General features: G+C 38.9%; 1 protein-coding gene across 2 annotated transcripts; it reads left to right on the top strand.

The window, feature by feature from the left end:
* Positions 1-1,676: 1,676 nt before the first annotated feature.
* On the top strand, positions 1,677-26,550 carry GNAT3 (G protein subunit alpha transducin 3). Of its 2 annotated transcripts, none has more exons than XM_077783140.1 (8): positions 1,677-1,794; positions 9,012-9,054; positions 12,921-13,062; positions 17,099-17,241; positions 21,020-21,148; positions 25,194-25,323; positions 25,519-25,672; positions 26,360-26,550. In XM_077783140.1, the coding sequence occupies exons 1-8, from the start codon at positions 1,677-1,679 to the stop codon at positions 26,548-26,550; spliced, it is 1,050 nt and encodes a 349-aa protein (XP_077639266.1). The 2 variants fall into 2 exon arrangements, with proteins under 2 accessions (XP_077639266.1, XP_021384540.2); XM_021528865.2 differs by having other exon boundaries at positions 17,084-17,241.
* The last annotated feature ends 34,398 nt before the right edge of the window (positions 26,551-60,948 follow it).

Below are 60,948 nucleotides of genomic sequence, written 5' to 3'. Positions count from 1 at the left end.
TCTTGCATTGCATATATGCAAAAATCCAGCCATTAACAAGCATTGATTTTTCATTTCAGACAACTCAGTGCAAGGAGGCTGAAAACTACATTGTTTTGTGTGCTGCTGAAGAAGAATATAGTGATAAAAAATATAAAAGAAGAAGAATATACTGACAAAATATACAAGTAGAATAATATACTGACAAACCACAACTTTGTGTCTTTAGTGCAGCTTGTGGTTTGAAAATTTAGCCTGAAAAGTCAGTGTTGAACAGGATGAGCACAGCAAAGCACCTGTCTTTTTTCCAGCACTATTAGCTCAGAATTCAGAGTGCACTGATGATATTTATTCTGCTCACTCTCCCCTTCCCCACCCAGTAGCAGTTTCCTTCCTGTTGCACCTGGGGGCCACACACCTCTGCTGGGGGGAGGTTTACTTCTAACATAAATTGAAACAACCTGCATGCTTATTTTGCCTTTAAACATTATTTTCATGCTGAACATTATATATTTACACACACTGTGAAGTTAGAACATTATTAACTAGTATTAGTGAATAATAGGATAATTGTAATTCCATTTCACCTTTGTGCTTTTTTTATATAACCAAAATACTTTGTAAACTGAGTAAGTATAAGTCTGGAATGAATTATAGTCTTTCACATTGGTGAGATTTATTTAATTTAAATCCTTAATCTGAAGAGAAATGTAAAAAAAAATGTATTTTTTGTCTTTTAGTTCTAACAGTAATTGTACACTTTCACTGCCACATTATTACAGTATATATACTTTCTCAATATACTGCTGATATCACATGCCAAGTAATATTTCCATCATATCACATAAAACATTTCTATAGTACTACTGCACTATGAAGAAATTAAGATGAAAGTATTATATCTGTGAGGACAATCTGACCCGTGTCCTTTATACATAAGAAAAGCTGTTGTGCTGTCAGCCAAAAATGAAAACGGCTAATAAAATATTTTTTAGCAATGGCAAAGACTCTGACATTACTCAAGGAACGTCTGCAAAAAATTATTACAAAATTATTACAAATTACTGCAAGGTGTCCTTTACCATTCCAAAAAAACAAATGTACTTGCCATAATATAAAAATGCAGCAAACATTCCACATGCTAGTTAATAAATCAAAAATAATAAACCAAAATAATAAATAAAAAATGTCTTTACTGTGTAAATTCAAATTCTGTCATTTGAAAATATAGAATACATATATTTAGACTATGATCCTGAGAAAGATGAAAACCAAAAGATGTAAATGCTGTTTTTTTTGCTTCAGGGTATGGATACTGCTTCACAAGCTGAAAATTTTACTTTATAGTTATTTCCAATCCTGTTTCAAGACATTTTGCACATTTTTGGAGTATGTGAAACAAAGCCTCCCTGAACAAGAAGGGAGATCTATGTATACCTTGGTTTGATCTTGAATGGATATCTTTAATGCTATGACATCATAACACTTCCTTTTTGTGTTCCTATGTAAATGTTTGACTGCAGCACCTCCAGGTCATGTGACAGGTGAAAAAAACCCTTTTGATTTGAAGGCTGATCAGAGACAGCTAATGGGATTTTAAAATTCTCTTTGAGCCCTGATGTTTGTCCTTCTAAATTAAAGCAACAGTCTGATAAGAAGTAAATCAGCTGCACAAAGAGGATTTTTAACATCTCGAGATGGGCAGTGGAGCCAGTTCAGAGAGCAAGGACTCAGCCAGGAGATCCAGAGAACTGGAGAAGAAACTCCAGGAAGATGCAGAGAGGGAAGCCAGGACAGTCAAACTACTACTGTTGGGTAAATAAAATTAAAAATCGCTCATAATGCTTTTCCATTGAGAGGTTGTTTTTCTCTGGAACTACATTTCAGCACAGTGAATTTCTCACCTCTCACTATTTTATTTGAAGACAATTCTGTAATATATGTTTAAAATATTTTCTGGTTGTGACCACTCATGAAGTCACAAGGATTAGGCTGGAAATGGTCATGTCACTGCATGTATGCAATTTGAAATGTTATTAATCCTTGACTTTGAATATGTTTGAGAAATGAGAACTTGCTGTTAGAATGTTATGATACAAACTTACAGAGAACACAGCACACTAATCTCTTTTTTTTTTTTTCACGGATCTGTGTGCATCCATTTACAGGAGGATTAGGTTAGATAAGTGGTTACATAAAAATCCACATGTGTCACAAGATATTGATATTGTTTATCTTCCAAAGTGTTCCATTCCATTTTTTAAGGAAACAGAAAGTGATTTAGAATGGCTTTTTTTGATGTATAATGGAAAGTGGAATGAAAAGTACTCAGATGAATACCGATAAATATTCTCACAAACTACTACTTCTAATCCCCACTATGATCAATTTATTAGCAGAAAGAGGCTGTAATGGCAAAAGAAAATACATTCTTTTTCATGATACAGCTTTATTCTTGGTTGGTTGGGGTTTTTTTCCCATGGTGCTGTGCAGCTTACAAGAAATTTATGAGAGCACATTAATACCACCACTGTCTTAACATTTTTCTTCTAACAGCCTCCTGTAAAAGTTAACAGTGGATTCTTCCAATGAAGAGAAAACCAGTCTTTGATCATTGGAGTGTGCCCTTTTTTGCCTTTCTTGTAACTGCAAGTTACAAACTGCAGTTCTTGCAAATGGTTTTAAACTGACATTTATTCAGACAAAGCTAGATTAAATAAAGTAAATAAACTCTGTTGTTTTGAATCTTATGAAAAAGGTCTATTTATACCTTTTAAAAATCAAAGAATTATTATTCAAAAATAAATAAGAGAAGAACATGCAGGTTTCTCAAATAATAATAGGAAAGCAGAAGTTTAATACTCTATATGTAACATCAGTATTTGGATTGTGGCTTACAGAACTTTCCGTCCAGTTAAGAATACTAAGAATTTCTATGCTACAGTAATGTAAAATATTGCTCCTAATGAGGAAATCTTAATTCAGTCAAAAAATCCCAAAACAATACTTTTATTGAAAATTCCATAAATTTAAAGTAATTTAAACGTATTATTACAAAAAGACATTGGGACACTGAGTAAAAACCAGGATTCATCTAATTCTGCATCCTCTCTTTCACCTTGTCCAACCTTATCCATGAGCAAAAAGAAAGAAATCCTTTAAGAGGAATGTATAGGATAAAGAGGAATTTTCCAGATAAAGAGGAATTTATAAGTTAAGCAGTTTTATCTTCAAGCTTTTATGCCCTTACAGACTTACTGAAGGTTGTTTTATAGCAGGACACCAAGTAAATTGTCACCCCCCCACACCCCCACTGAACATATGTATGTATTTAGTATTAAAGACTTAGTTTTAAATTTTTCCTAATGTATATAATCAGTCTTCTTCTGACACTATTAATAGAAACCTTGAGATACTTTTAGTAAAATACTTTTAAATTCAATGCAAGCTACATGAAAGACTTCTATTATGTCATTTCCAACCTGAACAAATTTCAGTTTCATTAGCTACACAAGAACTCTTTTCATGAGAGAAGATGATAATTTGGATCTGAAATGCTTTTTTATAGATTTTTACAATATCTTCCTTTACTCACATCTCACATGATAAAAATTCAAATTTGTCAGTGGGTAATGTTTTTGAAGGCTTTTTATTCCTGAAAAACAGATCAGAAAGCCTTCATAAAAAATATGTTGAAGAGGCAAAAAATATATAAAATTCTTCATAACTTAAATTTTCTTCTTAAAAAAATGTGAATAAACAGTGTATCAGGAGCCAATTGAACCACCAGAGTGAGAAATAGCCAGATAGGAAGGAATTAAATTCAGATTTGTACCTGTAATCTTTCCACACATCTGAGGTGATATCAGAAATGATACAGATTTTAGACTTCATAAATAAGGGAAGCTCTGTTCAAGACAGCCTAGTCCTACCTAGTCCTAGCTTTCTGTTCAGCCAGACTTTATGTTACCTTTAAACTTCAGACCAGATGCCATATTTTGTTTTTGCATTCAGTAAGTTGGTAGAAAATACTCAAAAAAAGGAAGAAATGTATATCATAAGATTTTCAGTTTAATCACTTTTTTCCTTACACCAAAAATGTAAAAAACCCCAGGGTATTCTGACTTTTTTCTGAGAGTATTATTTGAAATCTAGTGTGGTGTCTCTATAGCCTCCAGTAGGTCCCTTTACAAAAGATAGAAATTATATTCAGAAAAAAGGCATTATGTTTGTTTATGTCAAGCACCGTGACCCAGACAAGCACACTAACTGGGTTGGGATGATTTACAGTTTAAATGCACATATAAACTGGGGGAGGAGGGAAATGATGTCATGTTGTGACGTTCCTCACAAGCTGGCAGGAGCCAAGAGCGTTAAATCCGCTGTGCTCGGTGCTCCCGTGCTGCCAAAGCCATCCCATCCCCCAACACGCCCACAAATATGGTCTCTACATATTTATAATTCAAAAATATCAGGTTGTTTTATGAGTCTGGAGCAAACTCCAAGGTGAAAGTTTCATTTCTTTGTATCAGTGCAGTATCTGGCCTGCCACATCACCTGTAGTTTGTATGATGTGCAGGATGCAAGCTTTCGATTTATAGCTGCGCAAAGTACAGTGCACATTCCAAACATGGCCAAAAGAGCTGATGCTCACAGTGATGTTTCACAGAAATTAGAATTATAAGTTCTATTTCACAGATATAAGAACACAGTTTAAACAATCATTAACATTTTAACTTATTTCTTTTCAAAGCATTACTCCATGTCTTATTGTCTACAGTTTTCAGTGTCAGGATGAAAGCCAACCTCAACAGACCTGGTCATCCTCACCTCACCTTTTGGGGCACAACTCACATAATTTAATTTAAATATCTGCCTCAGGGGAACAGAAATTGAAGCTGTTTAGTTCAGATTTTGTAGCAAATATTTCTCTCCACTGACTATAAGAGTCTCTGGTAAGTAGTCTGAATGTAGAAATCTGTAGTATAGATACTTAACACCACTTAAATGAAACAGTTACTGTATTACTGAAGCTTAACTTCCTGCTATTAACACCTCGCCTGAAAACACAGGGTTTGGGCACAAAGAGAGCCTAACAATCCCACTGATGGGAATATACTGATTTTCTTTTTTGGAGAATAGGGCAGTATTTAAGGACATTATTGTCTCAGGAAGGTTAGATTTAATTTTTTTTTTTTTTTTTAGTTTCTTTCGCTAATATACTAAGTTTGTTGAGTCTCATAAGAGGACTAAGGTATTGTTTCCATTCTAGTTCACAATATCCAGACTTCTGAATTGCACAGGCAAAGATCAGGCAGGGGTGTGAAATATTTTCTGATTTTATTTGAATATTTTCTTTTCCTGCTTTTGGCTGACTTATGTCAGTGGGCTTTCTGACAGGCTTTAAACAAAATATTCAGCAGGAATTTTTTATTTCCCTGTGTTTAATTCTGGAAAATTTACTAAACTAAACTTTTCCTTCCACAGGAAAAACAACTGTAAAGATAATAATTCTTTATCTGAGCATCTTAATATATAAGAACCTTGCTCAATGCCTCAGCAGATGCTAATCTTGAAAGCTTGTACTCTCCACAGATATTTGAACAAATTTTGCTTAGAAAAACAAAAATGTAAAATCACAGCTGAAGGCCTGTTTCCCCTTGAATTTATGAGATTCTCCCTGGGTTTCAGGACACCTTCATTTTTTTCTCTATTTCTGCTCTGTCTACATGCCGTAGTGTCCTGCAGGGAAGAGGCTGAGCATTCCCAGAGCAGGAGGGGGATTTGTGTCAAGCTGCTGGGGGACAGCTCCTTTGCAGCCTTGCTGCATGGCTGTTCTTGCTGAGCCTGCTCTTCAGTCCCAGGATGCCCAGAACCAGGGAAGGCTTGGGACATGGTGGGATGCAGTTCTGGAGTACCCAAAGTGAGAGCTGCAGGTTACAGCCAGCAAAATTCAGCGCTTCAACATGGCATGCCCTGGGGCATGGTGGAAGTGATCTCTGGGAAGAAGTGTAGATGTTAGCTGACAGAGCTTCTCAAAACTCTAAGTTCTTTCTGAGCTTCAGGACAAGACTGTTTGTCCTAAGTTCTTGTCTATGATTCAGAAAATCTGGGCTTGATGAAGGTGCCTTCAGCTCCCTGTGTAATCACTCTAGGTCTTTTGTAATGTGCTTTTGCCACTATTCCTGCAAGAGGAAACCCACTGCAGCAAGTGGAAATGCAGCCCTACCCCTGGTTTTCCATACCAGGGACTGGCCAAAGAAGGAGGCTACATGGTCAAGGGAAGGAATTAAAAAAGCAGGTGCAAATAAAATTATTCCTGACCCACTTCCTGGGGAGAAAATGCTGCTACAACTATGATGATACTCCATGCTGAAGCCATAGTCTGAAAGTCACATGTTGTTTGGATAAAAGCATTATTGGATCATAAATTAAAGAAAATTGTTTCCAATTATATTAAATAAATTAAAGAAAATTGCATCCAAAACATATAAAATACATCTCTCACTCTATTTTAATGGTGTCTTTCAGATCTGGAAGAGAAGTTAATTTCTATATTATGTTTCCTGGCATCTTTCCATGAGGTTAATTCTCAGTACAGCCTCCTCTCTTCCCCACAAAAAGTGTAGCAAACACTACCTTGCTGACAGGGCTTTACCAAGCTCTTCAGAAGGTGACTGAAAGGATAATAAATGATCTACAACAAATTTGCATTTTTTCCAAACTGTGGCAGATGGCAGCATCAGCCCATTTTGCATGGGCTTGTTTTTCTCTTGCACTTTCTAACATTCACATTATGGGTTTCAGAAAATGCTTTGAGTATGGTTTGCTGTGTCTTGTGAGTCATTTGTGTAAATTAATCCTTGTCATTTGAATACTGTTACCTTTACAGAATGTGTTTGAAAAGCCTGTAATCTGTTTGTTCTATTTACTGAGAAGTTCTTGGTTAAAAACTTAGGCCTCTGATTTTGGTTTTGTCAGAAATATTTGACACCATAAGGGACAAGGTAATCTAGTACAAGAAAAGCTGTGATGAATATTTTTGTACTTCAGCAGAGCTTTTGATGCTTTCACAAAAGCTAAAATGTCCAGCTCACAGCTGGATAAGCGAGTTACATGATGGGAGAGCAGCTGGCTCCCGGGCCAGGCACAAAGGTCACAGTGCATGGGGGGACATCAGGCTGGGACCTGTCACTGCTGGGGTCCCACTGGGCTCCATCCTCTTCCTGGTTCTCTTCAGCACCATCTTAAGTTACTTGGGTGCAGGACTTGAAGGAATACTAAGGAAGTTTCTCAGCAAAACTGACTTTGGCTGAGCTGTCAATTCCCTCCTGGGCAGAAAGGCCCTGCAGGGAGATCTCAGCAAATTGGAGGATGGGCAAGCACCAACCACATGAAGTTCAGCCAGGGAAAGTGCTGCATTCTGCACCTGGGATGGGGCAACCCTGGATGTACAGTCAGAGCAGGGAATGAGAGGCTGGAGAGCAGGGCTGGGGAAAGGGACCTGGGAGTCCTGGTCAATGGCAAATTGAACATGAGCCAGCAGAGCCCTGGCAGCCAGGCAGGCCAGCCTTGTCCTGGGGGATTCAGGCACAGCCAGGAGCAAGAACACAAATTCTGGTAATGAATAGGTCAGTTTCTTAAAAATCTGAAGAATATTTGTCACCTTGAGCTCTGTGTGCAGTTTTGGGCAGCACAATATAAAAAGTCATTAAGTTATTAGAGAGCATCCAATGGAGGGCCATGAGGATGGATGGTGAAGGGTCAGGAGAGGAATCTTTAGGAGAAGCAGTTGAGATCTGTTCAGCCTGGAGAAGAGGAAACTGAGGGGAGATCCCACTGCAGTCTTCAACATCCTCATGAGGGGAAACAGATGGTCAAGTACTGATCACTTCAAGATCAGTGGCAGGACTCAAAGAAAGAGCATGAGATTGTGTCAGGGGAGGTTTAGGTCTGATATCTTCACCCAGAGGGTGGCTGGGCACTGGACAGGCTCCCCAGAGAAGGGGTCGCAGCACCAGCCTAAAGAGTTCAAGAAGTGTTTAGACAACGCTCTCAGGCACATGGTGTGATTCTTGAGGGGTCTTGTGAGGACCAGCATATTCTCTGATTCTATGAATCCTATCCCATGGATTCCCAAAGTTAAATCCTCTCATCAGGTGTCTCTTTTTTCGGCAGCTCTTGCCAACCCTTATCACTCTCATTGACCGAAGCTGATAGTCAGTTACTTGTGTTGGTTTGCAACGGAGGCACTTTTCATTCTGGTTACTCACTTTCCATGAGATAAGAGGGCAAATTAGCAGTACATAATCTGGCCAAACCTATGCCCTAGTTCTTGAACTGGCTGTGTAAGCAAATGCCTGCACCTCCTCAGCAGCTGTGGGGCTTTCCTGCAGAATCACTCCCAAGGTGGAACTGGTGGACTGCTCTGCAGGTTTCCCACTTCCAGCCATGGCAGCAGACCAGTGGCAGAGGAACTGACAAAAAAACAGTGTCAACACTATTGTTCTATTGTTCATGTGCTGCCTCTGTGCCATGAGCTAGACCACATATAAATCTTTACACTCTGGTTTCCCAGTTGCTCACAGAAGCTGGCTAAAGAACTAGCTCACTTGGCTTACAAATGGTCATAATACAAATTAAAAGAGCAGCTACAAACCAGGTAATAATGGCACACTAAAAGAGGCTGTACTAGCTTTATGTTTTCCTGCCCATTTGCCAGTGATGAAATCAAAATATTATCCATATTTTATTTACTTGTTAGCTAAAAATTCTGTTACATTCTTTAATTGACTGAATATTCACTTATTTTCAAGTGTCCCTTTCCTTTTCAGTATTAATACTTTAACCCAGACTTTGTTCTTTTTAAATCCAAATGGACATTAAGGAGGGTTTATACTTAGTACAATGAGAAACTAAGACATCCGTACTTCTCTTCCTAGATAGAAAATTCAGTGTTCCAGAGAGTTATTTTTAATACTTGCTTCTTATTCATCTATCAATCATATCTTCTCAACATTCCCCTTCTGCAGGTGCTGGAGAGTCAGGAAAGAGCACTATTGTAAAGCAAATGAAGTAAGTATCTGAATATGCATATCAGATGTTGAATTAGGTATTTGTAGTATAAGCTGTCTAGCTAAAGTCTTATTACAATATTTATGGTTATTTGAATAAAATGCAAAGAAACATCATTCAAATCAGGTTTCCATTCAAATACACTATAAAGAAAATCACCAAGTGTCTGAGACACACAGGTGGATTCAGTAAAACCTGAATGACCAAATCATGCACTGGGCCCATGCATGGAGACCAGGGAATGTGCTTCCTTGGCTTTGGTGGGAGTTTCTGTAGTAGGAATATGCCTGCAAGAGGCAAGCAGTGGTGGCTGAACCACCTGGCAGACCCTGTCTCCCGCAGATGCCACTGAAGGATGTTTGCAAACCATCAGAGCAGCCAAGCCAGCACACTTGTGCTGGATACCCTGGCAGGATCTGATGATCTGTGGCTTGGAAACCATCCTGAACTGGAGACAGCACCACTCTGCCTCTATAGCAGCCCTCATGTCTGCCCCTGAATCTTTTCTTCAACCAGAGTAAACTAAAAACACCCACAGCATTCTACAGCGAGTAGTTCCACAGTTTAACTACACTTGGTGTGAATCATCTCTCTTATTAATTTCATTTGATTTCACTGTATTTCAAGAGTAAATATCAAAATATTCACATTACACCATAGAACAGAGAAGGGTTTCTTCCTGCGTTTTTTTTTTTTTTAGGGGCGTGGGGTTATATTTTTTTGCAGAGGTTGGGTTTTTCTGTGAGTTTTTTGTGAGGGTTTATTTTGTTTGCATTTGTTTTGTTTTGTTTTGTTTCATTGGTTAAAAAGGTCTCCTACAGGCCAGGGGAGAACACATTTAGCCAGCAGCCTGCACAGTGAGCAGCTGCTACCCACGATACCATGGGTAGGGACTGATGCAAGAACTGCTTTTAGTAAGAAAATTATCAGCACAAAAAGTATTCATACAATAATCAATCTGGAAAAAAAACAGGCTGTACAAGCTCATGTGCAGAAATCCATGTTTGAATTTGGACTGACTATCTGGTTACAGAGATATTGTGAGTGCATCATAAATCTACTGCAAAAATACTTGCAGTTGTTTGTTCAAAGTGCACAAGGTCCCTCAGAGATTGAAGTCAGGACTTCACTTTCCTTGGATTCAGAGGAAGGCTGAATCCCTCTACATGTGTGTGCTAATTACAATTTAGTTTGACAATATTTTCATATATAGAAAAACAGGTTACAAATAAATTCATAGATTTTTTCTTTTAAGAGCAGCCAAATGCTAATTATGTATCTGTTTTGAATTAATAATCCACCAAAGTTTAAGGCACGGTACTTACACTGAATGGCAAATCCTCTTTACTGCACAACCTGATAAAATACTTCTGTTGTGTCTAGTCTTATTTTCATAGAGAGGTCCAGGATTCCTAAAACTGTCCAAATATAGAAAAAATTACACAGGGATTGCAGCTATTTAAATTTGATCCCACTTTGTAAGCCCTTATCTCTTCCTGTGTAAAAATCAAGCAACCTGTTTATGAAATCAATAATAGTGTCCTGAACTTTCGCTCTCCTACCTATTTATTATCTTCACCAATGCATTTTAAAGACTTAAGTTAAAAATATTATATCATAAGAACAGATTTCTATGTTTAAGTAACTAATTTTGTAATCAAACATATTCATAACCATCCACCCAATACTTTGCTAAACTTTTTTTCCTCAGTTAAATAATAGATAAATTTATTTCTGGTTTGTGTTCCATGCAGGAGACCCTCCCTACTCAGCAAAACATTGAGCTGAGTTGTGCTCAAAGCTTCCCCAAGCAGGAGCAGATTAAAGATGTTCCTCTGAACTGAGCACATTAAGAAGGCTGGCAAGCTTTAAAAGCAGGAAGGGGAAAGCTGAGTTACATAAAAAGACTTGTGCAGTCATGACCTGTCAAATTGATTACAAATATTAATTATTTTACAGGAAAACCTTTCACAAAAATGGTATTTTTTCATATAAAATGTCATCTTTCTGTCACAACCAAGGACTTTCTAAGGGATTTTTTTCAGTTAAAACCCGCAATATTAGTTAATCTTTTTCAATGAAGCATAACATTTGCTAAAGAACACTGACAGATGTTTGCAAAAGAAATCATCCAGCAAAACCATAGTAATTTTATAACTAAAAACATAATTTTCTAATTAATAAATCACACTTTTTTCAGTCTTAATCAAAGTTATATCCACCCACTAAGCCTTAAAAAATATCTTCTGATACTCAAAATACAGATATGCTGCAAGGCTCTTGCAGCATAAAAAGATGAGGATGGTTATGAGAGCTACTAAAAACAAAACAAAACAAAAAAAAAGCATCTCTGGAGCTCTGTGCTTCTAACTGCATAATTTCCAGTGTGTGATCTAACTTTTTAAAAACCAAGTTGCATATCTCCGTGCTGTGCTCTTATTTAGAAGCATGAAGCTTCTACAAATATTTCAGTGAAGAAAAGCAGGAAGCAAAATATTTGGTAACTCATCGTGCCTGTTGAGACTGAATCATAGTCACCTATCTGAGAAGCCCTGCTTTTGTGAATAAGAACCTGCATCCATTAAATGGGGGGTGATCTCTGCTCCATGAGCTCCTGTTTTTTCTTTTTCCCAAGTTCAATAGAACTCCTTTGAATCATGCAAAATTCATTTGAATTCATGATGAAAGCAGCATTCAAAAAACAAAAAAGTCAAAGCTTCAAAAGAGAGTTCATAAAGTTGCCTGATAAAGAAGTGATTGGGAAAACATTTTAGAGAGAGTTTTTTTTCCTATAGATGCTATTCCTACAGCACAGGAATGCAACTTTTGAGTTTTCCGATATCCATAAATCAGAGAAATGTTGAGACACATCTGTTGTCATCTGGGTTTTGTGTGTCTGTATGTGAGTGAATTGTTTTCTAACAGGGCTGACTTGGCTACTGAGGCAGCTCTCTCCAGACTATCTCAGGCAAGATGGGCTAAAACACCAAACCCCAAAGCCCTGAAATTCTGTATTTAATAGCATTCATCTCTGACCAGCTGAGGTGAGGAAGGATAGAGCCTTGGTTCCAGCAGCCAAAGCAGTTCCAAGTCTGTTCACTGAGAGAACACCCAGCTAATGTGGGCGAAGATTTCATCCTTTTTCACAACTCATGGAAAAAGATGTCTCTAAGCCATGATATAATCTGCACACTGATTTGGAGAACTTTAACCACATGCCATTCTCCAGTCAAGGAGGATTATGAAATTTAATTCCTCTGTTAGAAAGATTACTGAAATTGATTACTAAGGCTCTTTGCCCTATGGAATAAAATGTAAGTCTCCAAAGCCTGGAAATAATAAGACTTTGTTATAACTAGAAACTGTAGTTGATTCACAAAGAAATATTAATTTTTTTTCCTTGTTTCCTTGATAAGTGCCTCCCAGGGCTAAAACATTTTTTCCAATAATTTTTCTATCTACGTAAGATTCTGGACAAAAATCAGAATGACTGAACAAGCAGTGACAGCCCATGACTAATATTGTAGTTTCCAATAATAAAACATTTTGGAGCTAAGTACAAAAATATGTCTTGCCCTGTATCTCCAGGGATGGGCCTGGCTCTTGTTCTAGACTCATCCTTTGTTTTAGACTAACCCCCAGCATCTATTCACTCAGACTGGGTGCAGACAACTAACCTCACAAAGACAGAAACTGCTGTTTTCCTGTTCTAGCAGAAGAGGTAGATCAACCATTGAAAAATGCTTTTCCAAGGGCCAGATGGATTCAATTCTTTCTCACATTGACTACAAAAGTCCCTGATATAACTTTTCATTACTTTCTAATGTATCCCATAAGCCTTTTGTTGTTGTTTTATTTTTCACCAGGATCATCCATAAAGATGGTTTCACCTACGAGGAACGCATGGAGTTCAGACCTATCATTTACAGTAACACTGTGCAGTCTATCCTGACCATTGTGAAAGCAATGACTAAGTTAGGAATCAGTTATGAAAACCCTGGTAGAATTGTAAGTATGTCACCCTTTCTCTTGAAATAGGTATTGGAAACTTTTTTTTTTTTGTAATGTAATAGTAGAGACTAGTAGAACAAAAAAGATCCAGTATTTTCTTTTTGACAGTAGAAACTGAGCAGCATTTGAATTGCATGTGACAAAATGTCCTCACTTATTTTTATTTTCTCAAAACTGATGCCTAACTTTTGCATAGACTCCTGTTTTGATTGCTACAAAAGACATTAAAAAAAAAAACAGAAAAGGAAAAAAAAAACAACCTTTTCTTAGCTGCTTAGTCACTTATGTATTGCTATTGAGAAATGTAAAAAATATTTTCCTTTTATGACCAAACCTTGGGGTTCAGCCATGTAAGGAAAGGTCATGTAGACATGTTGGGAGCATTTCAGTCTGACATTGCTCCTGGAACAGAGACCTCCCTGTTGTGTGGATGCAGTACTGGCATACACCACAGGGAAGTGGTGTCCAACACTCCTGACACAGTCAAAAATCCTCTGCACAGGCAGATGGAGGCAAAGCTACAGGAAGAAGACCTGCTATCTTTTGTCAATCATGATGAATTTTCAAGGACAGAAATAAAGGAAAAACTTTTCTTCTCCGTGCAATGATTTAGTCTTTTAGCCTACAATTCAGATCTTGCTGAGAATTCCTCAAATGCCTGTCAGAATATCAGTTGATTCCAATTTTGGCAAATTCTGCCTAATCCCTAGAGGTTTATCTTGGAGGCAATAACATCTGCTTATCTGAAAGAGCTTTACTTGTTCCAGAAGTCTACATTTCATTATAATGACATGTGGTACTTTGACCTAAAAAAATGATAAACAAAATCTTCAGGGGTTACTAAAGCTCATTCTGGCATTTGACAAAACAGAAATTAAATCTTTTCCATGAATACAAGTCCTTCAAACAAATGTAACAAGGCCCAAAAGCAGCACACAGAAAACAGGGCAGTGTTAATGTGCTGTACTGCATCAGGAGCCATCAAGCACCCTGCATGGCCCAAGCCATGGCTACAGCTGGACCTTGCAGCACTGGCCAAAAGTCCTGCTTGGCTCAGTCCCTGGTCTCCACTACATAGTGCAGACCCTGCCACCTCTTCCTGAGATATGTTCTCCCTGTGCCCCTGTATTTCAGTCTCTTTTCTCAACCCTGACAAATTTTCTGAAATATCTGTACAGGCTCGACTCCCTCTATGCCAGTTTCATCGATACCCTTTTCAAGGGACTTCACAGCACAATAGCCCAGTCCATTTCTTAGCATTATATATAACCAAATGCAGAAAACATAGCTTTTGTATGTTTATCATTTATAGCACAGTCAGCTCACTCTTGCTGTCATTGTAGAATAGGCTTCTAGGAACACAAGTGAATACAGCTGGTATAGAAAGTTTGCAGCGCCTGTCTTCTTCTCTCCCAGAATGACAGAAGAGCAACCTGCATGTGATTTTTAGAGGAAATAGAAATTTTGGTCATATTTATTTGAATTGCCACTCAACATTGCCTTTTATTCCAAAAACCTCCAAAAACTTAGTTTAGGTTTCCCATAAAATCATAAGCAATATATAAACTTGAGTTGTTTTGATATAAGCTTTGATTTCAGCTGGACTTTGCTCTTGCTGTGTGTTCTGGTCCAGATTTAGCTGCTCAAAGGACTGGGATTATTTTGGCCCCAAAAGCAATATGCTTATCCATATTCCAGATCTGCCTGCAAATACATCTTACTGGTACAGAAAGGCCTTAACACTTAATTTAAAGAACATCTGTTCTGGGGATTGAGGTAATTTTCTCTCTAAAACATCATTCCGATCTATTTTAGTGTGAAAATCATCTTAAGTCTTTGTAAATGCCAGTAAGAAGTAAAATATTGTACAAATCAGGGTGATAATGTGGTAAATTCAATCTGCTGCCCTTATAATTTTCCTGGTTTAGGGCAATTTTGGGAGACAAACTCTGAAGGGGTTCCTCCAGAAAGCAAATTCAAGCAGGTCCTCCCACAGCCGCTTCAGAAAAATATTTCCTTGGAGAAAAGTGGGGAAAACTGTTTATTTTATTTTACAGGCAAGGCATTCACCAGAACAAAAAAATGAACAATATTAAACAATAAGAGATGACAAGTTCAGAAAGTCCCCTTGGTGGGCTGTAGCTCAGCTCACTCAGTCTCTTATCAGTCTACCCAGCACTGGAAATCCTGTGGTCCGGACCACAGGTGGGAGCTGCCAGTGCTTTTCTGGGTGTTCAGTCCAGAGCAAGTTTGAACAGTTCCTGGAAAAAGAAAAACCACATTCCAGGGAAGTTCTCTGGCTCAGCCAGCTAAAACCTGGCTAAAAGCAAAGGAGAGCTCTGTCCCGCTGTCTGTCCATGCTGCAGACAGCACAGTCCAGGAGAGGATGCTGGGGAGCAAGTGTAGTTCCTGATAACAAACTCCACATTTCTTCTCTTCCCCACTTCGCTCTCAGAACCAATCTTAAAGGTGCAAAACTTATTTCTGGGCTAAACAAATGAATGGGGATACGAGCATCATAAAGTCACCCCAGAACATTCCACCTCTACTTCTTATTATTCTTATTACCCAGAACAATTATGTAAGCACAAAAATCTACACTTGACCCCTTTTGCACAATAATCAATGAACATTTACCCTCTACACCTAGAGACTCTGAGCTAAAGGCTTCCTGTTGTCGGTTATTCAACCCACAAATCCAACCTAGTAGGTGGATAGCTGTAATCATTCCATGATATGTCATATCTTGAAGCAGAGAACATTCCAAATCTTATCTTTCTGCTGAACAAGTGTGCACCCTGGAGACAAATGTGGGGCACACAGGAGACAGTGACTCGCTTCTGCTGATCCCAGCACTGCAGGAGGGGATGGGGGTGTAAGTGGAGCTGGGGCTGGTTGATGTAGAAGAGCAATTATCTTGCTGTCCTCCACCCTCGTTCCAGTGAAGGCAATTTTCCAGTGGTTATTTCCTCTGTTTTTGGGTTTTTTCCTCCGTGCCTACTCAATTTCTTGCTTTTTTTTTTTTTCATGCCTACTCAATTACTCTTTCATAAGAAAATGCAGTGTCTCATTTTTGATGTGTCTCTGACTTTTATAAATTTTCCATAAACTGCATCTCCTCTTGCGACATAAAAATATAGCACATTCCTAAAATAAATTTGTTAAAAATTTTTGTGAAGATGCTTCCTGATTTTGAATAAAACATACTCCCTGCCAAAACAGTGTCTATCAGAATCCATTTATACTTTTGCAAGTCACTTGAGTTGCCTACTTCTATGACTAGAAAGGAGCCATATTTTTTAATTAGCCCTTGTTGTGGCAGTGTATCAAATGACTATTTTAATCTTGCTCTTTATTTACAGTAAAATCCTAAGCTGTTAACTACTGAAAATAAATATTTTTAATGAAATAGATTATTTAAAATATTTTTATTTGATTACAAAAGAAAGACAATACAGAATAATATATCTAAAATGTTTGGGATTTTATTCATTAAAGGTTTGTTCTTCCCCACAAATATATTCACTAGTTATATTCACTTTGTCAAATTTCTTACTGGGGTCTAAAGCTAGAAATTCTTTTCTTGCAAACACATTCAAAACCTCCTTCAGATATAGATTTCTGTATTGATATAGTTATAATATATTTTAAATTTAAATGTCCTTTTAAATTTAATTTTTGATAACCTATAACTCTCTTAATGTAAAAGCCTTCCATCCAAGTTGGACTATTTGTGAGTGTCTATGGTAAAATGAAACTGAGCCTTCATATCAAAACAAAACAAGAAAAGATGAAAACCCTGTGCATCACAATTTCAATTTTTTCCTAACCTTGGCACTACCTAAAGGGAAGTGAACCTGTAAAAAGATGTTCACATGCACAGGCGAGTACAGCAATCTGGAAAAAAGAGTGAAAATGAGAATTTTTGCACTTTCAATTCATCATAAACCAAGCTCATCTTCAAGGAGGTGAAGGGGCACAGTGCGCTGGCACGATATTTACTGAAATCTCTCTTTAGGAAGATGAAGGGAAGCTGTGTGCCATGGCAACCACTCTGGAGGATGGCAGCATGTCCCCGGAGCTGGTTGAGCTCATCCAGCGGCTGTGGCGTGACGGCGGCACCCGGGCCTGCTTCGCCAGGGCGGCGGAGTACCAGCTCAGCGACTCGGCCGCCTAGTAGGTGACACAGCTGCTCAACAGCTGCCTTCTGCCCCAACAACATCTGTCCCCCCTCAGAACAGCCTGTGGAAATCATTGCTCGTTAACCTGAGCAAATGAGGGGGTTGCTGTGGTTTATAATATATCACAAATGTATAACTGGAGGAAACAAGTGAAAACGAGGTTTCGGAAATTATTTGCTTCTGTGGGTTTGTTTGAATGGTTAAGAAGAAAAAAAGTGTGCTCTCCCTCTAAGTATTTCTAAGATTGACAACATGAGGGAGAGATGACTTGAAACAGCTTCGGCTTTACACAGAGTGATACTTTTTGTATGTTGCAAGATGCTAAATATTAGTCAGGAATAAATTATGAAAACTTTCCTCTAAACTAACCAAGCTGCAGGGACAGGTGCTCCCTACATCACCACCTCAGCCTAACCAGTGGTGCTGCAGCTGCTCTCCAGCCTGACAGCCCCCGGTCCCTTTCTGGGCCCTGGAGGTGCCAGACACATCAGCAGGGGGCTAACCAGGGCTGCTCAAGCCCACCCCCATGTAGGATCACCATCCAACTGGGGCACCTCTCTTACCTCAGATCTACCAGTGACTTCAGACTTTTCCGGACTTTCCCTGCTTTGGCTGCTTGTCCTGCTTGGCCCCAGTCCTGCTTGGCTGCCTTCTCACTCAGCCCTTACACAGCCTGAAGGGAGGTGTCACTGGGTCAGTCTTTTGAGAGTGCTCAAGTCTGATTCCAAACTTGGCAGGGGTTTGTTCCAGCTGAGGTCCATCTTCTGAGACCTGCAGGTGGAGGTTTCCCACTCCTGGAGCTCCTCCTACAGGCTGAGGGCATCTGCAGGGTAAAACCTTCCAAGGTGTTGGGTGAGCCTTCCACAAGTCAGGAAAAGAAAGACATGGTTGAATGTTGGACTTCAGGAGATAACCTGAAGTCATCCATAGTTCAATAATTGTAGATAAAATGCAGGGAATATGCAGAGAAAATATTAAAAATTCTTCCTCTCTTTATACCTTCCAAACAAGAATGAAAATCTTTTGCAAGAGTCCTAAACAAAGAAAATATTGCCTATGTTGATTTGTGCCTGATTTGACAGTATTTTCTAGCAGCATTTTATTTTTATAAGGATGGTACAGAGCAATTTTTTCTACCATGCCCTTTCTGACAGGTTCCATTGCCATTCCCACTAAAAGCCCATAATAAGTAAAAGGAAAATTACCTCTTAAATTTAAAGATATTTTTAAACCCTGTTTACGAGCTAACACTCTTCTGTGTACCCTCTGCCAGACAGATAAGGTTTTATTACCTACAAAGAAGATAGAAGAACCTAAATTAATTCCCTTTCAGTGTTATTGTTTGTGTCCTGTTTTAACATGAAATAGATCTCAGTATTTAAGGAGGTTAATACAGATTGTGTCTGTAGTTATTTTTCATTTTTAGACTTACATTGAAAACAGCTACAGTGCTATGTTTTTCATCTGCTTGCACACTTCTGCTAATTTCTTAAAAATCCTGCTTCTCTGTCTTCATCTTTTGGTACCTGATGCTTCTAAAATTTTAGCCTTTGGCTCTGAATCATTAAAATCAACTTAATGTTTGCCCTTATTGCTGGGCTTCTAATGATCAGTTCAAAGTCAGCTACAGTCAATCAACCACCTAATGCTGCAGTTCAATTTCTTTTAAACCCCAAACCCTGTTTCTCAGCGCCTGTGAATCAGGTCCTACATAGAATCTTGATTAATACTGAGTAAACTCTGACTTTCTGAGGTTATGTTCTCTGAGATTTTTCATTATTAATTAATGCTAATGAAATTGGATCACTGCTTTTCCTTTGTGTGTTTTAATTGAGAAAAAAAATATTACTTCTTCTGAATAACAGAGAAATTCCCTCTTTGTCAAATTTGGCTGTAACTTCTCCCTTAGACTCACCTGGAACTAATTCTGTTTTAAAACAGAATGATGAGTATGGAAGGGGCAAGATTGGGACTACAAATTGCAACTTTACATGTCATTGTACAGCTCCCAGTAGTACATGGTGCATCTTGTTAACTCAGTCATTTTCCTCTCATGGTAGGAGTCCTGACACCTCACACAAGCCAAGAAAAGATCAGCATTTACTGACTGCCTGCTTCCATCCCCTCCTTGCCCAGCGAGAAGATGCTCTGCAGTCTCCCCTTTGAGCTGCCCACGGCTCTAGCAAGAGCCTGAAATTACCTCCTGCTCCTTTAACTGGAAAATTGACTCAGTCTAATTTTTTATGCAATTACAATTGGCTGCCTTGAATTGAATTTAGGCATTTGTGGCTAAGAACTATCAGAACTTTATTTTATATTCAAGTGTTTATTTTAGTGCTTACATGCTTTATAAATAAAATGCCTTTTGTTTCTGCCTTCTACAAAGGTGAGCTGAGATGAGTTTGCCTCAGGCCCTACTCAGAGAAACAGAGCTATATTGCTTTTGTTTTTTCTTTCCCCAGAAGATTGTTTCCTGGACTCAAATAATAGGAAAACATTGAATTACTCAAATCAGGTTCAACACCCCTTGCAGACTGAATACAGTTTATTCTACTTAAAATAAGAAAAACTCTTTTCCAAAAATTACTTGGAAATATTTAAATAAAAGATTCCAGCTTTTTAAATTTTTATTTTATTGAATTTCATTTTATTCTTCTATTTTTTAAACTTGTAGATCAATTAAATATTGCACACAAGGATGATGATCTGTGAGGTTTCGTTTTGAAGATTCCGGTTAAACTGAGCAGCAGAACTTCCTGTTGGGCTCAGTGTAGAGACTGCAGACTTAGTGTAAAGTGTAAAAAAGAAAGCAAGGAGTTAACAGACATTGGAGACACACAGGCAGGTGTCAAGTGGGCACTGAAAATGCTTCAGCTATTGTGTGGCTTCTTGCTTTTGGCCTTGGTTTTTATTTGAATATTAGCAGCTAAAACGCAGGAAGTTGCTCAGGCATCATCTTTTTCTTTTCCTTTGTCAACTCATAATCCCTCTACACAGATTCCCAGACCAGCCACTAGGATTCAGAGACTCTGCCCAGCCATTTAAAGAAAGCTGTCTGCCCCTATAAGGAGAAGTGTTGGACAAAAACATGTTTCAAAGATCTCCTTTGGGTTCCCATGTAATGTAGATTTTATCTCAGTATACCAGAAAAGCAGATAATCCACAGTTTTTCAAGGGCTCTCCAGAATATTAACCCAGGAGGTCCTCAGCTTCATTGGAGCTTTTGGTTTTGACTAAAAAATATCTTTTTTAAAATCACCATCTGCCTTCTTGTCGTAAATTGAGAGGTCTACAGGGAAACCAGCCCTTAAAACTGAATTCCTCCAAACCATTATGCTCTCTCTCCCTTTCACTTAGGAAGGAAAATACTGTTGCAACCAGTCTGACAGGCTGAGGTAATTCCTTATGCATCTGCTTCTGCAGGATGTTTGTGGTTCTTGCCCTGAGGTAGAAATTCCCACTTGTTGAGAGAAAATGGCCAAAATCCCTTGTCTGACAACATGGTTGAAAACCATCCCTAGGGAAAACAAGGATTTTCCTTAGCTGCAAATCTCAGAAAATGTTTATTATGTGCAATTGAATTGCACTTCTATATACAAGAAAAAAAAAAAGGCTCTGAATTGTGCAACTCAGTTGTATAAAAACCAACAGTACTGTATTTAAATATGCATATTGCTTAACATATTTAAAAGGGGTTCAGTGTGTAATGATTATATAATGGACATTTGACTTTTTGACTTCACCAACCACCATTTCTTTCTTACTCTCCCTAGTTACCTCAATGATTTGGACAGACTGGCAATGCCAGACTATGTCCCCACTGAGCAAGATGTCCTGCACTCCCGAGTGCAGACAACTGGGATTATAGAGACTCAGTTTTCTTTCAAGGATTTAAACTTCAGGTATGAAAGCCATATTTCACAGTCTTCTTGGGTTTTATTTTTCTTAAGTATTTTCTTTCACAGGTATTATTATAACACAGGTGATATCATTGTGATATCATTGAATCCAGCCTTATTTAGCATTTTTATACAGCTGAAAAAGCAAGATATTTTATTATCAGTACTCCTACTTTGAGTGTATAATGGACCATTAAAAACAGGTCACAGAATACTAGGTTCTAAAAGGGCATTTTTACATATGTAAATGTCTAAAAAGCTTTAGTTATATCCTGCCATTTAAATAATTGTGGCATTTATGAAATTTGTCTACTTAGATGTCCTTATGAGCACACAAAAAACATTTGATGTCTACCAATTTGCACACACTCTCAACCTTTCACTCTTCTTTTGAGAATGGAAATAACTGCTTTTAGCACAGGAAAGCACTACAGTTGGCAAAAAAAAATAAATCTGTCCCATAGAGAATTTCAGCATTATCAAGCATATTTTCATGATCATTTAAGATGAAAACCAAAATATTCAGAAAAAAAATTGAAAATACTGCCTCTGAGAAATTTGAAATGTTTTACACTTTCAGATATTCAAGATCTAGTGAACCAATTAAAAACATCTAATTGCACATGAAAATGAATTTGAATTAATTATTATCATTTCAGAGTTCTATAATGCTTTTCTCTGTGGACTGAAATCCATTTAATTCTCAATTTAAAAGCTGGGGTGCATATTGAGGAATGCAGTCTAGACAAGAAACTGCCTATAGAGACAGACAGATTTATAAAGCATGAGGATTATAACTTTTACATCTTTAATTTGGCTTCTTTCTTTCTCCTCATGTGCCAATTAAGCATTCCCCAAACCATCTATGCCACCACACAGATGCTTTAACACAATAGAGATTGCACATACAAAATGAGATCCTGAAGTAGATGTCTTACAAATAAATTATTATCATCTATCAATATTCGGGTCAGCCATGAAAATTCATGATTTGCCCACAAAAGCTAGAGTGCAATGTCATGGACATCACCTTCTTTTTCCCTGATTAATGTATTTCCAGCTTTGCACATTGGGAATTTGAATGCCTTCAGTTACAATCATGGTTCATGTATGAAATCAGTTCAGGGTGGAGAAAGAAACCACCAGAGGGAAACCCTCATTGACATGGATGCTATCAGCCTTGATATGAGAATATCAGCATTAGTGTTTGGGTCTAGCTGAAATGCAGCACAAGTGGGAATTTACTTTACAAAATTTAGTCTGGAAAATTTAGTTTACAAAACTTAGTCTGCCATAAAGAGGAAGGCTCTTAAAGCCACCACAAACACAAACTCCACTGTTTTTACCCTCTGCTGCGCATCACAGTAGTGTCATGTGAGTAAGTTCATTGATGTTTTCAGGTAGTTGAGTAATATTAGGTAAAATCACTACAAAGGAATCTGGGGGGTTTGAGCTGCTAAAGGGGTGCAAAATAACTATAAATCCATGTTAACCAGCCAGGTACAGCTACTTTGCATTACCATAGCTGGAGGATCCTGATCTCTGCACTAAGTTTGATAAGTACCATGGAAACATCTATAAAGGGAGGAACACTTGCACATTCAGAGTGAGTTTTGGCTGATGGGGCTTCAGGTCACAAGCCATGCATGAATACAAAAAACCCATGAACAGATGCCTCATTTACTAAACATTTGTCTCCTTACTGACCTGAATGAGACAGAAAACATTTTGTATCTGTGCAGTAAAAGTCTAAATCCCAGTACTGCTCCCAGGAACTGAATTACACTTGCACAGAAAACATTGATTTTTATTTGCTCCTTGCTTAGTGGTTACTTTGCTGGTTCAGTGCTATTTATCTTCCACCTGCTCTTCAATTTATTTCACTACTGTTGACTTAAAGCTCAGAACATATTTAAATGTTTTTCAGAGGAGATCTGATCTTCATAGGTCCTCTTTCAGTGTCTTTCCTATTGGTGTGCAAGGAAGAGTTTGACTGAAATCAGGCCAGTTTTATTTTAGTCTTCAGACCTCTCTGTGTGTACCACTGAAGGAATATATAGCTAATTCTGTATTTGCAGCTAAGTTTTTCAAGAGCAGTTCTGGGAAAATATAGAGCTTTCTAGACTAACTTTGGATATCTTGGTAAAACAAGATCACCTCATTTTCTACCATTTATGGAGGGACTTCGGTTTTGCATATGAGTGTGTTTAGTTCTGGGCTGAGAAAAGAGAAGCAAACTAAGGTTAGTACAACAAAAACTGCCCTAAAGCATTGCCTTTGGCCTTGGTTTTGTCCTTTTTAACTGACTTCTCATGAATATTCAAAAAGCTGTATGCTAAAAGCTGACAGGAAGTGAATACTGATTCACATGATTACATATACTGAAATAAAACTTTCCTGAAGATTAAATTTTGTATATTTTATTGTTTTCCTGCCATAAGCCTAATTTCAGAGTTATACACCATAAATCAAGAAAAGCATGTAATTATAGGTGACTTTTGAGTACTAATCAAAGACAAAAGTCAAGATATTTTATTTGTGCTGACCCCACTCTTCAGTAGACCCTCTGAACCCAGTGAAGATATACTTGGAAGAATGTCATTATGATTATCAAAATCTTGCTCTGCAACAACTTCCTGATTTCCAAAATAATTTATTTTTATTGACACCCAATTAAAAAAAAAAAAAAAGATAAAATGTCCCAGAAAAGAAAATATTACTCCTCAGCAGCAGAAGCAGTTCATTATGAGCACTGGAAAGGGTTTAATTTTTTCCTAAGAAGGATGAAAAAATATAAAAAATAACCTTTTATAACATCAACTGTACTGTTGATGGTGAAGGAAACAAAGGATTAAGATACTGCAAAAAACAATGTTTCAGTAACAAAATTATTCTTGCTCTGTTTACTACTGACATTATTGTTTTTTACTGAATCCCATAATATTCATTGCTATAAGAATTGTTTAATTTTCAGATACTGCAGGATCCAGAGATCTAATGCATATTCTTGAAGGAAGGGGTAATCCAACAGGGGATTAAGTTTTACAGCTTTAAATTCAACAACAGGGGGAACAGGTATAAGTCATCATGCAGACTAGGAAACAGAAAACCAAAGGGCAGGATAAATTTGATTTTTCTGTTTTCCTTGCTTTCTAATGCACTTGAAACATCTTCAAGTTTGGCACCTTTTGTTTCAGAAGAAAACAGCCCTTTATCATGGAAGAACTGCAAATGTAAGTGGGAGTTTTGGAAGCTAAGGGCCCTAACTGAGTCCCAGCTAGGTGTGCCCAGAGGGCACATTTGGATCCCATAGAGAGCCCATACAAAGCTCATATCACACTACCCAAAGGCAATTCCTGGCAAAGGTGGAAGGAAGTTATTGCAGGGAAGGACAGCCCAACAATTCCTGCTATACAAAGGAAGGGATTCCTTTGTATAGCAGGATTCCTGCTATATAAATTCCTGCTCCTCAGGAGCTGCTGCTTAAGAGCAGCTGACCAGGTGGAGAGGGAAGAGACCCTGCAAAGGTGGGATGCAGGTCATGCAGTGAGCTCAGGGACCACTCCAGGGCAGCAGGGATCACTCCAGATGGAAACAGCTATTCATGCACAGGGGGAAATGTGTGACTGGCCTTCGGTCCTGTCTTATTGGTCATGTCAGTTCACTGCAAGCAAAGCAATGAAGTAAGAAATTATACTGAATTTGAGGATCTTCTATCCATGTCTCAGAATTCTGCCCTAAATAAATCTTACCCTGCAAGTCCTAGTCCTGCACTTGAGTCTCACTTCTTCAACACTAAGTGCCACATGTAAGTACTGAGTATTAATCTTACATGCAGGTATTTAATCCTTTTTATTTCATTTTATACCCACTACAAAGCCATGAGTAACAACACACAGCACTCCATGACCTATTGGCGTAGAAAGAGACCAATATTTAGAAAAGCTGGGTATTTGTCATTCATCTCCATTTGAGCTCTGTGCATTAAAAGCGTGGCTACATCCTTATGAGTGCTTCACATTGTACATATGCTATTTTTTCTGCAAAGGATGTTTGATGTGGGTGGACAACGATCAGAGAGAAAGAAGTGGATTCACTGCTTTGAAGGAGTTACTTGCATCATATTCTGTGCTGCACTCAGTGCCTATGACATGGTTCTGGTGGAAGATAAAGAAGTGGTGAGTCAGAACAGACAAACAACCCTTTTTGCTTCTAGCTTTTAATGTACTCTCTGAGGGTACATTCCCATTCCCTGATAACCATTTAAAGGCTATTACACTGTATTGGTTCTTTCCAGTAAAGAACATCTCAGTAAAAATGACATATGGGGATGAGATTTTTCAGTCTCATGTTTACCTTTTGCACCTCAACAGAACAGAATGCATGAAAGCCTTCATCTGTTCAACAGCATCTGCAACCATAAGTGCTTTGCAGCCACTTCCATTGTGCTGTTCCTAAACAAAAAAGACCTCTTTCAAGAGAAAATAGCAAAAGTTCACCTGAATATCTGCTTTCCTGAGTATAATGGTAAGTTTGGAGTGCTCAGGAGAAAACACATTCAGATGTTTAGTGTAGGCCATGAATGAAACACTGAGTCTTTGACTCATGTCACTTATATATAAGCCTTTAAATAGTAAACCTCTTACCTAAGAACCTTCTCATGAAAGAATGGTATGAGACAGACACAGCCAGAATTCAACTCATCTCACCCACTCACCATGTTTATCCTAGGGTGGGTTAATTTCTCTGCCTGGAGATGCTTATTTCTCTCAATTGGTGGTAGAAGAAGCTGAGAATTCTAAAAGTTTCAGATGGCTGAAGGGTTCTGTGATGGACTCAGCCAATATTTCAGTACAAATCAGTATCTCATCACTCACACACACATCACAACTGAATCCAAAATTTTTGTCCCTATTTTAAGAACTCATTCCATAAGGGAAGTCTGTCTCTTTGTATGTCACAGTAGTGTCTACTGGAAAATTAAAAAATACCAGATGTTCCCAGCTGATGCAAGAGAACATATAAAGCTGTGTCAGAAATTTCCATAGAAAAATCAGTTTAGATACAAAATTTTTATACCTAAGGTATGAAGTTAATTCAAAGAGATAGAAAATGGAAAAAAAGGTAGAAAACATTATTTCTTCTCTTTTTGCAGTTGTTAGAAAGTGCCAGTTGAAATGTGTCTTCCTTTGCTTTTACTTTTCTTTCCACTAGGACAAAACACATTTGAAGATGCTGCAAATTACATCAAGAAACAATTTCTAGACTTGAACATAAGGAAACAAGATAAAGAGATATATTGTCACTTGACCTGTGCCACAGACACTCAGAATGTCAAATTTGTTTTTGATGCAGTTACAGACATAATAATCAAAGAAAATCTGAAAGACTGTGGGCTTTTCTAACCATTTATTCCCTTGCTCAGAGCTTCAGTCTACTTTCCTCTCTTCATCTGATGTGCTGACTCAAATTAGGAAAAAATTCTCTGTGTAAGAAGCAATATCAATTAGTCACCCATTACTATCAGTTGAAACACTGGGTACAGCCCAGGCATTGCAGACCAACACAGACCTTCCAGATATCATAAGGAGATTTAAAAAAAATGTTCCTATTCTACAAAGATGACAGCTGCTGATAAACCCTGATGGGATCAAAGTCACATTCCTGTTTAAATCAATATCATAGTATCATAGAATTCTTTGGTTTGGAAGAGACCTTAAAGATCATCTAGTTCCTATCTCTGTGCCATAGGCAGCAACACCTTCCACCAGACCAGGCAATCAGCACTTCTCAGGAAACTGGGGACACCTCAGTATCCTGTGTCTTCTGGTGATAGGATGAAAAAGAATTTATAATTGAGGCCTAAAGAAAACTATAGCTTTAAACAGTATCAATACATAATTTACATTCTGTTTGGTATTCGTGTTGCATAAACAACTGAAAGTGACATGCCATTTATTCAGCAGCAGCAATCCCCCAGACTTAGATGGCATCTGACGAAGAGCAGCGTAAATCTGAATGTTTAATTATGCTGTTTTGTTAGAAGAACTGAGTGACATAAGTATACAAAATTGACAAAATTCCCAATTTGAGAAAAATTAAATGCAGTAAGATGGAGGCAAATTTTGTAAATCCTCAAGGAGAAAAAAAATTATGACTGTCAGTTTCTGCATAAGCCACAAACGTAAGTTGAAACATTTTTGGTTTACAATTAAATATGAGAATTTCTTAAAAAGCATTTAATAATCCTGCTACTCAGCAGGAATGGCAGCAGTAACATCTTAACATCTACCACTGCAGAGCAGATGTAAACCCACCAGCTCTCATGGCAAAAGCACATCCCTGGGACTTTGGCAGAGGGCACCTTTCTCTACACAAAGATCTTGCTAATGCAGAACTGCTCTCCCTTAACTCCTGCTGATTTATTGTGACTAACTACAGGAAATATTTGACTATTTTAAATAGAATAGGACTTTTTCCTGATTTCAGCTGGGTTAATTTTCTTCCTAGTAGCTGTCACAGTACTGAGTCTTGCATTTAGTCTGAGAATAATGATAGCACATTGATGGTTTAGTTCTTGGTCAGCAGTGCTGATCCTACACCAAAGACTTTTCAGCATCTCATGCTCTGCCAGTAAGAGATGCCACAAGATGCATGCATGGCAAGGACAGCTGACCTGAACTGGCCAAAGGGATGTTCCATAACACAGACATCACACCCAGTAAAGAAACTGGAGATTGGCCAGGAAGGTTTAATCACTGCTCAGGGACAAACTGGGAATGGGTCCCTGGCAGGTAGTGAACAGCTGCATTGAGCATCCATTAGCTTTCCTAGATTTTGTTCCTTTCTCACTTTTTTATTCTCCTTACTATTATTATTGTTACTATTGTTGCTATTATTATTATATTTTACTTCTTTCAGTTATTAAACTGTTCTACTGTCAACCCACAGACTTTGCCTTTTCCTCATTCACTTCCCCATCCCACTGCAGGTTTTGGCATGTGTGTGAGCAAGCAGCTGTGTGGCTCTTATTTGCCAGCTGAAGTTAGAGCATGATAGAGTTCTAAAAATATTCAACTGAAATTTGAAATTTGGCCTTGAAATAACACTTACTTTTTAAATAGAATCATTGATGAAGAGTTTCTTTCTGCCTTTGTCTCTTTTTTTAAAAATACATTTCAACTTAATTTTCACCATAGAATCCCTGTGCGCTGGTTAACCTAATTAGAACAGAGAACTTGGCCACTGAACAGCAGCATCCTGCAAGCTGTCCACATGAGCAGGGCCACCAGGGTGTGTAGGTCTCCCAAAAGAAGTGGGAAGTGAAGAGCCAAAATACATTTTGCATTGCCTGGATTTCTGCTGCGGCCTCATTTGTAGTGCTTCCCTTGATTAATTTATTGTTTGTGTTGAAAGTAATGGATTTCCAGTGGTAAGGATTCTGGATTCATTTCCAGCAATAAATCTAATTTGAAATTAATAATTTGAACTACTATGACATCAACATTAATTCCTGATGCCTTGATGGCATAACAAAAGCCAAGATCTTTAAGAAAAAAAATTAATGAAGAAACGTATCTCAAACACATTCTTCAAGCAAATACCTGAGAAGTCAAACAGGCTTGAAACCTCAGCCTCAAAGCTCATACAGGTAGGACTGCTCGGGCTGGGTCTCCAGCTCATGTGGAAGAAGTTTGGGAGACCAAAGTGTGCCCAGTGACAGGAGTGAGCTGCCAGCTGGTGATCCTGCAAGAGCAGAGGCTGCAGGCAGTGTCCCAGGACCCAGGCTCTGAGTGGGGACACAGCCCAGCTGTCTCGGGGGCTCGGGGGCTCCTGCAGCTCCAGCTCCCGGTGACACCGTGGGGAGCTCGGCTGGGATGGGTGCCCGGACCCAGTGCTGTGTGCAGCAGTGCTGCAGGCATCTAACCCTGTGCCTATATCCCAAATAATCCCTCTCCAGGCTGCTGGTGCCACCCACAGTGCCTCTCATTTCTTCCTACAGACACACACAGAGGGAGGCAGGGAAAGGGCCCAAGGGCGACAGCTCTTACTGCAAGGGGTGAAATCCTGGCCACCTGCCCCTGCTTGGGCTGAGTTACCCCAGAGAGCAAGCAGGATCACTTTCTTCTTAGTCCTGGCTAATCCTTTAAGGTCATTAAGTATTTCTGAATGTGCCCTGTGCAGTTGCTGAATTTCTGGCTTCAGACACCCGCCCGTGGTCAGCAGTGCCGAGCCTGCACTGACACCCAGCACTGAAGCCTGACCCTGCAGAGCCCTGCAGCAACCTGAACTTGGCCTGAAGGAAGGGGCAAAAAGTGAAGGGTGAGGGGAATTATGGTGAACAGGCTGTAGTGGAGGCCAGGAAGAAGAGTGAAGACTGTGATATCTGCCATGTGCGTTTAGTACATGGTGGCTTTTTATCCTTTTCTCTCTATGCACACGTCGTGTTGTTGAAAACAGGAATTTTTTGCAAAGAAAATAAATTTTTGAGATGAGATGGAAACATGGCACATGACTTCTAGAGAAAAGATAACCAGAGGTTTCCAAAATTCATCCCAGGAATGTGTCTGCACTAAAAATTGCACTAAATTATAGAAGCCATTCCAACCCCTAACCCTAACTGCAGTTTTTGCCTCAGCTAGAAACTAGATTGATCCCATAAGCTGAGAATGATGAAGAAATGGTGTCTCCAACAGTCTGAAACCTGCTCTATGCACAGCAGCTGTACTAGGGACAAAATGGCCAGAAAAGCCACTCAAGAAACACCAAAGGTTTATTTTTCGTCACTGAAGATCACAAGAAGATTTTCTACACTGGTGCTAAGAGAAAACTGATGAAGAAAGGTCATGCTCCTTCTCAACTCTGAGTCAGCCACTTGTCCTAGCAGATTGAATTAAAATCTCTGCAGTTCATACTTTCATCCACTGGGATATATAAATCTGATTAATGTGAATGAAAGTAGCAAGACACTCAGAAAAGTTAACATATCCTTCTTACAATATGTACCTGCATGATGCATTACATATTCTGAAACCACTTTCTGCAACATCATAAAAAACCTGCCATAAATACAGTCCTTTTCTGTAACATTTTAAAAGCATGGGAATGGCACATAAATCACAGAACAGTGAGACTCTGAGCATGAGCATTGTAAAAGCTTCTTATCTCAACCCATTAAAAACAAATCACAAATTCTGAAGTAGCACATATGAGGATCCTCTGAGGCCTAAGCTCAAAGGGCACGTACATGCTGAACAGGCATTGATCAAACCTTTTAGCTCTGTTTACCCTTGAGTGCAAATCCTGTCCACACAGGAGCAGGGAGCTGTAAAATGAAATTATTCAGCTACAAGAGGCATGCACATGAGATCTTACTCAAAAGATACCAAACTACAATTTTCTACCTAGCAGGCCTGTTCAGTGGGTGGTTTTGTGATAGCAAGATGTGTAGAAAGGAGTGAGATAGACTGATACTCTATTTAGTTTATGGGGGAAAGAACATAGCAGATCTAAGGATATTTTTACAAGTTTGTGTGTGTTGATTGAAGCTGTGGTAAAGAGCTGCAGCTTAAGGGGACATCATGTTCATTCCAGTCAGAAATAGAGATTTACAAAAAGGAATCCTTAATGTCTCTTCAAGTGTATTTTTCCCCTGTAAAATGGGCAGTTATTTGGCTTGAGTGCTACACCCACCATATAGATGTCATGATACTGAGTTTTGGTCAGAGCTCACCATGAATTAAATGTTACTGGTTTGTTCTGCATGACATCAACAACATGACATACTACAGGTGATACATTTCTTCATAATTACTTTGATTTGAAACTTTTTTTTACATCTTATTATGCTATTTTTGAAGAGTCAAAATAACCTTGTTTAGGAGTTCTGCTTAAAATTGATGCTTAATATATGTTGTATTTGTAATAAAAAAGCAATTAGTAGTTAGTTTTTATGTTGGGTCTTTGAGAATTCCCACTGTATTTTCATGCATATGTGTGTGGGAGTGACTAAGATTATTTTCTTGCCTTGATTTCTTAAGTTTTAGCTTTTATATTTTTTAGATGCCTAATGTGTGACTCTGGACTTCATATAAAATGTTAGCAAGTTCTCTTCACAGTTTAGTTTGACAAAACAATCCTTTTCCAGCCTGAGAACCAAGGACACCATTGCAGTGTCAGGCCCAAGAAGTGTAAACAGTGAATTGAGGAGAGCAATTGGGAGGATGGGACTTCATAACCTGAAGTTGTATTTGCACAATTAACCCCAATATTTAAATGGACCAAAACTCCTAAAAGCTGTGAAAACTGATGACTTGGGGTTCATCTTGGGTCCACTTTGGGCAGAGCCACAGCCAGGCTCTTGCACTACCCAAGGTGTATCCTTTGAAGGCCTTTTAATAAATACCTACTTTATTCCTTTAACTCTGGCCAGCCTCTGTTCCAGGTAGCCTCTCTAGGCATCAGTAAACAACAAGACACATTATTCAACAGGGTCATATTGATCCCATGTAAATTAAACAAGGGGAGAGATTGATGCCTAAAGAGGTTCTGCCCAAGATGGACCCAAGTTACAAATTTTCATGCATTTAGAAGTTTTGGTCCATTTACATATTGGGATTAATTGTGCAGTTACAGCTTCAGGTTATAAAGTCCCATCCTCCCAGGTTGCTCCCCTCAATTCACTATTTACATTTCTTGAGTCTAAAGCTGCAATGGAGTCCTTGTTTCTCAGGCTGGAAAAGGATGGTTTTGTCTAATTAAGCTGTGAGGAGAACTTGCAAACACTTCATATGAAGTTCAGAATTAAATAGTAATGCAGTACACAATATGGAAAACATGAAAGCTAAAACTTAAGGCATCATTACTTTAATGTACTTCCATCAGAAAAAAAAGGAAGCCATTAGGCAAATAGAGACAGCAAGTAGAACTTTCATGAAAGTAAAATGACATCTAGATGTTTATAACATACTTTAGATGTCTTCTTTGTAATAAACAAACTATCATTTGTTTATCAGTGCTTTTTCTCAAGCCAGTGTTTTTCATACTACAAGTCATTTGAATTTCTAAATTAATATCCCTCTGAAAAGGCACATGAGGTAGAGAAAATACTTGCACAACAGTTTTGTGGCTTCAGAGAATAGGTGGGAAGAAGGTGAAAGTGGCCACACTCAGAGGAAAGGGGATTAAATGAAGGACAGGTATGTTTACAGACTAAATAATTTTCTCCCTTTCTAAACAGTTGTGGGTTTTTTATTTTGTTTTTGGTTTTGATTTTGGTTTTGTTTGGTTTTTTGGGGTTTTTTTGGGTTTTGTTCTGTTAGGGTTTTGTTTGTTTTGTTTTGTTTTATTTTGCATATTATAACAGAAAAGTTTCAAAGTTAAGAAATAAAAGCCTAGTTTTTTTGAAATAGAATATTGTAGTAGATCCCAAATATTTCCCTTGTCAGGGGTCAAGATATGCCAGCGTCTATTAAAGCCAGAATGAAAAATAAAGGCTGAAAATGTCAGAACCTACCTGATGGGGAATGCTCACCCTTTGCACAGCTCTAGGCAGCAGCATTTGTTTTCTCAGAGCTGGTTCAGTTCAGAAGTGATTTCCTAAGTCTGACTGCACCAGCAGAGAGCAGTAGTAGCCCCATCATTAAGGGCTCAGCCCTGCCAGATGTGTGGGTTTTGTTTGATTTAGGGACACAATGGGGTCTGTGGGTGCCAGTTGACAAATGGCACCCAGAAAACTCTCAGAATCTGCTTGCCATGCCTCAACTCTCCCAGCTCAGGAGCTGAACAGGTAGAGGTATTTTGCTGTTCTCCCAATAAAATATTTTTGCTTAGCTTGACGAGAACAGTGAGGATTATGCCCTAAATATTTACTTGCCATCCCTGAACTCACAAGTATGAAGCAGCTGCTGCTTTCCCCTTTCAATATTTTATATGCAGTTGCTTTTAACTTCTGCTTACTGAATTTAGGTTTATTAAATTTTCTTCCATAAAACAATGTTTATATACATATACATTCATGTTTATATTATAACAAGATTTCTACTTTTTATGAAGACTGTTCAAGCAAACACAGACTTTCCAGTTCCATGAGGCCCCAGTAAATGCCTGTTTACATTATTTCTGTGATCTGTAACAACTGAGAACCCAGCCGAGCCCCTGCAGATTTACAAGCCAAATGAATCCTTGAGGTTAAGATATCAAACATTCACTTGCTAATGGTGACATTAATCTCACACTGTCTGCTGCTGAGATGCTATTGCTGTACTAGTGCCACATTGCCATTTAAAGTCATTTCATCCTGTAGTGCAAGTTATGTGGTTCTGTCTGCTGGTACAGATCCAACAAATGGATTGAAAAGGAGTAAGAAGTAGAAAGAAAAATGCAAAGAGATTCATTGATTTTGAAGTATGGAATATTCAGTGGTAGCCTTTGCTTTTCCATGTCTTGGATCTTAAGAACCTAAAATAAGGTGGTGGCTCTCATATCCAGGTAGTTCAGGCAGACACTCAGACCTGGGTGCTGGAGAATGCTGCAGTTTACACAGCAAGGGGATTTAGATACAGACAAGCAGCTTTTGAAGCAAAAATCACTCCCCTGAGCATAGTGGCAAAGTTCCTTACGAAGTGAGAGGGAAGAGTTCAGCAGGCGAGCATGAGCTACCAAGAGTCAGCAAGCAGCAGGAGGAGCTCAGGGCAGTCAATAGGAAATCCTGCAGAGGAGGTTTTGTTGCAGAGATTGACTTTTCTAAACACAAGTGGGAATCCAGACCTCTTTGAAGGAGAATCTGATACCAAAAAAGACCTTGCTATGTAGGTCCTCTGTGGAAGGACTCAAGCACTTTGCTGGGAGTATTTAGTGCTTGATAGAACTGAAATCTGAAATGTTACTTTCTTCATAAATGGATTCTCCAACAAGAATGGTACATAATAGAATTTATTATGAAAAATAAGCAAAATTGTCGAAAGTCTGAATGTACCTCAATATTTCCATTTCCATTAACTGAATGCCAAAATCAAATAACATCTACCAAATGGCATATAATAGCAACATATTTTATATATGCAATCAAAATAAGTATAAAAGCTGAATCCTTACTGACCCTAAAGACAACATTGGAAAAAAGGTATTACAGAGAACACATTTCTGAGGCAAAAGAATGTGTGGTATCTTTACAGATTATTGCAAGAATATTTTCATGGCCAATAAAAACCAAAAAAGGCTTGCATGCATGTTTTTAGTGCAAGTGTTTATGTCAAATTCTGACAGATGTGAGGCCAAGAGAGGAAAGTTGGGAAAGCTGCAGCCCATTCTAGGGAAGCAGCTGCTTTCAACAGGAATTGAGTGAGAGTAGTCATGAGAGAAAATATGTTAGCCAAGAAAAAACTTCCACTTGGCATCTTTTAGAAGGTTCAGCCTGTTCTCTTTCTCTTTCTCCCTCTCCATGGATAGTTTATTAGCAAGTGGATCTTTCCTGCTCAGGTTGAAGATGCCACAAGCCAGATTTTTCTAATTTATAGAGTAAGCTACAAGATTCTTGTTAGTCTCCCTGTTTAGCTTCTACTTCCTCAAGGTTTCAGTGTTATATAGTACTGTACAATACAAAGAATAATTTTAATTTAATCAGTACTGAAAATGGGATTAATAATGAGTGTTCAATCTGGCAGGCTGAAACAGAAGGTTCCTCATAATTTGGACAGATTCTGTATTGCTAACACTGAGTTTTCAATTCCCAGGTTCATCAGCTTCACTTTCTTCCTCTGAGGAAAGTGATCTGCAGGAAAACCTTTTATACTTTGGCAATTTTGTTTGATGAGGGAAAAAAATGCCATGTACTGAGGGCCGAACTTGCCTACAGAATTTCCCAGAGAAGCTTTCAGCTTTCAGTGAGACTGATCCACATCTCCAGTTCATTTTTAACAAAGATCTGTATTAATATTGTCCAGTAACCCTTTTTATTGTCTGAGGAGAAGGCCAGGTCACCAACACCAGCTCATCACCTACAAAAAGAAGCTCAAGTACAGCACTAGGATAATGTTTCCCCTCACACCTTGTGACAAGCAATCCAAAGGTTTTTGGACCTTCTGGAAAGGATTTCTTTTTTTCCTGTTTTTCACAGGGGCAAGGTGACCTGGGTAATTTTTCTGACTATAATCATGGTATCATAGTTGGCTATACCTAGCACTGATCATAGTCTCTGGAAATTATGGAACTCTAACTCTGACCTCTGTGCAGGCTAGCTGACTACAAAGGAGGTGAAGATGTTCTGCCAGGTCTCTCTGGAAAAGAAATGGCAGAAGCAACCTTGGCCCTCAAGATGAAGATCTGTCACTGTCCATAAGTCAGAACAGTGATGTGCCAAAATGTGCACGTGTGCATATATGCAAGCATCTTTATATGAGAGTATGAAAAGTTTAAGGGTTGCTTTTGATATATTCAATTTCACAGAGCTCTCCTGGGGGGTAAGAATTCCCAATCTCTCCATCTGTATGTAATATGTATTTTCTTCCAAACAATTCAATTGCAACATGCCATTTTCTGCAGCTACAAAAAATACAGCACAGTTAGGAGGCTGCTGACCCAGCAGCATATACAACTTGAAGCTTTAAACTCATAATCATCTGAAAGCTTTTCTTAGCTGTAGCAAAGTGATTCTTGTGCTTCTAGTAACCTATAATAAGGATTCAAACTTTATCCCCCAAAATTGTGAAGCGGGCATTTAAAGCAATAAAGCCATCATTTGCTGTAGAATTTTCTATTTAAAAGAAAAACACAGATTCATGTTTATCTTCCAGCTCGCTGAAGACTGGGATTTTGTATGAACTTGTGCTGTTGGGAGAGGTATTGTTTATGAGTTTGTCTAGCTGCCACTATAAACACAGGCCTGCCTTTGTGTGCATCAGGTCTTTATGTAACCACTGTGAGGGATGTGAGGTTCTCCTCCAGAAAGCAGTACAGGCCAGGGCTTTGTCTGGAAGGGTGGGGAATGGATACGGGTGATCTTTATTCCTGGAAACTGATGGGCTTTTGAGATGTCATGATGACACTGTTCTCCCTCCTCCCTCCCTTGCAGGCTCTTCAAAAATTCCCTGCCATTGCATCGTCTGCCCACAGCAACATTCATCACAGTGCAGGCTTAGTGGCTGAATCAGAGTATCAGAGCATCTGATAAATTCAGCCTCATTTGGCTACAAAAAACAGCTCACAGCACAGGAGCTCAGGGGAATAGTAAAGGTGGTGACTGAAGAAATATCTCCCTTCAAAAGGAAAAGCAAAAACCTAGGAAAGACATTTCTCCTGGCCACTCTCAGGAGGGTGCAGCTTGCAGAGCAGTCCTTCAGCTGGTCTTTGCAGCCCAGCACAGGAGAAAGCTTCCACAGAATGACTCCTCCACCTTGGCCTCTAGTTACTGATTTTAAAGGACTGACTCACTTGTGTTTATTCTGACACACAAAACAAAAGTAGCCACCAAATATCTTCATCAGGGCTTCCTTCAGGTCTAGCACTGGGATAAGATTAACCATGTTGGAAATTCCTTAGAAAAATAACTTTGACAGAGAGGATACTCCTGAAGGGAGAGAGGCATCTCCTGCTCATTCTGCCTGTTTCAGTGAAGCACAGCAATTTTACCATTGTTGCTTTTAAGAACAGGAGTCTCTCTCTATATTCACTAAGGTGTCTTTCCTTTAGCAATTGCTGGCATTAATGCCTCACTCTGGCACAGGATTTTATTTTTAGACTTGAGGAACTACATAAGAGTGATGTTTTGGATAATCTTTGTTCCATTGGTGTGATTTCTTTTCACAGAGCACAGGTCCTGTCCTGACATTGCAATGCCTACCACTGCTGAAGCTGATCTCTTAAATCCAAGCAGAATCAACAATTCACAAGAGGTTTTAGAGGCAGTACAGCTCTTTTCATCTTCCCTGATAGTTGCTTCAGAAAAAAAAAAAAAAACAAAAAAAAAACTCTGGAGGTTTTTTTGTGAGTCCAGATGAACAAAAATGACAGCACTACATCAATAGCACCATTCTGTAGCTCCATGGAGCTGAGAAAAAAGTATTTTTACTGCAAAAGTTTGTCATATCATTTGTCTAAAGGCAAGATGAAGCAATTATGCACTTTTACTGTAGCCTGGGGTATTTAGGATGCAGAGGAACAGATTTTAAAAGTGCACACCAATCCTGACTGCTCATGGAAGGATGCTGATGCACAGCTTCTCCCAAAAATAGTTTCCCTGAATCTACTTAGAATTCCCTTAACATCAGCCTCAGATGTAGGGAGACACTGAAAATCCAGGTTAGTACAGTGCCCAAAAACCCTGGTACAAATCTCAGCAGTTCTGGGATCACAGCACAAATCATAATGGCATGGAAGCTGAATCTGAAGGGTAGACAGACAGAGCTGGAAGTGCTTTTGCCTGATACCAGTAATCAGTGCTATTCCTGTCAGTGATTATACCCAGTGCTGCCATTAGCAAAGGCAGCATCTATCAAAAATATTTTTAAATTCCTGATTTAGACTACTGCAGCTGGAAACATTTTAAGCAATCAATGCTTCTCCCTCTACAGATTAAGTCTGAGAATGGAAGTTGTTTTTCAAAAGAATTTCAGGATTTCAGTGTTTGACTTTTTTTCTGGTAGGAATCAGTGTTACAGATTCTGATAGGAATCAGTGTTACAGATAGGAATCAGTGTTACAATGGTTACAGATGAAACCATTCTCAGTGTTTACTTTTAGAAAAACTGAAATATTTTCCTACTGACTTTTCAAGATATGTTATTTGGGTAGTTAAAAGAAAAAGAAAAGTCTTAGGAACTAAACAGAAATCTAAATGTCTTGCTCTGAATCTTTCCAAATAAAATTACATTACTGGAATATTTTCCATTGAAGGAACTCCGGAGAGACCAATCTGATTTTACAATGTGTTTTAGATCCAGTTGAAAGCATATTCAGATGCAAATTCAGTCCATCAAAATTGCTCTCAGCAGTTCTACTCAGGATACAAAAGTTCATCTAATTGGCATCCACCAGGATGCTTATTTGCTCATTCAAGATGAGAGACCAATTTTCAAAGCAAAATTACATCCTCTGAGTAGAATAGGAACCCTGACATGACACTCAGCTTTTCAATAATTATTTTCAATGCAAATAAGGTTTCAAAGGACTGTTCTGAGAAAAAAGACAAACTCACAAAGTGAACAAGTTCCTTCTTGTCTTGTTCTTAAAGTATACTGTATGACAGTTTGAATTACTAATATGAAGTATGAGCATAAAATATATTTTCTTGGAATTCTAAGGACCTTTACACATTACCTCTCTGTCTCTTTATTCAGTGAAGATGTAAACAAAACATTGTTGGTAGCTTCATTCATTTTGAAATGTGAATGGAGGTAAGGGGGTTCTACCCTGTTACTCTGGCCAGCAGCAGAGCTGGGGCTGACTGAGGTAAAACTGAAATCACTGTCCAGGCAGCATAACTTCTTATGAACGTTTTTAAAATGAGTTTTACGTCATATAAAATGTGACTAAAGCATCTCTTGCACAATGACTTGTGATTATTTTGTCACTTTTGCTCAGTGTCTTTCTATCTATGACAGACCTAGTGCTGCAAGCAGTATTGCTCAGTATCTTACCTTTAAGAGATATTTGCAATAAAAATAAAGCATAAAATGCTTTTCTGGGAGGGGGTGCTCAGCTGTCAAAAGCACTTCTTGAACTGCTACATCACACTTAACCTTGTTGCTATACTTAAAGAACCATTCCTTATATAAATACCCTATAAATACCACAGACATCAGCTCATTCCCATCGTCACAGAGAGACTCAAAGCAATGCATAAATAGAGCAGAAAGCAGACTGGAGAATGAGGTGTTGTATCCATGATAAATCTCCATGCTCCCTTTCTTGGCACATTGGCATTTTTAGAAGACTTCATACTAGTTGAGACAAAGTTTGTATTTTGTTGATGGGATAAAAAAGAGCTACTATTTCTTCTTGCTTAGAAGACAGTCAGACTCTGTGCTGACAGGCATAATAGAAATGCCCACATAGATTAGAGCAAGAGAAAGAGGGAAACACTGCAGAGCTCGAGCTCTGCAGATAATCATAACATAATAGGAATATTAGATCACTGCAATTTTTTTCTCTCTGTTACTATTTGCTGGATTCTTTCTCAGGGCAGAAATTTTTAGGATGTAGTCCTGTTTTTCCTCTCCTCCATCTCACACTGTGATCTGAATCACTTGTCAGACAGTCACCCATCATGAGTAGTCACCAGCCATCCTGGGGATCTAGTTTGTGCTGCATAAACCAAACTGCCTAGGAGGAGTATTCTGGGCATGGTGACAAATGAGCAGCTATAAAGTCTGAGTTCATTGCTGATGTCACTTTATAGCCAGACTGGAGAAAGAATGTGAGGCTGACCTTGCATCATGATATTTCAAGTTTATTGATGGTTTTATTTTCATGCAGTTTAGCAGGGGAATTTGCTGTTGCAGTATTTTCCTTAGGGCAGAGGATGCTGTGAGCTCAGCCTGCTGCCTTTTCTCCTCAGCAGCAGCCCCAGGGCTGTTCTGGGGGCACAGACCCACCCCAGGACCTGGCACCCACCTGGCTGCCCACCTTCACTCCTGGATTTTCCTTTGCAGCCCTGTGTGGGCTCCTCCTGCCATGGGCATTGGCAAAGTGCTGCCATTTCCTGAACACTCTGCTGTAAATCCCAGATGATTCCAGTGGATTTGGGAAGTTTATTTTGGATTTGCACAGAATTTGCTGATAGGTTGTTCTTAGCCTTTAGTATATAAAGGGGGTAAAGGAAATAGTTTTCTGAGGAAAGCTGAAACAGGTGACAAACTGCATAATATTTACATATTTCCCACTGATTTTCATGGGATGGCACACATGTACAAACATAGATTAACAGGCATCTGTAGGCATAATCTCTGATGTGCTAGAAGCAAAGTTAAATTGCTTAACTTTATATTTGCAAGACAGAAAGCAGCTGACATTATCATTTCAAATCAACAAAAACAGGCAATAATAAAAATTACATTGTAAATTGAAAAATTATTTTATATAAAATTATATGAAATCTTTCAAAGTATTTTTCTATAGTAAATTTAAAAATATGTGACCTCTTAGCAACCAAATGCTTTCCAAACTTCTGCAGATCTCAAGGTTTAACCTCTGTTTTTTCTATTTCATCTATCAGAGTTTCACTCATTCTGAACTTTCAAAGATTTCTATAAGCATCAAGGACTATCTATTAATTATTTTTTTCTTTCCTCAAGAAAAGCTCTTTTGTGAGTAAAAGGATTTTGTGTATGTTTGTTTTGTCTAAATCTATTTGAAGCTTGAGAAAATAACAATGGAAACAGAAAAAGTGAACCAGCTTTACTTCAGTTTAGGGCACTTAAAAAGAAATAAATTCTCTGTTATGTGCTTATCGTTATCCCTAATACATAGAAGTGTCATAATTCTGTGTCAGACCTCTTTGAAAGTATTATTTCCAAAATAACTTTTGTATAGAGTGTGATACTGGCTACCATTGGAACAGAATGAACTAGAGAATGTACATCATAATCGAATTTTTTCACACTCGTATTTTCCATGACCTTCAAACTTCACAAGCAAACACAAGCACACACAAAAGTACAGGTCACAGTGAAAACTGCTGCTCTGCCTGTTTTATAAGAAGGGAAAAAAGAGCACTTGAGTCCTCAGAAGCACTCTCAAAACTGGCAAAATTTTAATTGACAATAAACAGTGGAACATTTAAATTATATAAAAAAATGTAGGTACACAGGTGTTTCAGAGATCAAAAGTTACACAGCCCTGAGGTCGTGTGGGAGGGGCACAAGGAAGAAGGGGGTCAGGTGTATTCTGGACCGTTATGATGAATAGCATTCACCTACTGAAATTCCCCTCTAGCATGGCTAAATAGGTCACACTCTTCAGCAAATTATTTCTGTTCACAGAGTTTGCAGATTTGAAATTGGCTTCTGCCTGTTTTATGGGTGGGAGAACTTTCTCAACTGCAACTGCATAGAAGAATATACCTTACAAGTCAAAATATTTCTGTGTTTTTCTGAAAAACATTATCCTCAAGTATGGAGTTTTTAAATTATTTTTAAAAGATAGCCTCAAACAACCAAAGTCTGGGAGAGGATCCAACCTGCTTTGTGATCTTCCTCATTAGGGACACCTCCAAATATGAAAGACTGGAAGAAAGCATGCCATGAGCTATGTTAGTCCTGCTGTTGTCCTTTGTATCTCTTCTTTCTCCTCCTGTCAAGGTTGAAATCAGTATTGGAGTCAAGCTTCTAATTTAGGGAGAGGCTGATCTGACCCAGAGCAGCCATTCTGTTCCCAGTGTGAAGCCTGGTCCAGTCAATGGAACCAGCCTTGCTAAGTTCAGCCCTTCTCAGAGCAGATATCCCACAGGAATCACTGACTCTGCTGTCCTTCCTACAGGCCAAAAATCAGTGAATGAGACTTCAGCTGCTAATTTCAGGTTTTGAAAAGTTCCATGCCTGAGGCTCCTTTGCTGTGCTGGTGAAACCTCAAAGTTGATGCTGATCCCTCGTGCCATTCCCCTGCTCAGTGATACAAGACAAAATGTTTCTGGGCAAGGAATTGATCTAATGGTGAGTCAGGAAAGCACCAGGAGCAAGGTCTAATGCAAATTGAAACCTGCCATATCTGTCTGATGGGTTATGACTATCATGTTTCTCATTAACATGTGAGTGTATATATATACATATATATATATGAATTAAAATTTTCATTAGTATAAATGTGTGTGCATCAAACATTAATTACTATATCTAATAAAACAAAAAATATATATATTTTTATGTGCTGGGATCTGCTTGTTGCATGTTTTTATAAGATAAACAATAGTTTTATGGATTTTTGTTTTCTGTTGTGGAACACTTCCTAGAATCCAGTGCTCATGAGTGAATTGCAAAGTACATATAATGGAATGTCTTCCTATTCACATTATCCATTATTTCAAAGAAAATAAAAGAAAAGAAAGAAAAGAGAAAAGAAAAGAAAAGAAAGAAAAAAAGAAAAGAAAAGAAAAGAAAAGAAAAGAAAAGAAAAGAAAAGAAAAGAAAAGAAAAGAAAAGAAAAGAAAAGAAAAGAAAAGAAAAGAAAAGAAAAGAAAAGAAAGAAAAGAAAAGAAAAGAAAAAGAGCTAATATAAATATTTAACTAAGTTCTAAACAGATTTCTGTTAAAAAAAAAGTGTAATAGATTTCTCTCTTTTATGACCACTTTCATTTGGATAGTCATATTTTCAGTCTTCACAGGGTGATTAGTAGACTTCAATAGAAAACAATACTACTATTGCATATTTAATTCATAAGATATGGCCTTAATTTGAATTTAAATTGGTTTTCTAAAGGTGAATTCACTTTGCAGTCTGATATATGTGGATCTCAGAGTACAAGGGCTTGCATACTTCATTTCTCATTACAGGACTGAGATTTTTACTTAGGGTTTTTTTTTTCCCCTTTGTAGATGAAAAGAAAAAAAATGAAACAAAGCACACTTCACTAGAATGACTACAATGATGTGAATGATGCCACAGGAGACAGAGATCAGAGATCATAGTTCTAGCAACATTTCATTTAAGTCTTACATCTTTATTATATTCTACTACTGAAAAAGTCTTTCATTACTGTGACTTCCTACCAGATGAGTTTTACCCAGTGTATTTAACATTTTCTCCTAATAATTGAAGAGCTACTGCCATTAAATAGTTCCTGACATGTTTTTGGCTCTTTGAATATCAATAGCAGGATCTGTGTGACAGTTTTTATCAAAGGTTCATTAATGTGTAGTTTTCAGTCACAGCCAAAATTTCAAGCTGTGGCCGGGGCACTATTAGGAGCAAGGTGTACCAGCATGTAAAAGGCCATCTGAAGAGCTCAATTGCTCATTCAGGGCAGGAATGTGTCTGCTTTAACATTCTTTACCAGTTTCGGCTAGGGGAAAAGATTACCTCAGATACTGATTATTTCACTTTGCTGTAGTCCAGATGCAAAGTGGTTCAGTTGAGGTAAGAATCAGATTCTCACTCTGCAATTCCTATTGGTAAGAGCAGAGTTTAAACTGTTTCTTACTTTCCATCTCCCTGTAAAAGCATGGAGACCTTTTATTCTTATCAGTAACCTGAAATCAAAACACCAAGATATACTACAGAGGAAGGTCACAGTCTAAATGTTTTTATTGAGTAAGCAAAATCCTTTAGAGCAAAGCAAAATCATCAGATGTCCTGTAACATTCCTTGTGTTGGAAAGATAACTCACTTCAGCACAATTTCTCACTGGAAAAGGAATGACTTCTCAGACACAGTGGGGTTTTTCACTCTGGCAGGAGATACCAGTGTAGCAAGAGTTGCAAGGCAGTCATAATGAAGATCCCTAAAAATCAGAAGGTAATGAAGACGGATAGTAAAAGTGTGATATACATCACAATACTTTCATTGTTGGTGCTAGTGGGAAATATTGCTCAGTCCACATATGCCTCCTCATTCCGTTACATTTCTCAGCAATACCATGTACTCCTTGGACAGTGATGTTGACCTGCAGCTCCCTCTGAAAGATCCTTTACAATGATACATCCCAAATTTCTAAAAATTAAAAAATTTATGTCTTTGGGTGAGTTACACTTTATGTCTTCTTAGGTCTCTGGAGATAGAGAGCCTGAAAGAGAGAGAGAGAGATAAAGAGATGCATCTTAGATTGAAGATAAGCAAGCTAATGAGTTCTCAGTTTCCATGTGCCCATATCCCCCTGCTAACACAAGGAAAATGTACAGATCCCTTAGCTTTCATCTGACAACATTCTAGCAGTAATTTTTCAAGAGGGTCCTAGTTTAGTGCAAACCTAAATGAGCCATGCTTATTGGGAGGCAGCCCCAATGCCAACATATCAGTGAACCAGACATGGAACTCAGACTATCATTGAGACTGTGGTTTCCAAAGCAGAACAGGGTAAAAAGGACAGTATTATCACCCAGCACAAAACCAGGAAGTGAGTGGAATATACTTCTAACTTTTGCCACATGGAAGTTAAGGGCTGCTCATAGAAACCAACAGTGATTTCAGCCACTTTTAATTCACTGCCAAGAAGGAAGCACAGTATAGGCTGGGAATGAATCTCAGCAAATCAGTTATCTTCATGTGGCTTTTTATGCCATCATGTGAGGGGGACATTGGTGTAGGATTGCAATGAGGAGTTTGGAGGTCAGGATAGGTGCAGTTAGTGCATCTAGTGGACTCTGACACTTTCACATCCACCCAGGTTAGCTAGTCAAACACTCTTGAAGCAGCTGCAGGAATCTTGCCTACCTATTCTGAAATGCTTTTATTTTGAATTGGAAGGGATTGGGTCACAGTGTACAGATTATTCATACACTTTCTAGTTCTGTCTGTGAAGGAAGCAACAATTTTACTGAAGGGGTTTAGTGTTATTGCATGCAGGGAACAGGCAAGGAAATGGTTAAAGTTGACTGAGAAAACAAGGAGTCTGCAGCTGATGAATTATTGCATACAGAGAAAATGAACATACAGTGAATAGCTCTTCCCTTGGAGCAGTTCACAGAGGTAACTGTGTTGCTTTTATTGCCTGCATTATCAAAACAATGTATCTTCAAAGCTGTACAGAAATTGATGAAACACAGGTCTTAACAATTTTAAAATCCCCTTTGATTTTTACTCCATTTCCTAGTTCTGTGGGAGAGCTTGACAGTAGCACAGAGACAAAACAGACTTTTGATGAACCTTTGTGTACAGGCCTGCCCATCAGCAGGACTGATCCACAAATCCATTCCCCCAGCAGCCTCCGCCCTTGATGGTCACATTTCAGACCAGCATCCCTTTCAAATGGGAAGGGTTGGTGCTTGATTGCATTTCCCAGTAATGTAATGGCAACAATGGTAAAAACAGGTTTTCTAATCAAGCTCCTCTAGCATCACCCTGGACTGCTGCTAGTACTTCCTCTTGGCATTTGAGGAGGAATATGCACACCTGTAGGTCAACACAGACATGTGCATTTTTAATTCACTGAGGACAGAATATTTCACTTCACAGTGTTCCCACAATCAGCTACCTTTCTTCTTTAGCCAATCCATTACATACAATTCTTTCTGCACCATGCTAAATGACGTTACATATCTGCAGTCATATCTTTCACAAAACTCAATTTGTTTTGGAATATCAGAAAGCTGGAGAGAAGTAATATGTTTTCCTCTTAAACATATCTTCAGTTCTGCTACACACAGTTTGGGAGGAATTTCTGTTTCAATCACACGGAGTAGAAAGTATCTATTTAATTCAAATTTCTAATAAGTAGCATACACACTACAAATAAAGCTCCTTCTCCTTTCACTGCGTTATATTTAATATAGCAAATAGTGTTAAAGTTTTTAGAAAAGAAAAAAATATGTCATGAAAACATCTCTTTATAAGACTGGGTTGTAGTAAGGGTCTTAATTGTTTATATTACAAAACTGTTAATATATCTTAACTGACAAAATACACTATAAAACGACTGGAAGCCTTTTGCCCCTAGGAGATTACAAGTGAGCCACATGAAGATGACTTTTTCACTTCTGTGCATAATAGGTTAAGCTAGGTTTTGCCACTCCCTCTTATCTCCTCTAAAGGCAGGGTCACTGCTGGGCACAAGGAGGGGCAGAGAGGAAGTGTGGTTACAAAGCTGTGCACTTAGCTAACCACAGCTCTGAATTTCCAGTGGAGACTCTGGCCAGCAGATGCACTTAGGAGCAGTGTCAAGGCTGCCCAGACCAGCTCACAAGCCAGTGTTGGGCAAAGGACCAGGAAACCAGAACTTTCTGCTTATGGCTTTTGCTGATGAAGTAGAAATTTGGCCCATTATAATAAAATATGAACTATGTACATTTTATTATCATTATTGATCAGAAAAGTTACTGATGAAGCATGTTTGATTCTATTGAAGGAGTCTTGAATAGCACCCTCCATCTCATTGATCTATACTGTTTTCCTGTGGGTTTCTTCTATAAAATATTCTCTTGATTGCTGAAAGGTTTTTTCCTTCCTGAATTATACCAGTAACACACTCACATGCTTATCTAAGGTGTGTGCCCTTTCCCACAATTCAGATAAACCAAAGGAAAATAAGGTAAGGCTGATTAGAGTCTCTGCATTGCACCCTAATATTGAGTACTGAACTTGCACATTCCACAGCTTCCCACATACATAGAAATGATGGCAAATGGTAGATAAGTGAAAACTCATTCCTTCTAGTTGTGCTCCAAAACTGAAGCTTCCAGGTGAGCTAAGCTGGCATTTTGGGTTCTGTTTGAACTTTGGGCAATGTGTCCTGTGACCTGGTCCTTAAATCAGACAACAACTAACAGCAATGTTGTAGTCCTCTTAGCTTCACAAAATGCTATTCTAGTGATAAAGTCGTAAAATCATTGAATGGTTTAGGTTGGAAGAGACCCTAAAGGTCATCTCATTCCACCTCTCTGACACAGGCAGAAGCATCTTTCCCTGGCCCTGGTTGCTCAGACTCCTTCTACCTGGTGCTGAACACTTCCAGGGATCAGGCATCCACAATTTCTCTGGGCAACCCACTCCGGTGCTCTGCCAATCTCACAGTAAAGAATTTATTTCTAATATCCAATTAAACCTTCCCTCTTCCAGTTTAAAGCCAGTCCTCCCTGTCCTGTCATGCTCCAGCTTCCCTGTAGCCCCCTTTAGCTACTGGAAGCTTCTCTAAAATCTCCCTGGAGCCTTCTCTTCTCCAGGCTGAACCACAACTGTCTCAGCCTTTCTTCTTGAACAGGTGCTCCAACCTTCTGGTCATCTTCATGACTTCCTCTGGACTTGCTCCAGAGGTTCATGTCCATCCTAAAGTTCATTAATATAAGGTCTCAAGGTCTTGGACTGAGCAGAATAATTCCTTTAACATGCAGCATACATCTTTATACTGTTTTAAAAGCTTATTCATTGTGACAATAGCATCTTTAGAGACTATTTTTGGGCTTGCCAAAGATGCTAATGGTAGTGTTTGTTTTAGACAGCTGGCTTTCTTCCAATTAATTATGGCTCTGTATGAATAATTTTGTTTGGAAATCTCTGGTTGAACATGAACATGACAGAAGGTATTCAGAAAGAACATAGTAATTATAAATTGCCAAATGCTATTAGAAGGAATTGTCAACATCCTTGCTACAGACAGATACAACCTTTTAAATGCACCTCAGTGCAGGAAGTCTGGTAATAGTCCACTTAGTGTGTGATTTTAGCCTTGGTGAGAAGGTATTGGGATTTTAAATTACTGTAATCTAAAATGCCATAATTGCTACCAGAGTCTGATTCAGGCAGCCCTGAATGGGTTGGGACAGATGATACAAGCAGTAGCTGCCCCAGGAATGGTTCATTTGGGTTTTGGTACTGCATTCTAGCACATCTACATGTGGTTTTGTGGATTCTTTCAAATTCCTTGAACAGCATCATCCATATTAATGGTTAGTTGGACAGGAAAAATGAAAGATGCTTGATGCTTGAATGTTACTGATATGTAAAAACAGAGAGGAAATAGATCTTTCTTATCAGGAGTGCCGTATACTTGAACTGCAAAGGAATTCAAATTGTGATAAATCTCAACTTCAGGCTTGTGATATTCTTTATTTATTTCCCTTTTACATCACTTCATATGGCCAACAATGAGGATTTCCTACCCATTTTGAAATTCAGGGTCTGAAAATAGTAGAATCTCAAAAATAATTATGATTACTAAATTAGGTTTTTGGTTTTTTTTTTTCCTGATAAAAAATAGATAAAAATTATAACAAAGGCTTTTTGTCTATGTTTTTTGGTAGGTATGGACTGTGAACACTTTCTGTGCATCAGCCTCCTCTTTAGGGCACTGCTCAAAAAAGGGCAAGTGTAGGTTCAAGCCCTAGACAAGCAGCACTACAGAAATGACAGCAGGTGTTGACACAATTATTTTTAAAGCCAGCTGTCCCCACTGCACATCTGCTTCCAAAGTTTGCAGTCTGGATATCACACCAAACACTTCACATTTGTTCACTGCACCCTCTCTGAAATGTATATATATAACCAGATCTCCCTCAGGACATCTGCTGAGGAACAAAATGCACCCTGTGAGAACACATGGAAATCAAATGCTTATAGCAGGACTGAAGTCACTGCTTCCTTCCCTCTGATGTGGCCATGCCTGTCAGGAAGTAAATTTAAGACTTAATGTTTTAAATTTGGTTCCTCTGCCCCACTAACTGAGTCCTTCCCACCACTCAACTTTACTTTCTAGGCTGCCAAGTCTATACACTGAGGAAAAGCTTGCAAAGGAACACTGACATAAAATATCCAGTGGGATATTCACTTCTGAGAGTGAGCCCCAGAGGGTTGCCCAGAGGAGGGAGAGGACACCAGTTTGCTTGGAATCACTCATCATAAAGCTTTCCAGCTGGGTTCTCCACAGGCTATGCTCAGTCATTAGGGAAATGCAAGTGGGAATTTACCTGAAATTACAACATCCTTTTAAAACTTATGTGTACCACCACAAAAATATTCTATACAGATCTTCTAATCCAATATTTTAGTCCTTTATGAGTGACTTGAATTCCCTGAGCAGAGCACTAGGATTAGCACTCCTAGAGTCTAAAGGAACACACAGCCAGCAGCTCTTCTATTAAAAGCCTAATTGAAGTACAATGGAGTTGATCACAACTCACTTTTAGTGGTTTTATTTTCAGCCACCAGTGCCCTGCCAAGTCCCTCACCTCACATTGCTCTTCTGGCCTGGGGAAGCTCATCCTGGCATTCCTTGAGGCTTGCACTTGAATGTGACAAGGTTTTATTCCTCACTGGTGCAAGGGAAGCTTAAGAGCCTGAGCCAAACAACTTTTTAAAGTGGGGAACTACCTCTGAGATTCAGAGACTTGAGTTCCTTTCATCATGAGTCGTTACCTATGGCTGGTTTATACACAGGAATGAAAATACCTGTCTTGCTTCAGCTCATGTTTTCCTGTGATTAAGAGAAGCAGACACAGTTCTGGTTAGATTTCACTTTTGGTGGTGTGGTTCATCTGTTCTGAGAAGCCTTTTGGCTCAGACAGCTCCTCCTGCCTGCCTCCACCACTGAGAATATCTTGGGGCTGTGTCTGAGCTCCCTCACAGCTCCTGTTGCCTCCCATGTTAATGACCCCAGCCTGAAGCAAGAGTCAGAGCAGAACTCAGCATCTCTGAGAGGGAGCTGGGGAGCTGCAGGATTCTCCTCTTTTACATTTACATGCTGAGGGAATCAGGAATAACAAAATACAACAACCACTTCTTTTCTCAGTTCTGAGTATTAATTTGTCCTTTGGTAGCAGGCCAGAATTCCTACATGTGAAACAGAGCAATATCCCTGCTGTCACTAATTTACTGTCACAATTCCTATTAAATCAAACCCTGTATTTCTAGACTTGACATGTGAGTGCCTATCACAGACTGAGTTTTCCATGCTATCTGTTCTCTATTATCTACATCACAGCACACACCATACCAATGCTCAGATATGGCATTCAATTTACTGTCTGTAGGCAATTAGAGCAAGTACAAGGCAGAGGACAAATTTAAACTAGCTCATGTTAACATAAGTAGCATTTGAAGATTCATCAATCCGATTTACCACCCAGGAAGTTTCATAGTGTGAGAATTCCCTGAAGAATCTGTCTGGATAAATTAATTTCAGGTTATTGATCAATCAGCCAGTCATATATTTCTCTATCAAGTTAGGTTTTGGCTGCAGCTTTCAGAACACTAAAGTTTGTAAGGGTTTTTGTAAAATGTCATCTTTTCCAAGCTTCTATTTCACCTTCTTGCTTTTGAAACCCTTATTTGAAACCCAAGAGGCATTCTCCACTGAATAAGAACTTCATGTGATTCACAACGGCCCACTAGTGAAACTGGAATGTGGGGCTGATTGAAAAATGCTGGGAATTAAAAAAAAAGACTTTGAAAATTAGAATATTATTAAAACACACTGATTTCAGTGTGCCAAGAACATTCCCTCTGGCTGTGGCAACCAAGTCAGAGCCTGATGGGAATCAAAACCACTAACATTGAGGACTTGTCCCTGCAAACAAACTATGGGAGTGATTCTTCTCTGACCTCCCATGCAAAATACTCCGCTTAATGTTAATTAGATAGCGCAGCAGTTCTGTGCAGTCTCTAGGGCACTTTTTACATTGGACAAAAAAAAAAAAAACCTAGAAGTACCTTTTGGCAAGTTGACTAAATCCCAGAAAAATCCCTGCCTACAAGTAGGTGGCATGCTGTCTCTTATCTGCCTCCCCAAATGAATTCAAAAAGCCATGGATGGGTTGTGTCCAGCCAGGAGATGATTCACATGCAGCTGGGACCAGCTTGTGAGCTGTGAATCAAAAGCCTCAAGAAATTTTTTTTTCTCCTGTTACTTACACTCAGAAACAGGATTTTGTGGCTGAGTAACCAGCAAATATGAGAGAAAACCCAGTGAGGAACAGTGTAATTTGGTATTTCAGAGAACAGCATCAGGTATAGGGCAGAACAGGTAACAAGAGGCATCCTAATTCTGGAAATCATGTTTCTGATAAATTCTCATTTACCATTCAGTTTCGTTTCATGCTGTGTTTTAAATTTTCTACAATTTTGGCTTCTCCGCATGTGTGTTTTTTTTGATGAGCATAGAAGGTCAGAGATGTCAGACTGATGCTGACAGAGATACAAATGCTCTGTTTATGCATTGCTGGCTGCCTTTTCCCCCTCCCTATCCATCCTTACTAAGATAAAAATCCCAGTGCACTTTTCCTAGTGAGGCATGCATTTCTGGTCCAGAAATAGCATGGAGAGTGATCACTTCCTCCCACTGCCTGATCACAATGCTTCTTGGCAGTGTGGGTGACAAACAGGTACCTGTGTCTGTTCCACCAGGGGAGTCTTCATTACGTGGCAAAAAATGTCAGAAACACTGGAATTCATCTCATTAAATGTAGGCATTCCAGGCAGAGAGCCACTCATTGAGGCTGTTTAGCTCATGGAGAGAAAGAATGACTTTTGAAGAAGTCTTATAAAGATAAAATAGGCCAGGTGGCTGCTATAAAGGTGCCTATTTTCCTGGTTTGGGTTTTGCAGGAACTCCAAGGGTGACCAGTTGTGATGGAAGCAGCTGTACTGAAGACAAGAAGGGTAAGAGGATACTAATCACATTGTTTTTCTTAATAATTTGAGATGAGATGACTCCTTATTTTCTCCTGTCCCATCAAATACCTATGACTTATTTTAGCTCAGTTTGAACAGTGGCTTAGGAATGGATCTGTATTTAAAGTCAAGACACCTTTTGTGTGGGAGCATATTGAGAAAAGGATGTGGTAAAAAATATGTGAAAGGCCTCACCTCTGTTCATTCCTCTGTACTGAATATTTCATTCCTCCAAAGGAGAAGGAGAAGCCACTGTAGACAGCAGCTGGAATAATGGCAAATATCAGCAGAGAACTGTGCTGTGGGTCCCAAGTCAGTATCCTGGGAAAGACTTTGGCAGTCCAATAAAACCCAGGAGGACCACATACAGTTCTGCTCTGTCTGACCACTGGCACATGGCCCTTACAGACCTCTAGCAGCTGCAGGAGGACAGCAGGAGGTCTGCCTGGCCTTCAGTGATACCAGCAAGTTGGGGCTCCAGCTTTGATGCTCTGAAGCTGCTGCTCCTGTTGCGTCACACAGTCAAAGCACATCAGAGAGAAGCTGAGCTTTGAGATTTGGTTCTTAACCCGTCATGATGTATAAGAAATTAGTATCAGACCAAAAAAAAAAAAAAAGGAGGTGGGGAGAGGTCAAGGAAGCATAAAACAGAGAATCATGAAAGATTAGTGCAGGGTCTGGATCTAGGAGGCACTCTGCATCTTCTTTCAATGTCCACTGTATTTCAGTGGAAAATGAATGTTGTTCATTGTGGTTTCAGTGTTTCAATGTTCAATTGTCTTTCAGGAGCCATCAAGACATCAAATTACATTTGAAATCTTGGTCCAGCAAATTACTAATGCAGATTCTCTCCCTTCTGACAGTTAGTCTTATTTATGTTGAAATGTTTGGAAGTTCATTTTACTGCCATTTCGTTATTTTGCTGCTGTAGTTAGTCTAGCTTTTTACATCAAGGTATTTCAGCACTCTCTCAAAGCGTACTCATTAATTCCAGTTTCATCTCAAAAATTTATTTAAGAATTGAAATAAGTCTGTGCAGCACTGCCAATATCTCAAAGTCTGAAAACAGCATTTCCATAGCAAAAGTCCCCAGTTGCCCCAGTAACAAAACTATGAGGTACAAACAGTAATAACAAAATTTTGGCTATCTTACTAAGCACTCTGCAATATGACATAATTTGAAAATGAGACTGAAAAAGCATGTAAAGAAACAGATATTTTGTGTGTACAAGCATCTATATTTTTACAGGTACAGTGCAACAGGCTCAGCATTACTCACAGGCATTACTAAATCATGGAGTTATAGAAACATGGAAGATTCTCAGTTGGTAGAGACCCACAAGCATGAAAGTCTGAATCTCAAGGAAGCTGCAAAAGTATAGAGTTGATGTCAGTGACTTACGTGTTCACCCTTTACTAGTGCCTATAAATGCATAACTGGAGGTTTCATCACATACACATGTACCACATCTGCTTTTCATAATCACATCACATCTACATTGCAGGTAAGCTCATAAAATGTCTTATTTTGAAAGTGGCCAAGTATGTATGTGAAGTTCGTGTTATCCATATGTTTTTTACAAATCAAGATTAGACTTAATATTTAACCAGTATTCTGGAAAATACTAATACCTTAATCTTTAAGAATCTGACTCCATTAAATTTTAAAGTGGCAACAGATGCCACTGAAATACAAATGAGCTCTAAGTCTTAATTAAACTGGTTCCTCACATCACATCTTAACTCCCTTTGCATCCAAGACTATCCCAATACCTAAAAAAGGACTCTGGAAGGGAGCTGAAGAGTCTTAGTAATTTAAATGTTTCCTGTTCTATGTCTGTGAATAGAATAATCCTCTAATCCTTTTCTGTCCAGCCTCATTCAGTGATGCCAGCCAAAGCAGCCACCATTTAGGAGAGTGCTGGGGGCAGAGCTGATCCCTGTGCTGGGGCTGAATCAGAGTGCTGGGAAGCAAATCACATTTCCTTGAATTGTGGCACAGCCATTTCCATCTCAGTGTGCAATACAGGAGAGGTCAATGTGATTACCATAACCTACTCCACACATCTGCATCATGGGTGTTTTTGGTCATCTCCCCCAGAGCACCACTGCTGTATCATTTGGGTACTGAATTGGTCACTACCTGTCATTTACTTAAAAACTCACAAATTCAAGGCTGTGAGATCTTGCTGATGGGAAATGTCTTTTTTGTAAAAGACAGGAGCCCACTCTCATACTGACTCATGGCCACCTTCACATTTGTGTTTGCATTCTTGTGGCAACCATCAGAAAACAGGATGAAAAACAGAAACCGTAGAGAAGGACAAAAAGATCTCCGTAAAATTATCTGTGTTACAATTATCAGCCTCAACATTTCATGTTTTATTTCTAACCTACAGTACCAGCTCAGGGCCTGGAGACATCAATATTTTATCCCTTTAATTTAATCACTTCCTGTGCACTGCATAAAATTATATCTCCTTGTAGGCGAGATATTAGCAACAGCAGAATCATTAATTAATACTTTCAAATAAGATTTAATTCAAACTTTTGTGCCCTTAGAATACATAAATAGTATTTTCTCATATCACTATCAACAATCTTGTTTCTTAATATAATTTACTACATAATTAACAATGTCATGTCTTCTTAAAGGCACCCATCTATGAAAATAACCTACTTTAGGTCAAAAATTTGGAAAAAAAAAAGAAAAAAAGCTATTCTAGGAAAAAGTAAAAATTACATAAAGGGCAATAAACTTTTAATCTCTGGAAATGCTCTTGAAATGTAGTAAATTCATTATATCACTGACAAGTTCATAATTGGTCATCCCTGGAAGAAGAAATGTTTGGAACTGTGAGACCCACAGAATGAAACTATGATGAAGTATCTGTAGGGATATGTAACATTTTGCTTCCCTTTGTGTTATTTTTTCCATCTCAAAGCAATAATGACACTCCCAGTGTCATACTTTTACACAGATGATCTCATCACTTTCTTCCTTCTTTCAACAGAAATAATATTTAGAAGAAATGCAATAAATGTAATGAAGCTGAGCTTCAATAAAAGACTAAATTGTGCAGAATTGAATGCAAAAGAATCTTGAAGACAAATCATCAATGCAGCAATAAACATATATCCATTTCTTCATTGTTCCATTGTGGAAGAGGGGATGCTGGCTCATGGGGAGCTTGTGTTTGAGCTTGTAAAGCTGGCTTTTATAATGGATGGGTGTTGGGAGACCACAAACAAAGGGTCAGACAGGGAAACCAGAAAATTCACTGCCGGTGAAAGCAAGTCTTAGGTGGAAATTACTTCCATAAGTGAGCATAGAATGAGTGGCTGCAAAAGAAAATATGTAGTTAGCATTCTATGAATCACACACTGGTTTTATGAAAATAGCAAAAAGACTGAATTAGATTTGAGTGCATGTGGTGTGTTCTTCTCCTCAAATCTGTGAATTAGCCTGCACTAGATTAGGGTGCAGTCGAGAATGCCAGAGTATATATCCAGTATTTTGTGCCAGAATGCAGGTGGGGTTTGAGAATACAGCAGACCTAAAGAAACCCAAAGCTGACAAGTGGGACACTCAACACCTCCCTTCTCACTTTACCTGGACCCAGTCATTTCTAAAGAAGGATGTCTTGGTGTGGGAAGACACAGGGAGCAAAGAAAGGCCACCAAACTGAAGAAGGACATTCCAGAGAATGGCTGAGAGGAATATAACTTTTGTGTGTCCTCCTCAGGGACACACACTGTCCTCCAGTGTGTATGACAGGCATCTGCCTCAGATGGAGGGACAAAGGTTGAGTGACTTCTACCATCACCTTTCTCAGAAGAGTTTCCTGTTCACCAACAGCCATAGAAGGCAAATCCCAGCATTATTTCACAGCCCCATGGATGAATTTGGGGGCAGGAGGGGGAAACATGCTCCTGACTCAGCAGCTCAGCCCAGAGAGGAGGCAATCTCTGCTGCTCGTGGGTAGGTGGTGGCAGCCAGCAAGGCAGGTGCTGCCAGGACTTGGCAAAGTGGGTTTGTGTGCATGGAACAGGAGCACTGCCAAAGGCACACAGCTTCTGATGGCAAATGCTTTGTGAATGCTGGCTGAGGCTGTTTGCATAAATGCCATGCTTCTAATAGTGATCAGAGATCCCAAAATTTCCACAAAGTCTCCTTTGGTGAGATCCATCCCTAAGGTTTTGGCAGCACATTGAACATACACACTTATCTCTCAGTGACAGAACCTGATGTTTCCCAAAAATTCATTTTAGTCACAAAAACCTTACTTCCAGATTATTCCCATAGCTCTCTGATGGCCATGGAGGTGAGCAAGGTGTATTTTGTTACAGAAATGTGTCACCAGCTCAACTGTTGAGCGAAACTCCTTCAAAGTAAAACCAAATTATGCATAGACTGAGTAAAAATACAAAAGCCTTGAGTCAGTGGTTCTCACTATTATTGATTTCAGGCAAGCAGTGCATACCCATGAGATTTAAACCACAAAAAATATGTCTAAGCTTCCGACACCAAGCACCAGAAACAGCAACAGCAATAAACTAGAATGATTAATGTGGCATAATAATAGAGATGTATTAATACTTAAGGAAGTAAAAAAGTTAAGTAAAAAATAACATGAGTAAATTCTGGAACTTTCTAGTGCCCTACAAGGCCTTATCAAAAATACAACACAGTTTAATTCTGATTCCACAACTAATGTCAACCATGTGTATAAATTAGAATCACTGGAGAAAGTCACACACACTTTCAGTTTCAGATTTGTCCCTTAAACTGGACAAACTGTTACACTGTCTTTTTTAGCCCTGGTTCCTGTGACTCACATTGGAGGGTGTGTAACTTCATTTTTCTATGTAACCTCATTTTTCTTTTTTGCTTTAATGAAATGCCCTGGCTTTTGTTAATGTGGAGAAAGGTTTAGACAGCCAGAATACAAATAAAGATGTGTGGTCAGGGGGAAGGAATGGGCAGGAAGAGATGGAGGGAAATAAGAGAAAAGAGAGAAAGGAAGTGAGGAAGGAAGGAAGGAAGGAAGGAAGGAAGGAAGGAAGGAAGGAAGGAAGGAAGGAAGGAAGGAAGGAAGGAAGGAAGGAAGGAAGGAAGGAAGGAAGGAAGGAAGGAAGGAAGGAAGGAAGGAAGGAAGGAAGGAAGGAAGGAAGGAAGGAAGGAAGGAACATATGTTTTCATATAAATAAGCCACATCTGTAGATATCAGCTTTTCTGTACCCATTTTTTATACATATGCCCACCTCTCTTGGGCTGATTAAATCCTCCTGATGGAGCTAGAAGCCTGTAGCCCTCCAGCTGCTGCAGAGCCTGAACTAATATTTTGAAAGAGGGGAATAAGCTGTGCGTCACCTGAGCTGTTTTGAAGTATGCCATTTCTTTTGCAGTTCACCTGCATTTCAGTGCTCCTATCTCTTTATTTGTACCAATCCCTTTTCAAGCAGAAACACTGTTGAGCACCTTGTCCATGTAACCACACCCTCTCTGACCAAAGGGGTTCAGTGCATTTCTCCAAGGAATTTAGTGGATCATCTGCATTCCAGGGGGAACAGACCTCTGCCTCTGCCAGCACCCACTTCTATATTTAGAACTCACGGCCTTCAGGAAACCATAACATCTGTGCCATTCTGGCACATTAAATCCTTTAAAAAAGTTTTTTTTTTTCCCTTTATGAGCAATGAAAGAAAAGGTTAAGAAAAGGAATGTTTGCAACTAACATATCTGTTGTCTCCTCATGTTTTTGTCAAAGGCTGCCCACTTGCTGCTCCAATAGAGGATAATACTTTCTGGTGTTTTCTACGTACCAATCAGTCACTGCAGGGACACAAGCCTTTTTACAGAGAGACTTTATTCAATAGTTTTAAACATATGAAGCAAAAGCAACTGCTTTAAAACTAAATATCCTTTGCTTCAGGCACTTGCTTCTTTAGAGGTAAATGAGGTCAAGAAGATGATGTGGTGTGTGCAAATTTAACATGGCAGAACCTGGCAGAACAACTCATAGGCCTGGATCACCAAGTACTGCTGTATCCTTTGCCTGGATGCAAACTTTTTATGAAAAAAGAAAAAAAAATGATTTATCTACTAAAAAATAGAGTCTATTTAAAAATAGGTCAACATGCCATGTTCAATTCATAATGCATATTACCTTAAATATTCCTCAGGGCTTGACCCCTAAATGTGAAAGGAATTTTAAAAACTGTTCCAGGACAGAAAGGAGACAATATCTTCTGCATTTTCCTAGAATAAAATCCTTCAATTCAGCCTTATTCCTGTACTACATCAGTGCATAATCCTAAAAAATTCAGGAACACATTGAAAGACAACTTCTAAGAGAAAGAGCTCTTGTAAAGAAAGGGGCTGTCCAGTCATTGTTTAAAAAAAAAATTGGAGTACATTTTTACTGTGATGAACACATAAAAATATATCTTTTTTTAGTGTTGGGAAAACAGTGGAGCTGTACTTTCTCTGAATAAGTAGATATTTAGACAGACCTGAGACTCGCAAATAAAAAGCTGTCGATAGAATGAATGATTTTATGAAAGATAAAGATATGATAGAGCATAACTTCTGCATTTCATACTGTTCCAGTCCCTTTCCCATGAGTACTCAGATGACTGTGATTTTTGTACATACTGATGTTTGAGGAGGAAGTTTTGCTCATAAAAATATGAATAATGACGTTTTTAAAATCTGTTCATCCAGAGAGCATGTGCTGCCCAGATTACTCATGAACAGTAAGGGATACAACCAAAGATGCCAAGTTAGACACAGAAAAGTTAGGAAGTGACAGAAATAGGTAAATAACCCTGTTCAATGTCTTTATGTAAGTTCAATATTAGGTAATTTTAATTATATAATCCTATGCTTTTTTTTCCCCCACAGGTATTCCAGACGACCACATTATAAGAAGTCAAAAATGCCTGTTTTCTTTACCATAAATTTGATTCTGCTTAGAGGCATTTTGTTTTGCAGTTCAGGTCCCTGGTTTTTCTGAAATATACAGCAAGGAGGTTACAGGGCCATCCAAGCACAAAGTCTTCTCCTGACCACAGCGTTGTGGGTCCAGGATGAAGCTCAGCTCTTCATGAGCCCTCAGGAGCTGGAATGCAGCACCACATCTCGACTGGCTTTGGTAGAGTGGCCAAGATTCCCCCTTTGAGCTTTGTCACAGGAAAGAGTGATTTAAGTATTTATTCATGTGTTTAAACTGTGGAACAGAAGTAGTTCTTCAAGGCAGAACATATTATTTCAGTTCAGCATGAAACAAAATAAATGATCTCCAAAATAATATATTTACTAAGACTTTTTGATACCAATTAGGGTAATTTTTCACTCGCACACAGTTAGGCTATAAATCCTAGGACATGCAGGTGTTTTAAAAGTGCTGTCAGCCCAAGGGAGGTCTAGCAAAAGTCTACTGGTGACAAGAGAGATATACCTTAATCTTCTCCATATTTTTATAGCTGCTGCTGAAATATGTAAGCCACTGTTCGGATCCAATTTCTGCCACAGTTTCTGAAAATGTACAACAAATGAATATTTTGCCAAAGGTAATTCTTCTAAGAAAAACTCTATCAGTTTAATGGAGGAAGAAATTGAGTAGAATGCTTACTTTTTATGCGTCAAGAGGTCAAATATCTGCTTTCATTTGAGTGAATGGCTTTGGAGAGGTGTGGGCAGTTAGTTTTCAGTACAATCTATTTTGTTGAGATATGAGATCTACAATAGAAAAGAGAGAAAATTTAAGCACTGCAAATTGTATTACTAGAACAGGAGGAACATATAAATCATTTTCTTCAAAGAAATTGATTCATATTTCCATTGTCCACATGAGATGATCTCTGGGCTGAAACAAGGCTTATCTCTTTCCCTTTCCTTTGACAAAGCCTGATTTCAGTTTTACAGTAGAGAAATAGTGAGAGGGAAGTTAAATGATTTGCCCAAGGTCACATAAAAAACTGATAGTGGAGTCAAAAATTGAACCTGCATTATGTGGTTCCCTGAAAGGTTTAGGTACTAATATGCCCATTTTTCCTATATATTACTTTTTATTTCACTTTTGTGTTTGACATTTCAGGCAGTATATTTCTACATCCTTTCTTTGTTAATCTTCAGAAGCTTTACAGAGTCACAATAGACGGACACACACCATATCAAATATCTGCCACGTACAGAGCAATAGCTGCCCTCATGCAGGGCCCAGAGCTAGGCAAGAATAAATTAACACCATGTCCAATAATTCACTCGTTTCTGCTACTTGATGTAATATATATGTCAGCCAGAGGAGTGATGGCTAAATTCAAATACAAAGAAAGACACAAGGGCTTGGGGCTGGGGTTTTTTTCAAAATCTTTGGTATTTATTAGGGTGGTTTTTCAGCAGATAATCAGCTAACTGGATTTGTTCGTAACAGCCAGTTTCAAACAGCTCCTAAACTCCTGAGAATAAAGGAACTGGAAAACCTCTTATCTGTGGGACACAAGAAAAAAGAGTGTCATTTTTAATCTTCTCTTTCTAACCTGGCACAGCAGGCAGTGTGACAGGCTCATTGGCCTCTGTGTACAAATGAACACGACAGCTGAACTCACTTGTAATTTCACAGGGCAATGAAGGATGGGCTTGGCAGCTCTGCTGGATTGAGACCGTTTGGTTCAATGTGCTTGAAGCCCTTTTGAAGGTGGACTGCCCCAAAGGTCTTGCCAGTGGATGCACTGAGCTAAGAAGGAGGAGGTTCATGGACCTCGTGGCAGATGGAATCCAGCATGGGATGGGCTTCAGCCTGGGGCCCTCCTGGAGGAGCTGCTGCACCCAGTGCAGGGCACCCAGCACCCAGCACCCAGCCTCAGTGACACAGAGCAGGCGTTAAGATCATAGAAGCTCAGCCAAGTCAAGACTCCTGTCAGTCCTAGTAGGATTCCTAAACTCCAAAGCTTTCCTCAGCCAAAGAGGACCTGGGCACCATAAAAGTGGTAGGCCTTGCCTAGAACACAAAACAAAACCTTGTGTTGGGAGGAAAGGGTTAAAAGCACAAGGATGTCAAAGAGGTAAATTCACTCAAGTGACCTTGCAGCTGAGAATGCTAAAAATACTGGAGTGGGGAAATCCCAGTTATTATGCCTAGTGCTGTTCATCCTCACCCTGTGCAGAGATAACACACTGTCACAGGCACACTTGGGCCTCCTAATGGAGACAGAGAGAGAGAGAATTCAAAAGCTCAGAGACCAGAAAAGCACAGCTTTGTGATAAACTGCACATTGATGAAGCCCTTTGGTGCAGTGGGGCAGGCAGGGGCTGACACCCACACCTTGCTGGGATGAGCTGAGCCTCCAGCAGCCTCTGCCCCCATGTGCCTGTGGGCTCTGGGATGAGCTGAGCCTGATGGAGCATGTGTCCCCATGACACCTGGCGTTGTTAATAAGGTAATGAAGTAAATCTACTCCATGCATTTCAGCTGTGGTTTGGTGGTCACCCTGGTTACCTGCATGTGTGGATTTACACACCTTGGAAACAACATCAAAAAGTCACATGTTATTGA

This window comes from Lonchura striata, chromosome 5 (genome assembly GCF_046129695.1).
Source record: "Lonchura striata isolate bLonStr1 chromosome 5, bLonStr1.mat, whole genome shotgun sequence".
In the NCBI taxonomy this organism is placed as follows: Eukaryota; Metazoa; Chordata; class Aves; order Passeriformes; family Estrildidae; genus Lonchura; species Lonchura striata.
The sequence above is the reverse complement of the archived record's forward strand: the minus strand, read 5'-3'. Positions and strand labels throughout refer to the sequence as shown.

Coding starts and splice junctions, on each gene's coding strand:
- GNAT3 (XM_021528865.2), top strand. CDS start 1,677: ATGGGCAGTGGAGCCAGTTCAGAGAGCAAGGACTCAGCCAGGAGATCC. Junction 9,055..12,920: donor ACTATTGTAAAGCAAATGAA/GTAAGTATCTGA, acceptor ATTTTTCACCAG/GATCATCCATAAAGATGGTT. Junction 21,149..25,193: donor TTCAAGGATTTAAACTTCAG/GTATGAAAGCCA, acceptor TTTTCTGCAAAG/GATGTTTGATGTGGGTGGAC.